At 40.6% G+C, this 72,089-nt stretch overlaps 1 protein-coding gene across 2 annotated transcripts; it reads left to right on the forward strand.

Annotated features, from left to right (window-relative positions):
* Positions 1-6,602: 6,602 nt before the first annotated feature.
* Positions 6,603-56,452, forward strand: tfap2b (transcription factor AP-2 beta). 2 transcript variants are annotated; one of them, XM_080192689.1, is made up of 7 exons: positions 6,603-7,055; positions 11,684-12,133; positions 20,179-20,239; positions 37,055-37,271; positions 42,940-43,058; positions 46,320-46,461; positions 51,045-56,452. In XM_080192689.1, exons 1-7 carry the CDS (start codon positions 6,975-6,977, stop codon positions 51,340-51,342), a joined length of 1,368 nt encoding a protein of 455 aa, XP_080048815.1. In that variant the 5' UTR covers positions 6,603-6,974; the 3' UTR covers positions 51,343-56,452. The 2 variants fall into 2 exon arrangements, with proteins under 2 accessions (XP_080048815.1, XP_080048816.1); XM_080192690.1 differs by lacking the exon at positions 6,603-7,055 and adding an exon at positions 9,977-10,622.
* Positions 56,453-72,089: the final 15,637 nt, after the last annotated feature.

Consider the following 72,089-nt stretch of genomic DNA (forward strand, 5'->3'; position numbering starts at 1 on the left):
GAAAATTCCTGAGCCTAAAGCCTAAATAGCTGAAGGCACAGCCACATTTGGAATGACAGAGCAAGCAGAAGATACACAGGAGGTCAGATTTTAAGGAATGCAGAGATTCTGGAGGATCATGTGGAGGGAGTGGGTTACAGAAATGGAAAGAGGCAGGACCATAGAGGGATTTGCACACAATGAATAGTTTAAAATCTTGGTGTTGCTGGACTGGCATTCAATGTAGATCAGCAAGCACATGGACAAAGGGTGAATGGAGCACATTTTGGTTTGATGAAGCTAACCTCATGTTTATAGATGATATTGCAAAGGCATGCATGCAAAAGATGTAAAGGAGAAACAAAAGAAGTAAGAAGAAATCCATTAATTCACTAAGTCCAGGGTAGGACTTACTCAGCTAATGTTGGGCTTTGGCAAGCATTATAGAACAAAGAGATCGAGGGGTACATGTTCATAGTTCCTTGAAAATGGAGTCACAGGTAGACAGGGTGGTGAAGAAAGCATTCGGCATGCTTTGTTTCATTGGTCAGAACATTGAATATAGAAGTTGGGATGTCTTGTTGAAGTTGTGCAAGACATTGGTAAGGCCACACTTGGAAAATTTGTGCAGTTCTGGTCACCCTATTATAGAAGGGATATTATTAAATTAGAAAGAGTGCAGAAAAGATTTACTAGGAGGTTGCCGGGACTTGATAGATTGAGTTATAAGGAGAGGTTGGATGCACTGGGATTGTTTTCTCAGGAACATAGTACGCTTAGGGGAGACCTTCTAGAAGTCTATAAAATAATGAGGGGCATAGATCAGCTAGCTAGTCAATATCTTTTCCCAAAGGTAGAGAAGTCTAAAACTAGAGTGCATAGGTTTAAGGCAAGAGGGGAGAGATACAAAAGGGTCCAGCGGGGCAATTTTTTCACACAGAGGGTGGTGAGTGTCTGGAACAAGCTGCCAGTAGAGGCGGCTACAATTTTGTCTTTTATAAAACATTTAGACAGTTACATGAGTTAAGATGGCTATCGAGGGATATGTGCCAAATACGGACAATTGAGACTAACTTAGTTGTTAAAGAAAAAAGGGTGGCATGAGCAAGTTGGGCCGAAGGGCTTGTTTCCATGCCATAAACCTCTATGACTCTAAACTGTGACAGGTAAGACTTGATATAAGTGGAACACAGTCCATTGATTGAGCCTTCTGTTCGTATTAGTTTCCTGGCTTTCAACTGGCTACGGTAAGACTAAAGATTTGCCCTGATCCATTGGTTGTCAGACTGTCTGTGCGTAGTCTCTAGCTTTAATTACTTAATATATAGATAGCTCCGTGTTTTCATTTTGCTAAATTGATGTCTTGTACTAAGGTAGACCTAGTCTGCACCTTGAGCACTCTTATACACTCAGGATTCACCTACTTCCTTGACAGAAGTGATGGAGGGAAGATGTATGGGGCCATAAAGTCATAGATTGAATTGGAACATAATTCTGATGTTCCACAGGTGTCCTGCAAGTGTCCAGTTTTGATATATCTTTGTTATCTGTCTTTATGCTGTTCCACTTAACATTGCACTGGTTCCACTGTAAATAATGGAGGAGGGCATCACTGTGAAGGTGAGATTTTGTCTGCATGAGAATTGTGTGCACACTCTGAACATGCTATAATCAAAACACATACCTGCAACAGATCGATTGATGAAGACAAGGTTAATCACAGTGAGGCTGGAATTTTATCACTTCGCCCGCCCCAGAATCGGGGCAGGTGATGCCCGCAGAATGGCATTCTCTGTTGGCCTCAGGCAGGATATTATGAGCCTTGGGTGGATTCTATTGGATCCTTCATGCCAGGCTCATTCTGACCACTCTGCCTTTTAGCACTCTGTTGGACATTGAAGCTCCTTACCTACAGTACATTTTGTGTCCTTGCTTTTGCATTTCTGCCTCTAAGTGCTGATCATTACTGGGGAGCACTGATGCATTATGCACATGTCTCCATCATTCAATCTATCACTAACAACTGTGCTTTCAGCTCAGATCCCTCTCTCAGGAATTTCTCCCTCAATCCCTCTGTCTCTGCAGCTTCCTACTTTTAGCTTGAGAATCTCCTTAACACACAAATCTCAGATCAAGAATTTCATATCCTTCTCATGTTTCTTCTTTGGCTTAGTTTTTACTTAAGCCTTTGTCAACGTCAGATTAGGATGACTGCCTTTGACATCAAGGCAGCAATTGACTTGAGTGTGTCATCAAGAAGTCCTAGCAAATCAGGAGTCCATGGGAAAGATGAGAAAGTCCAAAATGTGCAGGTTAGGTGGATCAGCCATGTTAAATTGGCTCGTAGTGTCTCAGGATAAGCAGGTTAAAGGGATTATTGGGGTAAATGCATGTGGTTACATAATAGGGCACAGGTGGACCTGGGCAAGGTGCTCAGTAGAAGAGTTGATGCAGACTCGATAGACCAAATGGCTTCCTTCTGCAGGGACTGGGTGATTCAATGATTTGATGAATTGAGGGAAAATTCTCCACTTGTTGGAATGATACCCAGTGCAAAGGAAGATGGTTGTAGTTTTTGGAAACCAATCATCTCAGCCCTGGCACAGGCTCCTTCAGCAGCACATTCCCAACTTGCACTCTCTACCATTTAGAAGCACAAGTCCTAATTGGCATAGGAATACCACCACCTGCAAGTTCCCCTCCAAATCGGACATTATCCTGACTTGCAACTACCATCTCCATTCCTTCACTGGATCAAAATCCTGGAGCTCCCTCCCTAACAGCACTGAGGATCTATCTACACCACTGAGGCGATTCAGGAAGGCAGCTCACGACCGCCTTCTCAAGGGTAATTAGGGATGGGCAACAATGTGGCCAGCGATGCCCACAGTCCAATAATCGTGAAAAGCGCGTTATGAATGCAAGTTGTTGTTGGCTATTTTGGCTCTGCATAAAGTTTACTTTTCGATTTTAAAAAGTGTGATTCCACTGGTTAGAGTCACAATCGAATAAATGTGTAAATAACAGAAAGTAGAAGTGCACCGTTTTGCATTGACTGGGGGTCTTTGAAACTGCGAACGCCAAAACCGGTTTGGTTGCAATTGTATTCTGTAGTTTGCGTCAATGCCAGGGTGAAACCAGTTTGGAGCAGTGTGAAAATTGCGATTGCACTAAAGGATAAGATAATTTGCCTGGATTTCTTAGTAGGCTATAATGGCGTTATATGAATTGGATCAATTCATGGGGAGATTTAGATTTCATCTGGATGAAGATTTTATCTTGTGTGTCTCCGTGGACTCCACACGATGGCGCTATTGTGAATAAATTTGTGAATTAACCGGCAGTGTTTTTTCAAATTGGTTTAATTCACTATCGCCGAGACAGATATAAAGCCCAAACTTACATTCAAACTAAACCTGCATGGACGTTTTAGTGCTTGTAAAGTTCAAGCGAAAATCTGTGCAAAATAAGTGATGGGATCACTGGAAATAGCAATCGGAAGTCCTGAGTACTTCAACTCTGTTACACTGAGCAGCATTTTCTCTGAATTGACGAATTGACTTAAAAATGTGCTTGTCCTGAGCGAAAAGACCAACTTATCGAGTCACCTCAATAATAGAAGTTATAAAAACGATACGACTGTGAATCGTGTGTTTGGGTTGGGCCTAAATTGACATTTCGAGTGGAGGATGAATAGTTGTAAAAACTGATTCTGAAGTTGAATTTAACAACAGACAAATAGCAGTGGTCTAGTTCCATTCCAACCCATCTTTCTGAGAGAGGAAAGTCTCAAGTTTTAGAAAAACAGCCGTAGTTGCTCAACGATGCCTGAAATGTTGAATCAAACAGTTTCACACAAGGGTGTTACAAAGTCCGGCACGAACGTGGCTGTCCAGTACAGTGAGTGAGAGCATTGTGCAGATATCCATCAGCCCTACAATTCAACAGTTAGTCAAATACATGATATGCCATGCAAAGTCCTTTGGTATCTGTGGATGCTTATATCAATTGATATCCGTTTGTGATCGGGCAACAATTATGTTAACCTCTTGTTAACATTACCAGCTAAACCTCTTTGATAATCTGAGTAAACAACGCAAATTATAAGCAGGCTGTAAACAAGTCAATATTTCCACAGGGTGCAGAAAATACATTAACGGTGAAAGGGTCACATCGTCCCACTTTTAACAATTGAAGTTCCGATTGAAAGGGGAGAATATCAAATTACGTTCGAGTCGGTATTTATAGCTGAGATTTGTTTATTTTCCCACGGGGGCAGGGCAGCAAAATATTCGAATAACGTGTAACGAATGTGCAATGTGGGTTTTTTCTCTCTCTCTCATTCAGCAGTGGCGTTTGCATCCAATCTCCGACAGAGGGCAGAGCAACTACATATAATCGCCTGGCCCACGCCGAGCCAGATCATTCCCAAGTCGGAATTGCCCTTTAAAGCTTCTTCTGCAGTGTCTCGCCGTTCCAGTGTCCAAAAGTTAGGGATTTCTGCTACAAAATCAAAAACGGTTCACAATTTCGAAAAAGTTCAATCCCCTGGGAGGGAGAAAAGGGGTAATTCGAGGGGCAACAACTTGGAGGGACGATTCTTAATGAAATTATTTGGCTTACGTATGAATTAAGAGTATTATAAAATGAAATGCTTACCAGTTTAACAATTTAATCAGTTTGTAACGACTTCGATTTATATGAAGAATTGAAATTAATTTGTTAATATTTATATTATATGTGTGTAATTAGCAATCTTTACCATAACGCCAATTATAGTATCCACCCCACATATTAAAACTATCACAACACTTTTGCCATTCGTTTTAAGAAAAGTGGACAATTTCCGAGTCTCACTTTACTCCTTGAGTTATTTCGAGGCGTAATCTTGAGTTGGAATGACCGTACTTGGTTACATTTTCTCTAACAAAGAGGACGTGCTTGTTACCAACACTGTCAGTGTGGGCAATAGTTGGGTTACTTTTATTCAGAATAACATACAATTCAATTTGAACGTCCTTTTGTGCGGGATCAGCTGATCGAAGCAGCTGTTGGCTTTACTGATGGAGCGGTGGACCCGGGTGTAACCGCAGGCTCCACACACCCTCCCAGCTCTAGCCAAAAAAAATTTCATCATTAAATGATCGCAACCCAGCCATAGCCAATCAATCAAATTGAGTTTCCGTGCAGTTTCTTTCAACTTATGGATTAGCTTTGGCAAATATAATTGTTTCCAAATATCGCAGCTCCTGAAACTTCGTTTCTCATTATATATGTGCGATGTGCATTTGCCAGGAACATTATTTAGTTGGTCTTGACTACATGGAAAGGGCATGTGCTGATTCTGGGACCACTCTGACCTCCAAAGGATTTACACGAATAGCGTTTTACTTTTTACTAGTTGTGCTACAGAATTGGCTCATTCAATATTTGTCTGTCTTTCTATCTGTTCACTCGCCCACCTCTACATCAATCTATATGTTATCAGTCTATCTCCATCTTTAGAATATTCCAAAGGAAAAAAAGAACAGGAACAAGTTCACATGGTTGTCAATTGAAACCTGTTTATCGTGTATCTCTCTGGATATTTTAGTATCAATTTATGGCCATCTGTTTCTTACATATATTGTATAAACGAAGCGTGTTTGGTGGGGAAGTTATTTAGTATGTTTGACGGCATAAAAAAGGCACATGCATTTTAATATTGAATCTTACCGGCCGCGGTTCGCTTTGTATCTGCTCCGTGCAGAAATACAGAGAATGGAACGATTATCTATCGATATATATGGAACTTTTATTTTATGTTTGCGTAACCACCAATAAATATTTTTTAAAACCTGTATCTTTTTTTAAAAAAAAACGTTTTGGTGAAATGTAAGCACCCAGTTTGTTGTAATACAGGTTTCTGAGAGTTCTTATCAAATTGAGAAAAGATGACTCAATCCTGCTAACACTGTCGCTATTGCTTTGCTATTTTAAAAGTTACGAACACAAATCTCAACCGTATGATATGTTTGTGTGTGTTTTCCTGCTATTTCAGAAACGGCGGCTATGATTGTTTGATCCATTTTCCGATCCCCTCCTAACTCTTTAACATGAAATTGATAATTGTTAAGTCCACTCTCGGGAAGCTAGTCTCTCCTTCCAGGGTGGTTATCAATACTATTTGAGTTGGGATGGCTGTAAAGGGTGAACAGAGTGTCTTTGAAAGAGGGGACGTCAAATAAATTTAACATTTCGTGGGGGAAAAAATGCACCTATTCATCAGTAGCCAGATGACTGATAGGTGGAGAATTACTCTGAAAGTCAGGAAGGTCAAAATGATAAAAGTGACCCAATTCATTGAGAATAGGGGTGCTAGACTATGTGTGATGTTACTGACTGCCTTTGCTTCGAAAGTGATATTTAATTTCATGTTATAGTGTACCGAAACTAAGGAAGTGTCGGGTTCAACAGAACGAACTAAAACACTCCATATACTCCAATTACAAGTTTTCCTGAGATGCTGTGCATCCAATGGGAGAGATAGATTGATGGAGAGGCAGGCGGAGGTGTGCCCTCATATTGCACTGTACAGGCATATATCCTATCTCTAAATGTTTCAGATAGATCGACATATAAATAGAAAACTAGGCAGGCAGACAGGCAGGCTGGTTTTACGTTTTGCACCCCACACAGACAGTAAGGGGGACTTTAAATCCACGGCATTGATGGGATTTCCATTATCAAATAAATCCGTTGTCTTTAGTTTGCTGTTTCGGGTTTGGGCTAAAGTTTGGAGGTTACCGCTTGAGTTGGTAAATGTGTGCGTTCTGGGGGCTGAGGCGCTAGTGTCACTGTATCGAGTGCTGTAGGAATTCGCCTCGGAATCGGGTTCCCCATTTCTCCCTCCAATTAAGTCGATCATTTAGCGAGGGAAGGAAAGAGAGGAGGGAGAGGGAGACAGCGAAAACGAGAGGAGAGAGAGAGAAAGCAGACAGCTGCTCCTCACATGAATGCACCCATCTTCTAAATATCAGACTGCAAATATGCTTTGGAAACTGGTGGAAAATGTCAAGTACGAGGACATCTACGAGGTGAGCAAACACGGATATTTTTTTTTAATATTTGTACTGAGGGCCATGTGAATGGTTTTTCCCAGTGTTGTGTGTGTTGCTGTTCTCGCCTAAGTAGGGCAATCTGCTTCGTTCACCGAAACGAAGCATTTGTCAGCTATGGTTTGAGATAGATTTCAGTCTCTCTCGGAAATGCCAGCTTAACTTCAGTTATGAAGACAAAGTCTGTCTTTCCGTAACGTATCAACACAGGAGTGGGGTGGGGAGGTGAATCTTGTTCATGTGTGTCGGCCTCCTGATTGTGAACGGGCGATCGGGGATCGTACTTGCGCAATTTTCGTTAAGATAGCGATTTTATGGGCAGTCTAAGTGAGTTTTTTTTTGAGCGCCGGGATGTCTGTTGCAAAGGCTGCTCGGAAAACGAGGGCAATGTTCCTGTCTCCAGCCGTTTGCTTACGATAATGTAATTGCTTCCAAATGATAAAAAGTGCATTTTAGGAGACCGGTTTCGGAGGTTGTGTGCTTCAGTCCTGTTGCCCACAGCCGCTGAAGTGAGACGGTGTCAGGCAAGAGATTGCGAGAGGTCAGATTCTCTGAGCGACTCATTCGGAAAGCCGGTTAATGTTTAATACAAAAAAAGTTGTAGCTCACACTCGACACGTTTGGCACAGTTTAATTTATGGGGAGATTAGAGGAAGGGAGGTGTCACATATGGACACGCGTGCAACCAGAATTGTAAGCGGAAGGAGAGATTGCAGATAAATGATGTCAGCGTAGTGTTTTGCTTGAAACTATAGCAGTTTCCCCCCCCCCCCCCCCCAACATCCTCCCTTCCCCATCCCCCAAAAATTGGCTTTCCAAAAGGCTGCAGACTCGGAAAAGTTAAAGGCAAATAACACGCGTTGGTAAAGGTTTCATAATGTGTTCCCGGAATGGCTTGTTGAATTAAGTGACTAGCATAACAATGCACGGAGAGGCCAGAAAATGGCCCATGAAAGAGAGTAAACAGGCTGATGAATTGATGCCAATGTGCTGCTTACGAAGCTTTTCGAGCACCCCAGCGGGTAGCCGCCCTCCATACAGCCACAAATGTCTCCGCTCTCAAGGCTCCCGTCAGGCTAATTATCAACTCCAAGCTGGCAAAAGTCCGAAACATTTTCGCGACAGAATTTCAGCACAGGCCGGTAAAAGGTCACTTTAACTTTCTCGCTGTTCGATGGTGAGAAAACCTTTGGCCAATCTCTGATGGGATCTGTGCAGCCCCATCGCACTGCAATTAAACATCAATGTTTAAACAGTGCTGGACAAGAATTAACTTTTGCTTTGCTACTTTCATTTTAACCATGCGGCCAACAAACAGCAAAACAAAACTCGTTGACTTTTGTACATTTTTGCTCCCTTAAGGCCAACTTCTTATCCTATGGCCATGTCGAAATTAGGCCGTATTTGCCGATTTGTTTAATGCCAAGCTCTTGTCATGTCCAAACTGTTTAAAGATTCATCAGTAATTTGAAAGCCAAATATATTTAAATGCCCTACTCTTCAATGCGAATTAACGCACATGTTTTTATGATCAGTCATCATTTACATAGAAATGTATTTGGAGGATAGCATTTGCGCTGGTCATGTCAGGCCGTTAAATTATTCTTCTGGATTCAGTTGTAAGGCAACATCGACTTTGGAACCCAATTATCCAGCACATGAAAGGAAAACCCTCCAGTTATAAATGTGAATAAAGAAAAACATTTATTTATTTGCAATGTATGGTGCTCGGGGTTAGTGTTTTTGGATACATACCTCGGAGCTGACCTGGGGGGGGGGGGGTTTGGAGGGAATGGTTCCACTCGTGTTCGATTCCAGTTAGTGGGAGATTTTGAACTTTTTAAGGTAGTCGTGGAGGATGTGGTCGAGGCAACTGATGTGAGGAGGAGGTGAATATATCAGCAGAAAGGCCGGACAAGCCAGTCGAACGGGTTCGGCAGTAACCCGGAACAAGTATTCCACATCATGCTCTCCCCCCCCCAAAAAAAACCCGAACAGGCCCCTCTGGCTTGAAGCAGCCTTGCAAAGGACAAGAGTCTGCACAGAAACCCTTGTAAATGTTTTACAGCTGGCGGCAGGAAAGGGGGACTTTATTTTTGTTTAAGTGCGATAACGTAGCGAGGGTTGGACTTGCAACGCCTTAGATCACGGACTGAGATAACAAAGGGAGCTTTGGCCTTCCAAAAGCAATTTGCAAAATGTCTGACATCTTCCCCTTCTTCCATTTCTCATGTGGGGTTCTGGGCATTTGCTTTTTCTACTTTGGCGAATTCCTATCCATTGCGCTTCATTTGAAGAGAGAGAGAGAGAGCACTCTTTATAAATCTATACCAAAGTATTGTTTTCCTCTGTTTTTTGCTTTTGGTTTAACTTTTTAATCCAAAACCACGTGACAAACACCGTGTAACATTGAAGATGCGAGAGGCAGTTTATTTAAGTGGATTTCTGATAAGATCAACTTCATGCAGCCGGAGGGACAAGGTGAATTGGATCTTATCAGGAGTCGGATTGGTTTAAGCACAGTTTTAGGACGTCGCTGAGTTGGTTTTAAGTGGCAAACTGCTGGTTTAGAAAGTAGCAACATTAGGCTGTGCATTTCCCTCTAATTCACTTCACAGTGTTTTGGAACTAAAAGTTATTTTTCTCTGAAGGAGATGCAGTGTTATTTCCTCCCCACCCCCTCCCCTATAAGCGTTGCTGCCTCAATAAAGTGCAGGGGGCGGGACATTTTTTGCCCCCTTTGATGCAGTTTTCGAAATTCGGTTCCGAATATAGTAAAGCATTGTAAAATTCCGAGTTCCGTATTGAAACGTAAAACACACAAGTTAAAGAGAGAAAAGACTAAACTTAGCAGAGTGGATGGTTAAAGAAGGCGTTTGCGTGCAATCGCTCTGGAAGGTTGGGCGACATTAAAGAGGACGCTGAACAACGCACACTTTTAAACGGAACAGAAACAAGCCAAGGGTGCTGCTCCTTTAAGACAGCTGTTTTGCTTATTTGACTGGACCGCTTCGCTACGATCTTTTGATCGTCTGGCTATTTTTCTACAAAACTTTTTTTTTGCCCAAAAGTCTGGCCAGGGTGCTTTCAGCCCTCACTGCCCTCCCCTCCCCCTCCCAACTCCCTCCCTCCTTGTCTGATTACATCTAGTAATTCTCGTCTGAATGCACGTCATTTACAATAGTAGGGGAGCGCTCGCTGGCTGCTTCACGCTCGATTTGCCACCATTCTTCCTTTAAGTATTCGTGTAATATTAATAGTCATGAATATCAATTATTATGAGGCGGTGTAGAGTGGCAGAGAGGGATGTGAACAGTCAGCACCTTGCCTTGCAGAGGTGAGCACTGGATGTGAAGCTGGAGATTTTTAAAAAATATATATGCATATACAGCATGTGTCCTCTTTTTGGCCAATTTTGATGGATATAGTGTTGGAGATACTTCAGGCTAGCGAGCGTCTCTCTCTCTCTGCAGTCTCTCTCCCCTTCTGGTTGATGGTCTATGATCAGATTTACTACAGATGCTAGTCCACACTTACACAGCCATGGTGAGTTGGATCAGTGCTCGACACAATCCCATTTCGCCCCAAACGCTGGTGGCTTAGTAATTTAGTCCATAATTGCAGCCTCTTTCTCTCGTGTTTGCATTGTTATCTAATCGGGTTTAGATGGACGCGTCATTGGACTAAAACTTTCCACCGCGCTCCATCGCTTTTGGCGATTTGAGTTTCAATTTTAGTTAAAGATGTTATTTACTTTACTTTGACATTCCGCTGCCAACTCGGACTGTTTTTTTGTGATCAGCGATGCGACCTCCAGAGCGCAGCTGCATTGCCCAAATTCATCGTTTGCCTTTATTTCGCATCCCCATCGCCTTTTTTGGGGACTTTTTTAAAGCAATTGGCATGTGCAAACATCTGCTGCTGTCTTTATTTTCCTTCCTGTCTGAACTTACGTGCGTATTGGTGGAGGGGGTGGGGTTCTTCTATTTCACAGTATTTCATTATATTTGTGATATCGAATGTAAAGGTGTATTTGTAACCCCCCCCATCCCGCCCCCCCCCCAATCCTTCTATTAACCCGTGATTGAGTTCGCAGCATTGGCCTGAGACTGGACTGTCTGCTGTTCATTTTGAAACATTTGTTCCGAACTGGTGTTTACCACGATCCCAGCTCATATCCTGCCAGCCCAGAGCCGCTGCTAATTGTGCAGCCCTTTTAAACACATTTTGTCGGGTATCTAAGATTGGAGATTCAAAAAGAATAATCAGGCGGCTGTTTCAGGTTCTCTCTCTCTCTCTCCCAGTATTACACTCCACTTTGTTATCCCGTCACCACTTTTTAACATTTTAATGCAGTTTTCCTTTGCATTTTCCTCATGCCACTCTTACTCCGCAGCGTTCTCCAGTTTTGATCGCATTCTTTTTCAATATCTTCTTATTTATAGTCAAATAATGAGACCAGAATGAAAGGGCCTCTTTTCGAACCACGGTTCGTGGCTCCCCGTTACCTTCATTTTACACATTATGTGCATTTTACTTTCAGAATTATAAGATGTCCTAAAACAAGAGCAATATTTAAACTGAGTCCTGTTATTTCTTCCTTGCAGGACCGGCACGATGGAGTTAACAGCCACAGTTCGAGGCTGTCCCAGATCGGGTCGGTCTCCCAGGGACACTACTCGACGGCTCCACCACTCTCACACACCCCGACCTCGGACTTCCAGCCACCTTACTTCCCTCCTCCTTACCAACCTCTCCCTTACCACCAGAGCCAGGACCCTTACACACACGTCAACGACCCCTACTCCCTGAACGCCCTACACCAACCCCAGCAGCATCCTTGGCAGCAGAGGCAGCGGCAGGATGTGGGTGCCGAGCCTAGCCTTCTACACCAGCCCCGGGTTCTACCCCAGATCACAGGGCTCGACCCTCGCCGGGATTATCCCGGTGTGCGGCGGCCTGACGTGCTCGTCCACTCTGCTCATGGACTCGATTCGGGGATGGGAGACAGCCTGTCTCTGCATGGGATCAGCCATCATGGAATGGAAGATATCCAGGTGAGCCTACACTCTTCAGCTTGCATTCCAGTCCGCTCACTGTTTTTAATGTCGGTTCAACGTTCATGTGCCCAATGTACGGTGAAATCGCTTATATCAATATAAAGGTGCAACTCGTAGTCAAATCTCAGAGCGGCACATTCAAGCATTTCGCTTGTTTGACTTGTAAGTTTCATGTGAGGAATCAGAATGCTAAATTATTAACTCAGATTTTAAAGTACTGCAAAACGCTGTTTTAGCGATTGAAACTCAACTTTTCCCGACCGAAGTCCATGGAAGAAAAGATTGATTGCCACTTTGTTAGGTGACGAAGTTATTATCAGGGCCCATATCATGAACACCTTTCAGGGCAAGGCTCATTCCACTAGGAGAGCAGACCCTAGAATCCAGTGCAAGGTGCAAATGACCAAGGCTTCCTTTACATCTACACTGCAGTTCATGCATGTAGTTCCCACTCCCATCTGTACACAATACATTTCTGTTAAGTATGTACTCTGTCGGCCACAAAATTGTCTTCGCTTATCAGAACTAGCCCCCAGAGAGGAAATCACATTGGAATATGAATGATGGTGCTCCATAACACCATTTTCTGATGCGCCTTTAACTGCAATAAAACGATGTGGTGCATCTAATCCATTTGCATTGTTATCTCAGTTCATTTTGGTGGAATCGATGTCATAATAAATAAATGTAATAAAAGCGGTTGTACAATTCGAAAGAGGACTTTTGTGAAATTAGAAGACTGCAAAGTTGCTACTAAGCTATAATGGGTAGGGGTGTGAGGAAAGAATGAGATGTTTACGAAGCACACAAAATATGAACTACTAGATTAATCTGGCGTACTGTGACTTCGGAATAATATTCAAGAAAGTATTATGTAGTTGATTGTTGTTACTGATTATTTACCCTCCCTTTGATTGAATGGACGTCAGCTTGTTCTTTGTACATGTGTGGAATTTGGGAACTATGCAGAATATGTATGACAGCAGTCTGTAAATTGTTACTTTTATGATACTGTACTCAACACTTATCCAGTGAAAGCCTATATGTGTATTGAATGCTACTAATGTGCCGGATTTGCTGAATAGATTGTCTTTATGTGTCTGAAAGGATCCCCAGCATTTTGGAGATTGGTGCATACATTATTAACATACCCAAGCTGAGAATATTATAAGCAATTGAAGTTTGAATAATTCTGAATGTCTTTTAGGAAAGAAAACATGGTTTGTTTAGAAAAACATGCACTTACTCATAAACAAAGATGGCCGCTGTGGTTAGCGATTGCGCTTTCACCATAACGATGGCACATCTAGCACCTTGCAATATTTCGGCAGTGTTAGAACTACAAGCATTTAATTCTGAAGTCACGATTGGCTATTGCAAAGCATGCATACATTTCCTTAAAAAACCGGCAATCATTGCCTCTTCGTATTTGTTGAATAAAAGCAGAGTTTATTACAGAACATCATTCCCTGAATTGTCTTGAATGTTAGCTTTTGGATCAGCTTGCAAGTCAGATGTAATCCGAGTGTGCTTCTTTGCAGCTTTGGCGCCCTAATCTTTTCACTCAATCCTCCGAATATGACCATTCAGTTAGGAGCAATTCACTGGACAAACACGTCCTTGGCTTTCGCGGAAGATAAATTTCTTTCACCTAAGTAATATGTAAATAAGCGCATCACCAAATCATGACTTCACAAAGTGCTTAACCTTGCATTTTGTGACTGTCTTGGCCTCTATGCTGTCCCGGGTAGATCAGCATAAATTGATAATGTGGCCCCTTTATTTCTATCGTTATTGGGTCGTTTTTAGTAAGATTAAGTGCTGAGAAGGATGGGGCATGCTAAATGCCGCGCTGATTTATGCAAGAAGAATATTATCACTTCCAAATGTTCACAGGGGACAAATTTCGGATTGTTTTTGACATCTGTCCTTCTAAAGCTTATTCACTTGGTAGCTGCTACTGTCTGAACGAATGAGAGGATGATGTAGATTTATTGATAGCTCCAAAGCACGGTCTATGAAGATCACTTATTGTATTGCTGTCTTCACCGTGACATTTTTCGTGCGCGTGTTCGCATTTTCAGCAGGGGACTACACAAGCACGAGTAGGCTTGTAGCTGCATGCTTTAACTACAGAGAGACTCCCATTTAACCATGCATTTATTCATTCTCTGCATCATTATGATAGGCCCAGGCAATTTGTCATAACTATGTTTTTCTTTGCACATTTAAAATTATGCATGCAGCGCGGGACTCTATCAATGTCTTAGTGCGTTTTCCATCGTTAGAATATTGTTTTGTGATTTCACTTCAGGACGATTAGCGTCAGCCATAAATTTAATCGGGGGAAATCCCACGTTGATACGTGTGCACATCTCAAATCAACACTTCAATGGGATTCCTTCTGAAATTAAAATGATATTTTGTTGTATAATTACTGAACTTTACAGCATCAGTAAGATAACTTACCATGATGCCAGTGTCCATACTTCTCCGAAGCATTTATTTGCTGTAAAACTGCATTCATTATTAGAGAAATTGCCCCGTGTGCGCACAATGTGAAGGGAATGGCAATTCACATTTGATACGTCCAATTGTATAAAATACTTATTGTCCAAGACAAAATTGATCCATATTTATTATATCAGGCAATTACCATAATACTTCAGCCGACAAATGGAATTCCCAACCATAACAATTACCTTGAATTCAAACTTCAAATAAGGGAGCAGTTCCCAAAATCTAAGACTAAGATTCAGCGCAATGTTTACTACAAATGCGAACCGCTCATTATTTGCGAGGCTATTGTGTCCAATTCGGCCTCATTGCCTTTTCAAACTGGTAAACTCATGAGGGGAGGGCGTTTTCATTGAAGAGCAAGATCTCGATTATATAGACGGCCCCATTCCTGGTTCGGGTTACATTTGTCGAATAGGACATTGAAAAAAAATCAATAGGACCGAGAGATTCTGTAGAAAACATGGCGTGTTTTGGTGTAGCGTTCGCAAGAGCTCTTCAAGTAAAGGGGAAGTGTCCTCGGTAATTAGAGAAGTCAGTTGTGCGAGTATGTTAGGATTGCGGAGCGGGACAATATCAAAATACACTTCCCGTTAGTATCAAAAATAGTGTCGTGCAGCTGATACCGCCAGGAGTGCCTGTTCATAGGAAGCGTTGCATTGTTTAAGCGCAGTGTTCGTGGTCTTTGTGCATGCATCGGACTATAAAATGAGAAATCTGAAACCTAGAATGTTAATGAATGTTTATTCAATTCACACTAGCGTCCCCGCAATTGCCTTTGAATTCCCTGCTACCCTTTTTGCTCTTTTGACAAATTAAAGTCAAAGCGTCTGTAATCATATGGTGCAAAATGAGATTTCTTCACTAATATTTATTTTGGCACAAATGCTCAACTTCTTAATTGCATCTCTAATCCGTCCATTTCCGTTCGATTCGCATTCCCCTTTCTTATTATTAGGCGACAAGTCATAAAACTGAGTTGATGTTATTTAAGAATATTATCAATACGCCAAGCCATATTGAACATTTAGGAGCATAGCGAGAGAACAATTATTAACCCATTTCAACCAACATAATCGATGGCATTTCAATGATAACAGTATGGATTTTTTCGCCCCGACATATTGGAAATGGGAAAGCTTAATATTTAAACTGAATAATAGGTTTTAAGTCAAGAGTTTATGTTTCGTTAATGTAAATGCATTAGGAAAGTATAATCGGAAAATACACCTGGGAAATCCCATAAAATGACAGATTATTGTAACCAATCTAATCCCCTTCAGCCTGAAAGCACGTTTAACGATGGTTGTTCTCCGTAAATGGTTAAATCTTCAATATTTCTGGGCGTTTTTAATGCGTTCTGAACCCAGGTGAAACATCACTAAACAAGTCACCTATGCCGACACCTTTTCTCTCCCTTTGAAAATACAATGTACTCAGTCCATACTCGTAAATAATGCGAGCAACTGAGGGTTAAATAGAATGTCACATTGCTGAATACTGTGTTGAGTTTAGTATGTCCTGGTTTAGCAGGTAAAGTGCTGGGAGAAACCAGGAACAGAGGGAGAGATACAGAAGTAAAATCTCTGCCTCTAATATCTCGTGAGGCGCGGGGTGATCAGCGGCGAAAAAAAGTTTGAGTGCTAGGGTTTTTGTGAGTCACTGGAACGCTCACAGAATAATAACGTTAAAAAAACCTCCATTATTTTAAGGAATAAAGGACAAACACTTGTGAGTAAAGTTGTGGTATATAAATTAGAGCAATTTTACCCCCAATACTTCTCGCTACCTTTAAATTTGGCAGTATCTGGTTAATTGAACAGGAAAACATCACTAAAGCGAGTCAAGATTAATCATAATTTCGCCGAATGGATTTTTACTCAGAAGGAGGGGGAAAAGAGGAGAAAAGTGATTGATGTTTTCTTGGTTCATTTACGATGATCTCTAACCATGTATTTCGCCCTTAAGATCAAGTTGGTTCTAATTTAGCAAACTGTCCTTTGTGATAATAATCTTTTTTTAAACTAAGCATCGCATTTCGATTGAAATAGATTGGACGTCTTATCAACAATTAATTGAATAAATATTTTTTTAAAAAGCACAGGAAGAATATAAGTATTATTTCGATTTTAACATGACATGAAGGATAACATCCGCTTAAGATAATCACCATGATAATTCGTAAGGGGTCAGCGCCAGTTTTTAATAAGAGAGGGGGCGGGGGGAAGTGGGCTTTAATAAAAATAAGTTCCTGTTGTAAGTTGAGGAATGTTGTCGGCATTTTCAATGTCCTTTCGTTAAGCTATGTAAACCACCGTCCCCATCTGGTATCAGCCCACTGAGTGCCTTCCTTGTCACACTTTCTATTCATCTACCAGCGATTTTCGCTCCATAAAAGACTGACGCTGATATTTTTATATGAGTTATCAGTAAATAGGGCATTAACGTGTGGAAAGTGAAACGCGCTTGGGCAGTGTGAGCTTCTGTCAGTCTGCATGTAATCTGGACTGTAAATATTGCCAAGAAGATTTCATCTGGACAGCTGTGGGTTTCAGTTGGGACCAGTGAATTCCATGGCTTTGTTTTAATAACAATGCCATCTTCTCTCCAGTCACCTGCGACCTATAGAAAGTAGATTTAAAAAAAACTTGGCAGCAGGGTAGGCAGTGCTATAAACGGCATCTCACAATTCCAGCCGCTTTTTCGGGCAGTTTCCAAATCCTTGTGGAAATGTGGTAACATGGCGGGATATGCCGCTGGTGAAATAGTTACTCTTCGCCCCTCCCCCCTCTCCCCTCCCCTGCCTACCATGTGGTTACTGGCGACCTTGCTTCTAAATCGGACATAAGTGTGCATACATCAGAGCCTGACTAATTGTAGATGTAAGACAGTCACACGCAGGCTGTGAGCAAATTGGACGCTATGGCTTCGAAAATTTAAGCCCCCGTTCACTTTAATTCCAGAGCGAGTCGTTTGAAGTGTAGAGGGCGCGTCACTGCAGACACCACGTGTAAAGGAAAGCAAACAATAAAAATGAGGTGAAATGCAAGGGGAATACATTTCAGTAAACTGTTTGTAAGCGTGCACGCGTTTCCTCTCGCAATTTGTTAAAATCCTGCTGTTCTCATCCCTTTAAAGCAAAGAGTCTGGTAATTAAAAGTGTGAGTTGTTTTTCCCTCATTTCCGCATGCATTTCTAATTAAATCTTTATGATACTCTCTGTGACTATTAACTGCCAACATGCTGCGTGAATATCCTCTACAAAAACCCAGCAGGCGGTGATAATTAGATAGAAAATCAAAGTAGACCTTTTCTCATTAGCTACATAAACTTCTTCTTAACATTCTGTTTAAGTTCTGCAGCACCAGCCGCCCCCACTCCCCACCCTCTCAAAATACTTTTGCTAACCTATTGACCAAGTAGATCAAATCAAGCGCATCTTAAATTATAAAAAAGATTATTTAGATCTATGTGTACCATATTTCACCTTCCACTATATTACATGTTAACATTTAAATAAACAGAATAATTGTAATATCAAAATGAAACTTTACACTACACACCGGGCCCAACACATACCAAAGCATATTAAACTGATGTTCCAAAGAGCGAATTTCGGCGTATTTTAATGACTCAAAACGTTTTGCACTCACAGCAATGACATCTTATTTTCACTTTGTATGCTATCGCCCCAATACCTAATATCAATGAAAGACAACAACACGTGTCTCAGAGGCACGTGGACATGACCACGTTCTCGTAAAAATTATTTCCGTCGAGTATTTCTGTAACAGTAAATTGCGTTTGCGGGTTTTTCTCTCTGTATATACCGAAGAGCAATTCACCTCTATATGTGCCGACGTAAAAAATACTGCTGCCTGGGTATTAGGAATCCCACACCAACCATAACCATTGTGCCAACATTAAATACACAGGTAAAAAAAAACATAGCGTCATTAAAGGATTGAGTAAATAAAGACAAACTTAATCTTTTTAAAAAAAAACTGCAATTCGAGAAAGCTGAAGGACTAGCGGAAAGGTTATGTGGCGCTTCCTCTATAACCTTAAATCTGTAAGGTGGAACCAATTCTCTTTTGCAGATCTTGCTCGCCAATATTCAGTATCAGTTTTCCTTCTACATTATGCTTTCAGCTTTGGAAAAATTATCACAGCTGTTTTGAGTTGAAATTATGAATGCACTACGTTTGTATGGATTGTAGCTGTCCAGATAGAAGCGTTCTTTGCCCAATAACAAACCTGTTGTATTTTTTCAACACAGGATATCGTTTGCTCCTTTACATAATTTATGCCATTCACATTGGAACGATTTCAGTGTTTATTTGCGATGTTATCATAATACATACTAGGCCGCGTAGAATTCTACCTGAATCGCATTGGCACGCATATATATCATGAACTATTGCAGTAGCTATGCACCATATATACATCTAACCAGCATAGATAAACTAATTAGACGATGCATCTATGATCACCCAGAGAACATACTAGAGTTCACTCAGTTACATATCACTCAGTTCGTGTCATTATTTTACCTAAACAATATTGATTGAGATCATTAAAACAAAAACAAACTAATCATTTCAGAAATGACCGTGCATATCATATGGCATCATCTGAAGAGTCAGATTATCACAAGCACCTGAATACAAAAGCACATTCAAAAAAATCTTTAGCAGTTTCATGATCATGGTTTAGTTAAGGATGTGGTAAGATTCTGCTCTGCCTTGTTCCCCACGGGTCAATGAAGCGCACAGTCATATCTAAATTACAAACTCTAGTTAAACGCCTTTTTCAAAGTCATCGTGCGGCCCATTGTATGCCAATTGCTGCAGTACGCTATATTCCTATTGACAAACGTCTAAAACATCACATGCTTAATTGGAACTCTTTTCAATGCTAAAATAACAGTTTCATTGTTTACTCCTTTACATTCATTTATATCACACACTGGAAGGATGTCAGTGTTTATTTGCGATGCTATCACAATACATGCTAAAGGCCACGTAGAATTTTATCTGAATTGCATCGGCATGCATATATCTCATGAACTATTAGAGTAGCTATGCACCACATAGGCGTGTATGTACGTTTATCTATTGCAAGAGAGAATGATATATCTGTGTGCCATTCTATTTACATGTATGCATGAATATATTGTACCACTCGGGTAAAATATACCTAATTCGCTTACAGAGTTGTACGTTATAATAAAAGAACAGTTTTTTTTTACTTACGTGTTTCTTCTGTGCAGTCCGTGCAGTCGATAATAAAAAATGTCATGGGTCCCAGATGTTGGACAGCTTATTTTCTGATAATATGTAATTCTGGTGAATTTGATTTCCTCTGGTAATTTTTTCTTAGAATAATAAACCTCCGACCAGGTAATATAAATGGAAATAACAGATAGTCGAGTTCGATTGAACTTGATTTATATACATGACTGTTTAATATCAAGTCAATTTGAATAGTGATATGACCCTAACTGTGTTTTTTTATATTAACAGGCTTTGGATGACACGGGTACCACGGGCATGAGTTTATTGGACCAATCTGTCATTAAAAAGGGTATGGAATGTGAAAATGAATTGAAATGGATGGTTAAATTGCTCAGTCTCATTATGTATTCCACTAACCATGTAGTACGAACCTGCTTAAATATAAATATATGTATAGCCCGATATCAAAATTGTCCACTAAATCGAGTGATTTCGGAATCCACAGAGCATTATTTTTTGATGTTGTTTAAGCGTGCTTATAGTGCATTTAAATGTAATCCCACGTCATGGTTTGTAATTAAAATACCGAAGTTGTCTCGTCAATATATTTGATTCCAGATCTGAGACACTTTTCTGGACCTGAGGGACAGAACGTTGGGTAGCTTATGCAGGGATTGTTGAGGATACTTCTGGGGAGTAGACCAGAATGCATTGACATATGTGTAACATGCACTGAGTATGAAATAAAAGGCAGCAAATTTAATAGATTAAGGATTGGTCTGATGCCATCAGGTCTATACATGTAAATTACCTATAACTTTTTTAATAATCTAATGTTTAAAGTATTGCCACTGTCCTTTTACTCTCCACCTCTCGCTACATATCCAACAAAACGAGAATAATTTCTTGAAGAACCACGCTGCAGTTTTAACAATAAAACACGCTGAGAAGGTCCAGTTTAAGATTTTGTTCTGTAACCGTTCCCAAAAAAGTTTGAAATCACGAAGAATCCTCAGTTTACCGAGAAATGTTTACAAAGGGATGGATAAATTAATGGCTAGATAAATGGAGCAATGGAAAGATGGTTTGACGGACGGTTTGATGAATGGGTGGAAGGAAGGATGGAAGCACTGGACAGTAGTAGAGATGGATAGGCAAATGGACAATCAGAGGGTTAGACATTTATCAGATAAATACAATTACAAATGTTAGCCCCGTCAGCGTTTGTCATTGGTAGACGAAATCAAAATGGAAATGCAGATGGCTATACCGTTACTTTTCGCTGGACAAATTAACCCTTGCATTTTCTGAATTAAGATTGAAGACAGCATTAATCTTATCCAAAGGATGGGCGGTGTAACAAAGTATGTCAGGTTTTTGTTTAGAAAATAAATATTGGAAATATATATATATAAACTCGATGTTGCTTTCCATTGCTCGTGTCCTTTCTCCTCACCATCCCTTGAGATAGTTTTGCTGATACTCTTCACGTAATATTGTAAGTGGTGTGTTGGCCATTGTTGTTTCTGTATCATATGCTGGTTGTGTTTGTTGGATACACGAATGGCGGTTTTCTGCTTTGTAACATTTTACTATGTTCTTGTCAGGTGTTCCTTATTTGAGGGCTATTGTGATCACAAATGTTATGATATTTTATTGTACTGATGGTACCAAGCATTTTTGCTTGTATCCAGGCCTTCAGCGCCAGTCTATACCCAATGGTTGTGCTTCTCTCCCCTCTGTGCTTTGCCTCACTGGTTCTCTGCACTAAGTTACCGGTATTGGAGTGTTGCTTCCGTTTGGTCGCGCGTACCCCCGCTTTTGTGTTGCTGTCTGTGTGTGGTAACCTGTGCTGATGTGTTGTGATTGTTTTGACATTCCCTGCACCTTGCTATCCCAATGCAAGCTCCGTGAACCGTGCACAGCCCAGCTTTCTATTTTCTCCACGTCTGACCGATCAGCCTGCTCTAATCTCCGTCAGCGACTTTTTTTTTAAGAAAAGACACAGGGGACAGAAACTGCTTGTTCGCAGCTGTCACGTCACCAGGTGACTATAAGGAGATGGCATATCCGTCCCGGTTCCATTGACTCTTTTTACAAAGGGACGGGAGAGCTAAAGTGTCCGCTTAGCTTGGCTGTAAGGCAACTGCCCTACATTTTCTCGGGTGAAGTTCAGAGGCCACACTGCAAGTGATCAAAGAAGATACCAAATTTTAGAATAATCGAATAAAGTAAGATTCTGCAATCTTTGGCACCTCTTGCTTTTCAGGGGGAAGAATATAACTCGTGAAGATAAACGCTTTATAGCCATTTTTAAAAGAGCTGGTAACTCAAAAGAAACACTTCGGCCACTGCCCTTAAAGCTGTCACTTAAAATATAAAAATAATGAAACTATAGCCGGACCTACGATACATCCGCCCCATTAGAACAGCTATCGTTCCCCAATATTCTTGTTTACTACCTGTGAGCTACAATGAAGACCTTGGAAAACATGAATAGTTTTATCAAATGTGTCTCTTACTTTCTAAATCTGACTCTAATTTCTCAACATGGGGATGATCATTTGAATCACACAATGGTTTCAAAACAGAAGGAGGCCATTCGGCCCTTTGCGTCTGCGACCCTGCACATTATCCCTTTTCAGCTAATGATCCAATTCCCTCTTGAAAGCCTCCATTGAACATGTCTCCACCACACAGTCTCAGGCGATGATCACCGCATGGAAAAAGTTTTTTCCTCATGTCGCCATTGCTTCTTTTGCCAATTCCACTAAATCGGTGGCCTCTGGTTCTCCATTCTTCTAAAAATGGGAACAGTTTCTCCTACGCAGTCCAGACACATCGTGATTTTGAGCACCTTTATCACGTATCCCCTCCATCTTCTCTTCCCCAGCGGAACAGCCCCAACTTCTCAAATCTATCTACCCAACTGAATTCCTCATCCCTGGGACCATTCTGGTGAATTTTGTTTTGCACACCCTCCAATACCTTCACATCCTTCTTAAAATGTGTAACTCAATCTGACTGTCCCAGAAAAGTAACAAAACAACAGCTGCGAATTATTACTGCTATTAAGTTCTTCCAGAGTTATCTTTCCTTCTGCCATTAACTTTACAAGTGCGGGTCATTACCAGTAAAACCGTTTCCTCGACACGTACTTTAACCGTCTTGTCAATTCATTGTTCTTTGACAAAATTGAGCTTTTTGTTTCATACAGACTGACAACAAACTTGATTTGCCGAAAAGGTTCCTTGTAACCTCGAAATAAAAATAAGCTAGTTGTCAGTAATGACCCATACTCGTTTTAAACGTAAATGCGATACCCCTGCAAAGTTCACTGTAGACTGATCTTTCATGCAAGAGGCGAGTTTAATTTTGGAACGGCCAACCTTTGTTTTACGATTTCCAAAAATAACTACCAGTTTCCTGATCACGTTGATTCTGCAATACACCATTACTGCTTTTTCACATGCAACCATTTAAGGTAATTTTAACTCGCGGCGGGGGTAGGGGGTAACAGGCTCGTTGGCATTTTCCACACGAGTAAATATATGGATACTGTTTTTTTCTGTTCTGCCGGGAGGGCTTCAAATCATTCCCCACTTCATTGCGGTGGATGTCCGATTGACGACGTGACCGGAATTCTCCCGTCCCGCCCGCCACGGGAAATGTAGCGGGCGGGCGGGTAGGGGTGCAGGCCACGCAAAAGTCCATTGACCTCAGGCGGGATTCTCCGGTTTGAACGCGAGCGCGGCCGGAGAATCTTCAAAAGAAACCATAACCATCACCGTTGAGGGCAAGTCTGCATGATCTGTCGCGAATACATTAATTCTATTTATTACCTTAAAATTTTCTCTCTGATCAAGCCATTAAAAGGGGTTTATATTTTAAGCTGACCTAATATTGAGACAGCCGGACAGAAGTAAATATTGTTTCCTCGTGGTACCGTCATTTGTCAATGATATGCTTTGTCACCGCTTTGTCACCGTTGCTAAGTTTTAAAAATGTTATAACATTCTACACTTGCAAGTGCATCTCAGAAAAACACTAAAAGTGCATCACTTCCGCTATTACAGAGATGAATTAAAAATAAAATTAAAGCAAAAAATCAACGGTAGCAGAGAGTAACTTTGCTATATTTGTTACAAAGAAAATAATATACATTGCGTTTATTACGTAAAGCTTTTACACGCGATCAAATCGCTAAACGGTGGTGATTACAACAGATAAGTTTGGTTCAATGCTCCCCGCCTCCCACCGGAATCCCTCAAAAATGCCACTTAAGCTGATCAAGTTGCATTCTAAATGCTAAGGATAATCATGAAGAATGTGGATAATTTCATGGGAGAGGATAGACTTGCGAACATAGGATTTAGGAGCTTGCCCTGCTATATGATAAGATCGAGAATTCTGGGAGACCAAGGCGAGAATATGAGAAAATACTACCTTGAAAATAAACAATAAATTGGCTTATGTACATTGGAATAGCAAAATAATAGGACTACAGAAATGTACAACACATAAGCCTTATTACTGAGGATGGAGACATACCTTGATTCGTTGCTGATGTTGTTGAGGTTTTTTGAAAAACTTGTTATTTTTTACATGTGGTGGTGGGGTAAACACAAATGGAGTGGCAAGTTGGCACAGTGGTTAGCATTGCTGCCTCACAATGCCAGGGACCCAAGTTCAATTCCAGCCTCAGTTCACTGTCTGTATGGAGTTTGCACATTCTCCTCGTGTCTGCATGAGTTTCCTCTAGTGCTCCTGTTTCCTCCCACAGTCCGGGAGATGTGCTGGTTAGGGCCATTGGCCATGCTAAATTCTCCCTTAGTGTACCTGAGCAAGTGCCAGAGTGTGGCAACTAGGGCATTTTCACAGTAACTTTATTGCAGTGTTAATGTAAGCCTACTTGTGATACTGATAATAAATAAAAATAAGTGTACTAGGGAGGATATGGAAAATGATTGATGTATTGATAGAAAATTAGTTTCTATAGAAAATAAGTAGAATTAAGGTTAGCAAAACTATAGTCTCTAATAACATTTCCCATAGAGATTGTTCAAAATAAGTGGGTGGCAAATCTTTGATATCTTTTCAACCTTCCTTGAATGTACAATGTGCACCATTGGGAGGGGCAGTGGACAATCTAACAATTCTTCAGAAAGGGAGAGAAGGGTAAACTGTGTGACTGTATGACAGTTAAGTCATGCATCCGTTCTGGATGAACTCAGGCAAAACTTCCAACATTCAGAGTTAAAATGGACAATAACATATCAGCTATCCCACTCAATAGGTTAGGGTATGCAATCAACAGGAGAAACATAACTCCCATTTTGTGCACCCCTGCCCACCCACCCCCACCCCCCCCTTTGAAGATTGGAGTTCCACTATTAGAATCCATCATCCATGATAAAATAGGTAAGCTTAAGTTAACAAATGGGACCTGGCACTAGCTTGTGAAAGGCAAGTTCTGATTTGTAATTTTTGAAGGAGCCCAACTGGATAGAGAAGGCTAATTAAGTCAACTTACTGAACTTGGATAGTTGGAAAATATCCCATGATGTCATAGAAATGGCTTGTTGAAAATAAATGAGACCCAGCGCATAAGAGGCAAGTAGAAAGATGGGTGGTTGACAGAATGGAAGAGTTAGGCTAAAGATTGGGAAAGGTTTGAAAATGGTATATTACCACAGTTGACCACTTTTGTTCCCAATGTATGAAGAGGATTTAGAATTGTGGTAGATGAAACATAGAAATGTAGGAACAGGAGACCATTTGATCACCTGATTCCACCACTAATTAATTTTGAATTTGACATAATTCAAAATGACATCATTATGAATTATGTCAAATTCAAAAGTGACATAATTCCATATAACTTTTTGCTGCATGTTCATATGGTTAACAAAAATCTTTCAATCTTAGTTTTAAAATTATCAATTATGCAATCAAATGCTATATCTAGAAGAGAATTCCAAATTTTGACCAATCTCTGTGTGAAGAAATATTCTCTAATTTCACTCCAGAGATAGCTGACTCTATTGTTAGACTATTTTTCCTAGTTCAAAAGTTTTAAGTTTATTTGTTAGTGTCACAAGAAGGCTTACATTAACACTGCAATGAAGTTACTGTGAAAATCCCCGAGTCACGATACTCTGGTGCATGTTTAGGTACACTGTGGGAGAAATTTGCATGGCCAATGCACCTCCACACAGACAGTGACCCAGGCCAAGAATTAAATCCGGGTCCCTGGCGCTGTGAGGCAGCAGTGCTCACCACTATAACACTGTACTCCATAATCACTAACAAATAGAAGAAATTTCTCCCAATCTTTTGTCCTTATTATTTTGAAAATCTATGTAAATCAATCCCCAACCTTCTAAATCCCAGGATATATAACATGAGTTAATGAATATTTCCTGTTAACTTAACCTCTGGAGTTTTGGGATTATTCTGGCAAATCTATGCTGTACTCTGTCTAAGGGCAATATATCCTTCCTCAGGCCTGGTGCCTAGAGCAATAGTTCCCAACCTTTTATATGTCATTGCACACCTTTATACTATAAAAAGTTTTGAGGCAGGGCTATTTTCTCTGAACTGCCTTCTACCAAAATAATTTTTGTGGATGATTTTCAGCCCTCCTTTGCTGTCAGAGAGAATGTCAATATGGGCAGAAAATCTAGACAGAATTGGGAAGTACGGCTTTCCATGTTTTACTGTGCATGTGTGGATGTCACAAATCTTTCCACTATAATAATACCAAGACTGATAGCTTCAGTTGTTGCTACTGCAAAATCCAGATTATCGGTGTGAAAAATGTGAACAATACAATATAAATGTAAAATCTATATGAAGGAACTATGATTTCCTTAAACACCATAGTTCACAAATAACTTATCCTGTTCATGCAAGATTTAATATTTTGAAATGGTCAGCAACATAAATGTTGACTGTAACTCTGCACAGATGTTGCCTGATTATCTGAGTTTTTCCAGCATTTTTCCTTCTAATGCCAGATTTCCAGCATCAACTGTATTTTGCTTTTGTATTACTATTTTGAGTACTCAAGTAGAATAATAAAATATGAGGGAAAAATGGAATTGAAAAAGAGGAGAAAGCTGAAGCAAGTTCACAAGTTCATAAGATATAAGAGCTGAATTAGGCCATTTGGCCCATCAAGTCTGCTCTGCTATTCAATCATGGCTGGTATGCTCCTCATCCCCAATTTCTTCCCATAACCCTTCAACCCATTATCAATTAAAAATCTCTCTAGCTCTTTCTTAAACTTACTCACTGTCCGAGCATCCAACACACTTTGGGGTAGTGAATTACTGCACAAGACAGAAATTTTAGCACAATGCTAATCTAATATCTAGGCATTAGCTAAACATAACTATAGATACACGATATTAGCATCGTTTCAATATTGTGATTTTCAGAACAGTATATGCCAATTTCTTTCCTCTCACTGCCTTTCTTGCTTGTCCCAGTGTTTGTGTGCATTTTTAGAGTTTTCATTTTTGGTGTGGATGCATGAGCCCTTTGTCTTCAGCTCTGGGTCCCACTGTTCATGCACATGGCCCTGATCAATGTAAAAAAAATCTAAACTGTGCATGTGTGGCTCTTCCCTGGACGATGCATGCGTGGGAGGCCTAAGGTTCATTGGGTATAGGAGTTGTCAACCACAGAGCTGAAGACGAAGGTTAGTTTTAGTTAGTTACATGAATCTTTAATCATTTTGAATCTTATTTTGGGGCACACTTATGGGAGATCTACACGGCACACCAGTGTGCCATGTTATATCAATTGGGAACCTTTGGTCTAGCTGACTCACAGTCATTCAAACATGATTTAATCAGGGTTTTGTAATGCTGAAACATGATTTCTACCATCTTCTATTCTAGTTCTCTAGATATAAAGACCAGTACACCTTTTGGATTATTTTCTGCTCACAGTGTTTCAATGGACTGTGAAACTGGGCTCCAAAGCCTGTTTAAACTGCCATTGTTTCCCATTTTTCCCCCTTAGAAATTACCCTGTTTTATCCTTTTTACATCCAAACTGAATGGCCTCACAATCGTCTAAATTGAAATCAATTTCAAATCAATTTGCCACAGCTTTGTCCATTCGCTGAATCTCTCAGTTTAATGTTCCACCTGCACTGCTTTCAATGCCATCTACCTTTATGCCATTGGCATATATGGATATGTGGCTTTCTATCCCATCATTTAAACTCTTTAGCAAATATGGTGAGTAGTTGTGGAAAATAGTGGGATAATTTGATCGTCTTCAGACTGAACCAGGTAACATTCATGTTGCACATGCCTGGAAATACTGCCCAAGGGACCATTCGAATTTCCTCCTTTAGGTTTCATCTTTAATATTTTGGCTGAGATGCCAATATCTGTTGCACCTCTAGAGTCAGCTTGGCCCCTATTGTGAAATCCAATTTTAGGCCAGCTGTCTCACCAGCAAAGGCCCTCAAGTAAGTGCTAGAGGATGAGGAATAGGAGAAGCCAATTGTAGACAGGCAGCATTCCCTAACAGCCCTGCTCCTGTTTGCAAACTTGAAAGAAAATTTGTTTACATTTTTGGATTTTACCATATATTAAGTTGCATCCGCACCAGCAAAGCCTGAGCAGAGCAGTTTGATTTCCCAGTGGATTTCTAAAATAAATATTAGATTCCCATTAGTACATGCAAGACACACTTACTGTCTGTTTTATATGGCTGCTTGGAGTCTTGAAAAAGGTCTTTACTGATATTTGGTTGGATGTAATTTAGGCAACCTTGGGGCAAACTCAAAATTTGTTGATGACACAAAAGTAAAAGATTCATCAAAGGAGACATGGAGAGTTAGGAAGAATGATGTACAGATGTCAGGTGCAATTTAAAGGGGTTAAGCATGAGATAGTACAAAATGGAAGGATAGACCAGGACTTACGATATATATGAATGACTTAACTTAGATATTTTCCAGAAAGCCACATTGCAGGTAGATATACAAAAAAAACAGTATAATGCTGGGCTTTGCAAATAGACGTTTAAAATAAACAGTGAAAAAGTAATAGTGAATTTCTGAAAACATTGGTTAGGTCATAGTTAGAGTACTGCCTATAGTTCAGCACGCTCTATTGCAGCAAAGGCATTAATGATGTATGAAATATACAGCCTGGATCCCTCAGAATGATACCTGAAAACTAACATTCTCTAAGGATATTTGGGGATTGGGTGGGGATTAAAATTCTGCAGACATTCTTATGCCATTACTTTGGCAGAAAATCAGTTGACATTTTGCAGAAACAATATAAATGGCTCAGACAATTTTATACCAAAGTTTCAGTCAGCAATCCAGAGAACCCTTGTATGCTATCCTACATCCACTAGATCAGGGAACGCTAAGCCAAGAATTTCATAGAATCCCCACTGTGCAAAAGGACGCCATTTGACCCATTGAATCTGCATCAGCCACAATCCCACCTATTCCAGTAACCCCACATATTTACCTTGCTATCCCCCTGAGATAAGGGTCAATTTAGCATAGCCAATCCACCTAACTTGCACATCTTTGGACTGTGGAGGAGACCGGAGCACCCGAAGGAAACCCAAGCGGATGGGGGAGAATGTGCAAAGTTCACATAGACAATGACCCAAGGCTGAAATTGAACCCAGATCCCTGGAGCTGAGAGGCAGCAGTGCTAACCACTGTGCCACTGTGCCACCCAATTTACTCAAGTTTTGTTTACAATTATGGAAACTTTTGATTGAATGATTAAGGAAATTTTATTTTCATTGGGTTGTCTCTCACTGGATTGAGGAGGACATCGATTTAAAATTGTCAGCAAGAGTGCATGGGGAGATGTTTGGAAAACATGTTTTTACAGAGGACTCTTGGAGTTTGGAATGTTTTGCCACAGGAAGTGGTTGGGCGGAGGCCACTATATCTTTTAAGGGGAATTTGGATGAATATCAAAAAGCTGAGGAAGATACAAACCTATGGGAGGAAGAGGGCAATGCGTTTAGAGTTCAGATTATTCCAGCTAAAACCAGTTCAGATGTAATAATCCAAATGTCCTTTCTGTGCAGCAGATCTCCTTGGTTCCACACAACAGTTGAAAAGCTGATTAGTGTTTCATTATGACTGTGTTAAACTATCAGCATTTGGAGGATTGTTATGCTGAGCTAGTAACATAAGAAATTTTCCAAATTTAGCCGACAACCTGTAAAACCTTATTTGGGAGGGTTTTGATGTGTACCTGTAAAGAAAATGGAGAGAAGTAAACATTAAATGTTTTCACCGCGCGCAGACGATTCCAGTCCACTGCTGACAAGCCAATGAACGTTTGCACATTTAGCAAACGTGCTGATTAAAGTGCTTGTAAAAGGCGAAATGTCAAGCAAGAACAGTAATGTGCATGTGTAAAATCCGACTCTCCACAATGTCAATAGCTTAAAGGGAGCGATTAAAAATTCTAGCTGTGAAATGGAACTGTTGTTGGAAACACTCAGAATTGCAACAACTTTGCCAAACTCAAGTTTGCTTAGCAACATGAGGACAGGAGATCCTGTTGTAGTGGCACCACCTCTTCTTCCCGTGGCATGCAATGCGCATGTGTAGGAAGCGACTCCACGCAAGATTTGGGTTCCACAGCTTTTACACAATTGTTCGGAATCTTGTTTTTGTCAGCTTGCACATTTTCAATCGCCAGTCATACATTTTCAGTGCTCGCTGCAATAACGCGTTCGCTTAAAATTGGATTATTCACTTTTGCGTTGCTAAAGATCAAAATGTAATTCTATAGATTGAAACTGCAGACGCGAATTGTATGTAACATAAATGATGTAGAAGCAGCTCTTTTAAATCTGCTAATATGGATTTATTTTATTATGGGGGGGGTGTCTGTAACCCGTATATATTGGGCACGGTTATTCGATTCCCATGTTTAGGTGACACAACATTAGCAGTGGTCTTCTATAATGATACATGGGACTGATAACATGTCACTGACACTGCTTAAGGTGAATACTCATTCCTGGAACCATGGCCGTTAGGTAGAAAACGGCCCTCTCGCCCTTAGGATTTATTAAAGCATGTTTGGCTGAGTGTAAACTATAAACGAGAAACTGATGCAAATAGATATCTAAGTATTGGAGTAATTCATATTAACGGATTTGAGTTATCTCGTTTTCTGAAATATCATGTGCACACTCAAATATATTCATTTGAATAACGGTTGGCAATTAAACCTGATAAAAAGTAATGTCGATTTTCTAAGGAAAATAATGTTATTTTTAGATATTGATAGCAGAAACAAAAACTGCGCCTGCAACCAGCTGAAAATGTTAGTTGTCGATGTTGGGTAATATTTGATTACTGATGTCTACAAATAAATGTCCTTAGAGGACCTTAACTTCAGGGGTAGAATTTGCAAAGGTCGCCATAACGATTATGAAACATGTGGCACCGAGATAATGCATTTCAGATAAATCCAAATTTGAAATTGTCAGCACGTATTATTTAGCGCCTTCAATATTCACCTTTTCTGTTGCTTTTGTTTCCCCTGCGAAAATTTATTTATACTCTCGCACAAATTGGAGGCATTCCGTTGCAGAGATGAGTGATTTCATGTTTTTTAGGATTAAATACAGCGCAGGCCAACCGAGAAAAGGGGGAAGCTAATACTTAATTGTAAAATACAGAATGGCTGCGTTTCCAAAGTGGGGTTAACGAGATGGTCAAGAGTCAGTGTGCCGTATTTTGTGTGGGAATAGCTGCCTGGCACTTTTTAAGGTAATTTACTTAACAGGAAATGAGTTGGTCCCAGAAGAGAGAGCAAACGAGGAGAGTTAAAGTAGCCAGCGTGATAAATGACGCTTTCATTTAAGGATCTCTAGAGCTCGTTTAAGTCTAATTTTCCGTATTAGCCCCTGTTGAGCTATTAATACAGTACTCAGGGACCGTGGCTCCTGTCTGAGCAGAGACATTACAGCTAACATTAAAACACATTCTTGATTTCAATATGTAGATAATGGGAGGTGTTTTAAATGTTTCTGCTAATATAAATTGACAGAGGGAGGCAAATATGATTTGCAGGAGCTTGGTCAATGAGCAATCAATAAACTGAAAATGGTGGTGCTGTGTTACATTAGCCAGATTTTAAAAAAAAACAAACAAAGCAATGGGAGAAAGCACTCACAAACAGAACCTTGAATAGTATTTTTTTTAATATCGGGTTATCTTAGTGGCCAAGCCAGTGCTTATAATGACTATTGCAGTTATTGAAATATTTGCACATTTTTACATTTGGCCAACTGGGGCACTTAACAAATCGACAGATGAATGGATAGAGGCACTGTATTGTGTATTCATAATGTGATCATCAGCATTGCTACTCGAAGAAGAACGGAAACAAGTAGCTTAAAACTTCTGTCTATTTTTTTTTAAAGAAAGCTTCATTTTAGGTTAAACATTAGCTATATCAATAGCCGAACGCACTTACCCATTGACAGATATCTCTGGGACCTACTGTCAAATTAGACCTACACATAGTGAGGTAATTTAATATACATTCACATACAAAACACGATACATATTAATACTAAGTTTTGCTGTGGATAAAGGACATTCTTGGTTACTAACTAAGGAAATGTCAATTGCAAAGGCAGCTCTGGACGTGTGGATAAGTCCTGATAATCGCTGACGAGAGATAACTGAATTAGGATTGCTGTTGAATAGAAACGAATGTCTTAGTATACTGTATTGTTTGCAGTCAGAATTAATCACGGATTAGGTTAACTACATTAAATGTGTGCCCATTCAAGGTTATTATTAATGCATTAACTTCCATAACAATTGCATGTACACTTGCAACATATTTACACATTGCATTACGAAATCACACTGAAGATGTGAGGCTGAACATTCTGAACACGTAAGGAATTGAAGGCTTCAAGCTGCGTTTTTGTCACGGTCCATTGGTTTGCGATTTCCTCTAGTCGTTTGAACGCTATCAAGTTCGTTGCAGAATTATGTTTCAAAGCACAATCTGTTCATAATTATTAACAAATGAAGCAAGTATTATTTTCCATATTGATGATCTGTAAAAGAAATTAACATGAAAATATGCCTTCGAGATATTCTAGGGCTAAATTAGCAAAGTGATATTACAAGACTTTAATAAATATGGTTGAAAGTACTGAAAGGAGCTACTGCTCCAGTGGTTTGTTTTGCACTGCATCCTGTAAACTGTTGGGCGGATGGTGTTTAGTAACTAGGCAATATCTATACTTGCGTATGTACTGATCCAGTATCGCTCATTCCTTCCGTGAAACATCAAAAACGGCAAGACATACACAGTCAGATAGACAAACAGATTATTTAGGCTATGAATCTATGTTCGGGCATATATACATGTAGATATATATCTATATATCTATATATGGGCGCGTTTACTGCCCAGTTAATGACAACTTCTATTCTCATGGCTCATGGTTGCGGGATATTGCAGTTAGAGGTGACTCAGATTGCTCTCAGCAACACATTTTTCAGACCCTTCAGCACATTGAAAATTCAGACCCGTGGCCCATACTTTTCACTTCTAATATTGGAATAGCTTATTGGAAGCACTAAGACTAACATACTCATGCATAAAAAGTCGACGTTAAAACGTTAGTTAAAGTAAGGTATATATTTTAGAGACTCAGAGCCGATAAAGTAACCGTCGCGAATTTGCATCTCAGCAGTAATATTCTCAATTATTTTAGCAAGCTTGCAAATCATTTGGTAGCTTCAGGATTGTCTGCAGATCCAATTGAGTTAGTTATCACTAGCTTATACAGATTCACTTGTGTTGTTTCAAGTGGGATTTTAACGCGGCGTGGCCGAAGATCTAAGCATTCTCGACAAAGCAGACGGATAATTGACAATTGTATGAATTATATTTCGCAACACACCGTAAATCCAACAAAATAGGAGGTGCAATGGAATGCAACAATAAGCACACATCTTCCACTAGTGGTCAAAGGCTCTTCTGAAGTGTGCCTTAAATGTTGTCAAATTTCGTGCATCTTTTTTCTTAAGAGTGCTCATATATTCCCCCCCCCCCCCCACTTGAAAACTGAAAGAGAAGCAAATTATATTTAACTAGCTCGATTTCCTGTGCCGAGGTTATTTGACGAGGTGCATGTACACTGTCCTTCATCTGGGCAGGAGGGGGGAGGACGGCTGAGAGGAAATTTTCGACGTAACACGTTGATAAATGGGTGGACCTAGTGATCGTACGTCATTGCAATATTGCAATCGGATTGAAATAAGAAAGAGTGAACAAGAAAGGTTTGCAAAGTGGACATGAGGGCAAAATACAGTGTATTCTGGAGACCTGACATTGAAAAAAAAGATTACCGGAACAGAGTCAGCAGGTCTGGCAGTAGAAACAGGGTTAAACTTTTGAGTCCGATGAGACTCTCCCTCTCTGTTTCTCTCAAAACTCTGTTGTGTATTTCTTTCTCCACAGATGCTGCCGGACCTGTTAAGTTTTTTTTTTACCACTTTCTATTTTTTATTTGCGAAATGGACAATTCGTTAGTCATATTTCAGTGTAATTTAACAAAAGCATGAACTCGTAACGAAATTGCAACCGCAGATTTTTCATCAGCTCGTCTGAAAGTTTAAACTTGCTGTCCCTAGCAGCTGGCGCAGTAGCCAAACAGGAATTGTTTTTTTTCATCCCCAATTCCAGTGAGAATCCTAATGGAATTCGGTAATACACTCTCGAACACAATTGGCACTTTTCAATTGAAACTGATGAAATAAAAGTCGGTGGTTTCCTTCTGAACTGGGCGGACAATTAACTACATTACAAATGTGTTAGTGACAGCATTTCTAGTTCACAAGCCAAATTTCAACATTATTTGGAAACAGACGCGGCTTTCGAGTCCATCTGGGTTTCATCAAAACGCTCACAGATCTGGAAAGAACGCACTCGCCAGCTTGTTACCAAAAAAACTTTACCTGAAGTGGAAATTGATACGTGACCTGAGCGTGGGAACTGCAGATTCATCGAATAATAAGCACACTTTGCCTTTAATTAATTAATAAATGATATTTTCAGTTTTCAAACTAAACACCTTGGGTGATCCGCAGTAAGCAAGCCTAGGTTAAATATCAAAAAGGGGATTTACAATGTATGTATCACTACAATGCAGAAGGAGGCCATTTGGCCCATCGAGTGCGCACCTGACTCTCCAAAAAAGCATCTTACCCAGACCCAATCCCCATATTTATCGTAACTAACCTTCGCACATTGGGGTACTAAGGGGCAATTGAGCATGGCCAATCCACCTAACCTGCACATCTTTGGACTGTTGGACGGAACCAGAGCATCCGCAGCAAACCCAGGCCGACACGGGGAGAATGCGCAAACTCCACATAGGCAGTGACCCAAGGCCGGAATCGAACCCGGGTGCCTGGCGCTCTAAGTCAGCAATGCTGGCCACTGTGCGACCTTTCCGCCCCTGAAGTCATCCAATTTAACCTTTTCCTCTTTTACTAAATCCGATCTAATTCTCTGGCATCTTCCCGAATAAGCTCTTCTGGTAGACAGTGAACGCTGACGGCATTATTGCAGAAATGCTCCCCAAGGAGTTACTGAACCCCACCAGGTGAAGGGAGTAAATGAGGGACACCACCGCTGACCAGCTGGGGGTTTGAGTTCAGTTCCCTATACTGTTGGGTTACAGTGATTCCAACCATCCAGTTTTGCCACTCACGTCATTGCAATTATATAAACGAGGAAGAACGAGAAAAGAAATTAAAATGCTCAAAATGTTTATAATTATTTGCATACCTTGGAAGGGATCTGTTGGGGAGGATTGCTCGAAGTCAGTCAACAAGTGAGTGATTTAACGCAGGTTGAAAGCCCATGACCATAGTTGGCTCTGGTTTTTATATTTTCCTCGTTTATTGGCTAACTAATTTAAGTCACAAATGCTTAAAGTAAACATATTGTGGACAAAATGGCACACTTCCCTGAAGTTGAAAGTCGAGGTTTTATGCATCATTTAGGATTTTTGAGTGAGAGACGCAAAAATCAATTTGATAAATGTGCAAAACGCAGTAAGATGCCATTAAAGTAATTCCGAACCCAATACATGTTTATGTTGCACATAAATTCACACCGAAATATACCGTATTCCCATTACTCTGCATTCGTGAATTTTTGACTGTCGTTTATTTGTTTGATCGGTAGCAAAATGTTTTGAGGGGATTAAGGAGATAAGTCGGGGACATCAAAGTATTTTGTTAGCCTCGGCGTATTAGCTTGTGCTAATGGGCTGCTGTCGTATTTTAATGTGCATCGGAAGCGATCACATGCAACAATTATCTAGTTGTCACCAATAGTGTTAATAACACACTATTTTTCTCCTTTTTATTTTAAATTGGATAATTCTTAAATTATAGAAATGATACATATGGGGACTCACCATCTGTCATAGCCCCAGTCAAGTCAACTATAATTAATAATGCATTTCAAATGAACATTCTTTTTTTTAACAACCGATTCCATTCCAGCCTTTGTAGCAGCTGAAGATTCCAGCCAACTAACCCTTTTGAAATGATTTGAACTTCCTTGACAAATATTCAGAAGAAATGCAGTGCAAGCGTTCAGTAGACATCTTTCAATTCCGTTAATCTCTGGAACCTTTTTATTATTTTATCAGGTTTTGTTTCCCAATTTGGAAACCTAGAATTCCCCATGAACATTATAATTTTACAGTCTACATGATTTATCCCGTCTAACGTAACAGAGAAGAGTTTATGTAGAATCCAATGTCGATTAAAGCACGCTCCAGGCAATGCCCCAATGTTTTTTTGGAAGAGATTGGAAACTATCCAGAAATATGAATATACATTTTCTCACAATTTCAGTTCATTACTGGAGCACAGATCCATTCCCCATGGAACCGACTAGCTTTACTTTTATGTGCTAATTATACAAACATTTGTTCGCCGAAAATATGTTGCAATCGAACCCATACAGACCCATTGGGCCGAATGACACTTTGGGTTTTAAATGTTAATGATGTTATATTCAGTGTCAGATGGTACCCGTGTTTAGACGGACGCAGTGCTGACTTCTACTGTTGTGTCTTTTCCTTCCAGTCCCCCTTCCTCAGAAGAATATCACCTCTCTGATGATGAATAAAGACAATCTACTGGGTGGAATTGCTAACCATAACGAGGTATTCTGTTCGGTGCCAGGACGCTTATCCTTGTTGAGCTCTACGTCCAAGTACAAGGTGACTGTGGGAGAAGTCCAGAGGCGTCTATCCCCACCAGAATGTCTGAACGCATCATTGTTGGGGGGAGTGCTGAGAAGGTAAGTCACACACACACATAGAAACCAATCTTTTACAATGAATCACTTGGAAATGTGCAGAAAAACATTCGGCACATTTGCTGCACCGCGCAAAATGCGTTGGATTTGTATGTCTAACGGCATGTCGCAAGTTTTGTCCATCTACCCATCCATCAGACGTGTGGAACTCGAGCATTTTTTTTAACATACCATAATATTACAGTCAATATATTCATATTCACCCTTCTGTTTGTCCTTTCTCAGAGCTATAGAACATAACATTAGTAATCATTAAAACACAAATCTGGATGTCAGTGGACATGTAAGAGTACAGCTATGCCAAAACCTCCTGTCTGAAACTCGTATGTGTAGCGTGTATACTCAGTGGCAGATCTGAGGAATACTCTCCGCTGCATCACGCAATGGGACAGTCACAAAGCATCCATAGGTAAGGATGTTTGAACACAGGTGATCCTCCCATGCTTCGTTTTGTTAAAATAAACAACGAGGCCATTGATCAGAATATCAACTTCCTCGCAATGTGGACAACACCTGGAATATTGCGCACAGCGCTGGTCTCCTTATTTAAGGAAAGATGTAAGTGTGTTAGGAACTGTTCAGGGAAGGTTTACCAGACTAATACCTGGAATGGGCAGGTTGTCTTATGACAAGGCTGGAGTTTAGAAGAGGCTTGATGGAAACCTTTCGATCCTGAGAGGTTTCGACAGGGTGGATGTGGAAAGGATGCCTCCTCTTGTGGGAGAATTTAGAACTAGGAGTCACTGTTTAAAAATAAGAGGTCACCCATTGAAGATAGGAGGAGATATATTTCCTTTCATAGAGCCTTTGGAACGCTCTTCCTCAAAAGGCAGTGGAAGCAGAGTGTTTGAATATTTTTAAGGCAGAACTGAATGAATTATTGATAAGCAAAGGTGTGGCACGTCATGGGGGAAGGCAGGAATGTAGAATTGAGACTACAGTCAGATCAGCCATTATCTTATGGATTGGGGAGAAGGCTTGAAGGATCAAATGGCCTACTCCTGGTCCAAATTGGTATGTTTCTACAACAAAAAATGAAAATAAACCTGACCTCACCCACAATATATTTTACTCTTCTGAAGACTGCAGGCAAGAATTTCACTTATTTCATCACACTAAACTGATTGTAAATAAAATCTTTGGAAGTGCTTTTATTCCACAAAACTTATTGGATAGGGGAATGTCCAGACACTTCCACCGTCATATCAATGGACATTCAAAAGTATCAGCAACAGTTTAGTTTTATCCATGACTGTACCCTGAAGTTGCAGTACCCTGAGTGCAGTACCCCAAGCTGCAGAACCCTAACCTGCAATATCCTGAACTATAATACCCTGAGCTACAATACCTGAGCTGTAAAATCCTGAGCTGCAATACCTTGAGTGCAGTACCTTAAGCTGCAATACCCTGAGCTGCAGCACTGAGCTGTAATATCCCGAGTTGCAATAAACTGAGCTGCAATACCCTGAGCTGCAATGTCCTGGGCTGCAGTACCCTGAGCTGCAATATCCTGAGCTGTAATACCCTGAGCTGTAATATCCTGAGCTGCAATACCCTGAGCTGCAATACTCTGAGCTCCGATGCCCTGAGCTGCAGCACTGAGCTGTAATACCCTAAGCTGCAATATCCAGAGCTGCAGTACCCTGAGCTGCAATGTCCTGAACTGCAGTACTCTGAGCTGCAATGCCCTGAGCTGCAGCACCCTGAACTGTAATATCCTGAGCTGTAATACCCTGAGCTACAATAACCTGGCTGCAATGACCTGAGCTGCAGCAGCCTGAGCTGTAATATCCTGAGTTGTTATACCCTAAGCTGCAATAGTCTGAGCTGCAATACCCTGAGCTGTAATATCATGAGCTGCAGTACACTGAGCTGCAATACCCTGAGCTGTAATACCCTGAGCTGCAGTACACCGAGCTGCAGTACCCTGAGCTGCAGCACTCTGAACTGCAATACCTGAGCGGTAATACCCTGAGCTGTAATAGCCTGAGCTGCAGTACTGCGAGCTGCAATACCCTGAGCTGCAGCACCCTGAGCTGCACTTCCCTGAGCTGTAATACCCTGAGCTGTAATACCCTAAGCTGTAATAACCTGAGCTACAGTACCCTGAGCTTCAGCACTCTGAGCTGCAATACCCTGAGCTGTAATACCCTGAGCTGTAATATCCTGAGCTGTAATAGCCTGAGCTGCAGTAACCTGAGCTGCACTAACCTGAGCTGCAGTACTTTGAGCTGTAATACCCTGAGCTGTAATACCCTGATCTGTAATACCCTGAACTTGTGAAGAGGAAGAAGGAGACTTATGTCAAGATGAGACATGAAGGCTCAGTTAGGGCGCTTGAGAGTTGCAAGTTTGCCAAGAAGGACCTAAAGAGAGTGCTTAGAAGAGCCAGGGGGGTACAGTCTTTGGCAGATAGGATCAAGGAAAATCCTAATACTTTCTATAGGTATGTCAGGAATAAAAGAATGATGAGGGTAAGATTAAGGCCAGTCAAGGATAGTAGTGGGAAGTTGTGCGTGGAGTCCGAAGAGATAGGAGAGATGCTAAATGAATATTTTTCATCAGTATTCACTTAGGAAAAAGACAATGTTATCGAGGAGAATACTGAGATACAGGCTATTAGACTAGATGGGATTGAGGTTCATAAGGAGGAGATCTGGAAAGTATGAAAATAGATAAGTCCCCTCGGCCGGATGTGATTTATCCTAGGATTCTCTGGGAGGCTAGGGAGAAGATTGCAGAGCCTTTGGCTTTGATCTTTAGGTCGTCACTGTCTGCAGGGATAGTGCCAGAAGACTGGAAGATAGCAAATGTTGCCCCCTTGTTCAAGAAGGGGAGTAGCGACAACCCTGGTAATTATAGACCAGTGAGCCTTACTTCTGTTGTGGGCAAAGTTTTGGAAAGAATTATAAGAGATAGGATTTATAACCGTCTAGAAAGGAATAATTTGATTAGGGATAGTTTTGTGAAGGGTACGTCGTGCCTCACAAACATTATTGAGTTCTTTGAGAAGGTGACCAAAGAGGTGGATGAGGATAAAGCAGTTGTTGTGGTGTACACGGATTTTAGTAAAATGTTTGATAAGTTTTCCCATGGTAGGCTATTGGAGAAAATACGGAAGCATGGGATTGAGGGTGATGTAGTGGTTTGGATTCGTAATGGGCTAGCTGCAAGAAGGTAGCGGTTGATGAGAAATGTTCATCCTGGAGTTCATTTACTAGAAGTATGCTGCAAAGATCTGTTTTGGGGCCACTGCTGTTTGTCATTTTTATAAATAACCTGGATGAGGGCGTAGAAGGATGGGTTAGCAAGTTTCGGATGACACTAATGTTGGTGGAGTTGTGGGCAGTGCGGAAGGATGGCACAGGTTACAGAGGGACATAGATAAGCTGCAGAGCTGGGCTGAGAGATGGCAAATGGAGTTTAATGCAGAAAAGTGTGAAGGGATTCACTTTGGAAGGAGTAACATGAATACAGAGTACTGGGCTAATGGTATGTTACTTGGTAGTGTGGTTGAGCAGAGAGATCTCGGTGTCCATGTGCATAGATTCCTGAAAGTTGGCACCCAAGTTGATAGGGTTGTTAAGAAGGCATATGGTGTGTTAACTTTTCTTGGTCGAGGGATTGAGTTTAGGAGCCATGAGGTCATGTTGCAGCTGTACAAAACTCTGGTGCGGCTGCACTTGGAGTATTGCATACAGTTCTGGTCACCGCATTATAGGAAGGGTGTGGAAGCATTGGAAAGGGTGCAGAGGAGATTTACCAGGATGTTGCCTGGTATGGTGGGAAGGTCTTATGAGGAAAGGCTGAGGGACTTGAGGCTGTTTTTGTTAGAAAGACGGTTAAGAGGTGACTTAATAGAGGCATATAAGATGATCAGAGGATTCGGTAGAGTGGATAGTGAGAGCCTTTTTCCTCGGATGGAGATGGCTAGCACGAGGGGACATAGCTTTAAATTGAGGGCTGATAGATATAGGACAGATGTCAGAGAGTAGTAAGGGCATGGAATGCTCTGCCTGCAGCAGTAGTGGACTCGCCAACATTAAGGGCATTTAAATGGTCATTGGATAAACATATGGATAATATTGGAATAGTGTAGGTTAGATGGACATTAGATTGGTTTCACAGGTTGGCACAACATCGAGGGCCAAAGGGCCTGTTCTGCATTGTAATGTTCTATGTTTTATGAGCTGCAATACCCTGAGCTGTAATACGCTGAGTTGTAATACTCTGACCTGTAATGCTCTGAGCTGCAGCAACCTGAGCTGTAATACCCTGAGGTTCAGCACTCTGAACTGCAATACCTTGAGCTGCAATACCCTGAGCTGCAGCACCCTGAGCTGCAATACCCTGAGCTGCAGCAGTCTAAGCTGTAATACCCTGAGCTGCAGTAACCTGACTGTAATATCCTGAGCTGTAATACCCTGTGATGCAGTACCCTGAAATGCATTACCCTGAGCTGCAGCACTCTGAGCTTGTAATACTCTGAGCTGCAGTACCCTGAGCTGTAGCACTCTGAGCTGTAATATCCTGAGCTGCAATACCCCGAGCTGCAATGCTCTGAATGCAGCACTCTGAGCTGTAATATCTTGAGCTGCAATACCCTGAGCTGCAATGCCCTGAGCTGCAGCACTCTGAGCTGTAATACCCTGAGCTGTAATACGCTGACTGCAATGCTCTGAGCTGTAATCCCCTGAGCTCCAATACCCTGAGCTGTAATACCCTGAGCTGCAGTACCCTGAGCTGCAGCACTCTGAGCTGTAATGCCCTGAGCTGTAATACCCTGAGCTGCAGTACCGTGAAGTGCAATACCCTGAACTACAAACCCAGAGCTGTAATACTCTGAGCTGTAACATGCTGAGCTGCAATGCTCTGAGCTGTAATATTCTGAGCTGCAGCACCCTGAGCTGCAGCACCCTGAGCTGCAACACCCTGAGCTGTAATACCCTGAGCTGTAAAATCCTGAGCTGCAACACCCTGAGCTGCAGTTCCCTGAGGCTGCAGTACTCTAAGTCTGCAGTTAGTTTGCAGTTACCAGAGTTAGGCTAGTGGAGTAGTTAGCTGGTTCACCAAGGTTATGCTGCCAACAGTGTCTCACCTCCAATGCACTCAGGAAAATGCAGATTTTGACTTGAGGAAACAAGAGAAAATCACCTCCGAAAATAAAAAGAAAGTTTATAAAGTGCCAAGATCGTTTAATTGACCAATTCAGTATTTTGAAAGGTGACCTTGCTTTGACCTGACGTTAGACTGAACCTCATGTGAACTCAAAATGGTGGGAGAAGGAGTCCCGAAGCATGATGTCACAATTTCCTGCCTTTAGTGTACTGGGTTTACCTTGGGAGTTGACTTCCAATTATACTGCCATGTTTGGGTTCATACGCATCCAAAACAGCTCACTGTTAAGGTGAAAATAGCTGTATAACTGCATCTTTAAGAAATAATGACTTGGCCCATGGGTATCATTATAAATTTCCGCTGAAATCTCGTGTGCAGAGTCACCTTTTAATAGAGTCTTCCTTTTCTGGGATGTATGAAATCTTATGGACGCGCGTACGGTTTGAACGGTTCTACATAGAAACACTCATAGTTTAAAGACGGCTTGTTATTGTATTGCAGAGTTTGAAAATGTATTCTTTATTGTTTTCAGAGCCAAATCGAAAAACGGCGGAAGGTCGTTGAGAGAAAAGCTAGAGAAGATCGGATTAAATTTACCCGCAGGCAGACGTAAAGCTGCAAATGTCACTTTACTAACCTCGCTAGTAGAAGGTAAAGACACGGTAACACTTTCATTAAGGAACTCTCTTGGCTGGACCTGATGGGCATGATGGTCCCAAAATTAATACCGTCCACAATAACTTATCTGAATCACCCAAGGAAGCTGATGGTTATTTGTGTGCCCGTATTCAATACAGATCATGATGACAGTGATATCATTTCGCTGCGTTATTTTATGTATATGGCTTGCATATTGACCAATGCTCATTGCACTGAAGATAGTTGTGAGAATCAGTGACTAAAATATCATAGTTATTCTACTTTCACAATTATAAAAAACATGTTAAGCAATTTATTTGAACTTCCAAGAAAAAAATATATAATTAATTAATTAATTTTGCACACGCATTGTGTGCAAAAATAATAATAAATGTTAGAAGTACATTTATCTTGTGGCCATAAGGGGTTTTAGTTAGCCTTCATGAATAATTTGTAGTTGTCTTCAAATGTTCGTATGTTCAAATGTTCAGGTTTTCAAAAAAACTGGTTACCTATACACACAAACACACACACACTTCTATCCTCTTTATATTTCTATTTATCTTCCTGTGCACAGCTATGAAGTACATTTGAGTACCCGTTTCTTCTCCCTCATAATTTCCCAGCGTCGCTTCCCCGGCCCAATATTAACAACCGGCTAAAACATGTTTAGAAAAAAATTCACTGTCATTCGTGTGTGCACGATTATGTAAAGAAATCATATTTCTCAATAAAAGATACAAACCCATCTAATTTTACGAAAACTGGGTCGGGTTATGAATTAAATAATTAATGGAATTAATGTTATACATTTTTAAACAACTAAAGAATGTTGATCTTGTGTATTCTTCTAGTAATAGTACTGAAATATTCTATAATATTGTTGAATGGTTCATAATAGGAAAATTGGCATTGTAGATATGTAGAATGTCTATTACCCATTTTCTGTTTACCACGGCTTCTGACATACTCATTTATATATGTATATATATACACACACACACAAAATTATCGTTCCTGTGTGGGTCAACATAATAAATATTTAAAATTAGTGAGCTGATTAAACTATGTTTTTTTTTTCCCAATTCTGTTCTCCAGAAGATGTAACAGAAATTGAAAATTGTACTTTATGAATGTGTGTTTTATGGCAACACCGTCATTAGGGCTAAATCAATTTTTTAAAAAAGACAATGCTTTGTTTGATCATTAGCTGTACGGTATCTGTTTGAATCATCCAGTGCTGGTGATAATTTCATATGCAGGGCCTAAGCTATCCCCTGCAAAGTACTTTGTTTGAAAAGATTCACTGCTGGAGGGTTGAGGCATTATCTACTGGAATTCCCCCAGAGCTTGGCTTTGTAGTGTTACCCAGCCTTCCCTGCACTCTGAAACATCAGCATCAGGCGGGGAAGGTTGGTGACATGGAACTCCCTGCAGAGTGTTCTTAATAAACACACATGCATACTTAAAATAGCTATGTAGGGAATAGGTATTTTCTATCTGGCCTGAGCTGTTTAAACTGCATTTTAAAAACATCTCAGAGATAGAGGAGGGCGGGAACAAGAGAGTATTTATCAGTTTACGGCAAAATAAATTATTCTGATGAGGATTTGTTTAGCAGTTCTTAATTGACCCACAAAGTTTGCAAACAGTAGTATTTAAGAATAGTTTTGCTCCAAAGTAAACTGTCTTGTTTACTGTATTGTAGTTTATTGTCCCCAATGGAAATAAATCGCACCGTGTTATTTAGCCATAATTGGCAATACTATTTTTCTAATTCTTATTTGAAAACGCACCTAAGTTCTCAATATTTTCTGTGGAGAATGCTGGATAGCAGCTCCTTGCATGACACAGACAGACGGATATCCATATACAGAATATATATTCCATGACAGATAGACAAACAGATAGATGGATTGTAATTATTCTTCTTGCTTCTGCATGAGTGCCATCAGACATTACTGATCACATTCTAAAAGCTCACACTTCACTGTTGCAGTTTGTTATTTTGGCAAGTAACACTCAGTTGCTGCTTGTTAGAAACTCCTGGGGGTCCTTCGTTTAATTACAATATTTATCTTTTCAAAGATAAATGTTCCACAGTCAGCCCCTTCATAACAGTCAACTGCTTTGGAATGAATGTAGTTCAACGGGCATTTGTTTTAGATTGCCTACAGCAAATACTTAAACATCTACCTGAGGTAAATAACGAATATCTTAGCCACTACGATATAAATAAAGCAAACCATCACATAACCCGACAAAACTCAGCAACGTATATGCGCCGTCTAATTACTGAACACATAACATGTAGGCCAAGAGGTAACAACATAGCTACCATTTTGCAAAAAAAACTAATTAACCCAAATGTTTCATTTGAATTCTTAGAAGCTTTATTTTGACAATGTATACTCACACTAGTGATTAAGCCACTTTACCGATAACCAGATGTGTGAGTTTTGCCCTCAATGTTTATGAACTATGTATAAGCTAACAACCTACCAAAATCTGGATGTGAGATGCGAGGTCCAAATAATTCCAATTCCAATCTACTCCATTCCAACTTCCCAGGTATTCCCTCACCCGTGACCTACGCTCTATTCTTAATATAGAATTATTTCCCCACACTCTGTTCTTAACATAGATTTATATCTATCTATCTATCCATAATCTGTATATACAAAGAAAATCATGTAAAAAGGGAACATTATAAACTGGAAGATTTTAAATTGGAATTGCGTGTAATGTGTAAAATATTAGCCGTAGATAACTTGTTTTTGACCTCTCCTTCCAGTTTCGCCGACAGGAGACAGGGATTGCTAAATTAGCATATGCATATTTGTTAATCAGATCATCTCAATGTTAAATTTATTAGATGTAAGAATATAACATATTGGGAGCCCATTTACTTCTCAGCTTGGAGATTCTCCTGAATTCTCAGAGGAGGTTCTGCAGAGAATATTCGGAGCTGATGCAAGGATAGTACATTAAGAGACATAACCTACCCGAGAGGGACACTTAATACTACTGATACTAGCACCGCACGGTGCGACGTAGACACAAAACTCTCGAAATGTAAATTATAACAGATTAGGTCAATGCACGGTTAATATTGTTCGTGATTTAGTTTTTTGCTCCATTACTTTCCAGCCCTTTGATAAATATGTATGCAGATATTGGTATACATAGGATATACGTGAAAACTTGCATACGCAAGTACATATGCTTCTATATATGAACGATGAATTAAAATTATTTTGTTCTGGATTACAGGTGAAGCCGTGCATTTAGCCCGGGATTTTGGGTATATCTGTGAAACAGAATTCCCTGCCAAAGCTGCGGCCGACTACCTGAACAGACAGCACACAGATCCCAGCGAGTTGCACTCCCGAAAGAACATGATTCTGGCCACAAAGTGAGTCATTCACTTATTCTTTTGGGGGATCGCAAAAAGAATCGGTTGTGATTAATATCGCAGGTGCTCAGCAATGATACATGAACAGGATGCGATATTTGAAATTAGGTGGATGATTTGTGTCGCATCTGTTTCAAGTAGCTTATGCCTGACTGAAAGCTCCAAACACTGTGATTTTAGGCTTTTTTCCAACAAATGCATCAACACACAGTTGAAGTGGACAGAAACAAAATGGTGAATTGCATAAACTGGTCGCTGATTGTATGCCTTTTAAAAACTCATTAAATAGGAGTTCCCAAAACTTTAAAACATTATTTCATTCAGTGGGAAAAGTGGGTGCTAAACACTTAGATACATTTAAATGATCAAGCGCACGGTTTGTTTTACACAGTACACTAGAGTTTAAAAAAATAGTTTTCAGAACAGCATAAATAATTACTCCAAACCTTAATGAGTCTTGCAGTTTTAATCAGATCCGACAAAGACAAAATAATGTCTTTAAAAATGTCTTTGTGGTTGTTTATAACAAATCCCCTAAAATTCCCACCAATGATTTTGGAAAGAAAAGACTGAAAAATCATTTGCTCAAATTTGTCCAGATGTTAGCTAGACGTGATTTGAATTTAATTGTTTCTTTCCGCCGGGTCAGAAGATATTACAATCTCAGAAGTTTAATTGCTTGCAGGCGATTCTTTTTCTTTGAAGACTAGAAGCGCTTGGCTTCCCTGCCATTAATCCTTCACAGTGAACGTTTCCTACTTTACATAGTAAAAAAAATTACAAGGACGATGAATACAGGCGTTTAGAATGTTCCCACAGCAATTTCCTATGCGTCTCTCTTATATGCGTGTTACCTTACCACACACACAGAAAACAGCATAGGGACGGGGAAAGAACAACAGAGACGGAGAACGCAAAAAAAGAAACAAATATTATGTTATTTAAAAATATAATTCATTGAACATTTGCTGTCATCAGGATTTCCGACTGCAAAGTGGCCGGGATTGCCCGCCGCCTAATATCTCTTGTGGGTTTTCCGCAAATAAACTTCGGCCAGACTAAACCGCATCTCCCTGCTGCCCATCCCCCTCCCTCGCCACCACTATCCCCCATCATTAGGCGTTCAAGAGCTTTGTGTAGGAGTGGTGCACCTTTGTTCTTGTTGTTGGGGATGTTCAAAGTACAAAGGTACATAAAGTTACATTTTGATAGTTTCATTATTTGAGGCTCATGTATAAAGCAATGATTTGTTTGGCCCCATTTACAGAAGTTTCCGGCTAGCTACTCAACAATTCTCACTATTAATGATATCGACAATAATGATAACAGATATTTTTGCCTCCAAGTTCACCAATCTTTTCTCATCCTGTGCGTTGTTGTTGTCAGTTTCTATCAAATGCGCCATTGAGATACGCATAATTTCATGGTCATTGAAGACTACTCACCATGCATGTTCTTGTATTTTTACTGGAAAAAAGTTATTTCTGTATCGCATGTAGTAATTGGGTTATTCCCCAGAAATTAACTGTTGACCATTCATGAAACCATTGAATGCATCCCAATTCTTCAGAGTGGGTCTACCCAGCATCCGGGGCATAGAATACTTTGAATATTAATATTCACAATACTCTGGTGTGGATCCGAATATTCTAAGTGGGTCCGAAATATCCTTATGAACGTCACAGTCTATATATTGTTGAATTAAAACTTACACAGTGGAAATGATTACATCGCTGCATGATAATTTAGGTTTGAAATGATGCCACTAATCCTTTTAGACTTCTTTCTCATAATTTGTGTTCTACAAGCCTCCCTTAATGAAATTGTTGTCCTGTAATCACTCCCAATTCTATATTCTCTGGCCGTTGATAAGATTAACAAAGAAAACGTGATATTCAAATAAATGTAATGGCGCATCCTGCATTGCATGTCGGTGGCACTGGCATGGAACCTCATGCAGAGCCGAAAGACACAGAAGAAAGTAATCTAGTAATGCCAGCCTTGTCATTCCGAAAACGATACTACTCGGTAAATTGTTAATCCAGTTGGCAACAGGGTGTTAGATTATAAATAATTCACAGTGTATTAATGACCGCTCAGTGTTCTGAGATTTTAATTTTCTTCATTGTGAAACCTTTCTCTTCAACTATTTTCTTCAGGGAGTGTTTCGGTGAGATCATTTGTGTGTCAAGTTGAAGAAGGCTAATGCTGGGAAATGGGAACACTTTTCCATTTCAACACTCCGTATACATATTCATTATTTCCAGGTCAGGTGTTGCAATTATACGGTAGCTTCCGGTCTGATCTGGGTGGCTGTGGTCTAAGTTCCAACCATGCAGGGACTAGTTTGTACTCTCAGTTTGGAACTGCAAATGTCTCGCACAGGAGACTGAGGAATTTAAGCCTTCAGAGACAAGAGCACCCTGTGGACATTCCCAGCCACATAGGTTGGGTAAATGTGCAAGAGCACCATAGGGCCTTCTACACTTCAAATTCCAGATTAAACATGTGTTAGAAATACACTGCGTGCAATGTTGAATACAAGTGTGGTGTTACCTCTTGCAGAAATTCTTTTAAATTATTTTCACCCTATTAGACCAAACTTATACTCAAGCCATGACACAGAAACTATCTTAGAGTCAAGCTAAGGTTCAAGTTCCTTAGAAGCAGACTTTAAATATCAATTTGCTCGCATGGAGGGGGGCGGGTGGGGCAGGGGTGCGGCGGCGGATTTCGTTGGGATGGAAAGTCGGGGAAGCACCTCCCACTGGTTCTCTCTGACTTCAGTTTGGTTCCTGTTAGGTTCACACCGTTTCCCTGGGTTTTCTGGCTCTTTCGCGGGGTCAGCGATAGAACCACTGCCGAGATTGAACCTCTAAGGTATCTCCCTAATCACATGGCTCAGTCTGGGGAATTCAATTCGGACAATCAATAGAACAAACATTCATTTAAATACAGGAGTTGGGACGTCTTGTTCAAATTGTACAAGACGTTACTAAGGCCACACTTGGAATACTGCGTACAGTTTTGGTCACCCTATAGAAATTTAATGATATCATTAAACCAGGCAAAAATTTACTAGGATGCTACCGGGACTGGATGGTTTCAGATGTAAGGAGAGACTGGATAGAAGGGACTTTTTCCCTGGTGTGTAAGAAGCTTAGGGGTGATCTGAGAGGTCTATAAATAATGAGGGGTATAAATGAGGTAGAAGATAGTCAACATCTTTTCCCAAAAGTAGGGGAGGCTAAAACTAGAGGGCATAGGTTTAAGGCGTGGGGGGGGGGGGGCGCGGGGGGGAGAGATACAAAAGGATCCAGGGGGACATCTTTTTTTCATCAGAGTGTCTGGAAGGAGTTGCCAGAGGCAGTAGTAGAAACGGGTACAATTTTGTATTTTAAAAATAATTTAGACAGTTACATGGGTAAGATGGGCACAGAGGGATATGGGCCAAATGCGGTCAATTGGGACTAGCTTAGTGGTTAAAAAAAAACTGGGCGGCATGGACTACTTGGGCTGAAGGGCCCATTTCCATGCTGTGAAACTCTATGACCTCTATTTCCCTGTCTATCTGGATTTAACCCGATTCACTGGAAGTAAGGTAACAGCATGCTGACCTAATGTGCCTCCCTAATCACTCAGGCCGGAATTTTACCAACATGCCAGACCCGATTCCAGGGGCGGGCTCGGTTCGGAGAATGGCATTTTCTGTTGGCCTCGGGCGGGATCGTGCGAAACCTGGGCGGACGTGCCAGTAAAATTCCGCCCTGTCAATGTTCAACAATGTTCTTTTTAAAAAAACCTTAAATTACCAGTTACTAGACAGAACGAAGTTTATACCATACAGTGCCTTTACTAACAGCGAACGGAAAGCTCTGAGAACTGTTTGACTTTCACTGGGATCCACAAGTGTAAATCTGCGATTTAACTCTTTAAATATTAACTCCCCTGAAGATTTCATGCCCTCTCTGATTCGATTCCAAAATGCCCTGTTTTTCATGTGTTCGCCGGGGTGTTCATTTGTAATGATTTCTGATTTCGCGCACTTCTTAAGGCGCAAGATATTTGCTTCCAATGACCAAATTATGCTGCTATCGCTCATGTGTTATTGGTTGAAAAATGACTCCCCCCAGTAGACGTGTAACCCTACCTAACCTTAACTCTTCCACCCGTATGAACCTGCGCTGCTTTCAACAGAATTATTTCACAATAAGATTAATCTATATTTAGTTTGCACCACTACGTTCATTCCTTACTAAATTAAAGAAAGATTCACATCCGTGGGTCATTACGGGAATTGAGAACATATGAGATTCCATTAAAAACATCCTGACTTCTTTGACAATTGTAGTTGTAGAGAAGACTATTGTAGACATTCGTATACTTTGGAACTCAATGCCGTACAGGCAGCTTTTCGTTAATCACGATGCGCAGGTTGGGGGGAGTGGCGGGGCGGGGGTAGGTCGGGGCGGGGGAAGGGGGGTTAAACCAATTTCCATAGCAACCGGATAATGTGCATTGCATACATCTGATTTGTGTTATCTGACGGCAGCATTCTTTTGTCTTGTTTTCTTAACCCCCAGGCAACTTTGCAAAGAATTTACAGATCTGCTGGCACAGGATCGATCTCCATTGGGGAACACCAGGCCCAACCCCATTCTAGACCCAGGCATCCAGAGCTGTTTGACTCACTTTAGCCTCATTACGCATGGTTTTGGCTCTCCTGCCATTTGTGCTGCTCTCACAGCTGTCCAGAACTACCTGACGGAAGCATTAAAGGGACTGGACAAGATGTTCCTAAACAACAACCCAAATAGACACACATCTGGTGGGGAGGCAGGCAGCAAAACTGGAGACAAGGAGGAAAAGAACAGGAAATGAGAAACAGTCCTCCAAACTTTTTATTTTCTGTAGCTTTATATAAAAAAAATCTTCTATTGACTTGGAAAGGACAACAACGCACACATAACGGAGCAACACTGGGTCAACTGTTTGCAACCACAATGGACCTGGATGCAAGGCATCAAGACATTTTTTCTTGGTATTTTTCCAATTTTGCAAACATTTTGACTTCCATTTTATGTCAGAATGGCAGGTGATTCCAAGATCCCTTTGTGCGACTGCAAATTGATTGATTTTTAAAATATTATTATCAAAATCCTTTGGTCCCACGTTCATTTCAGGTCCGATTTCTGTGCACAGTTCTGCATGTTATGAGGATGGAAACATTTCAGCAAAAAGAAAATGACTATCAGGTAACATAAACACTTAATAGTTTTTATTTCCCTGTTTGGATGCATTAGCTTTAATACAGAGCCTATACTCTCAATGATCTAATGGTTTGCACACAAAATTTAACATATGGTGACAGTAATGACATGTACCTGCTCATTCTAACTCCAGACATCACCCTACAGTCAGTGGCATGGCTGACCATCACCTTCCGCTCCACATCAATCTAATCGAGGGATGGAGCTCTAAGGAGATAATTATTCACCCTCGATTGCAGTTGTCAGATCAAGTTCAAGGTGAACACCAGCATTGCAAAAAAACTGCGAAAGAACGAGTACAGCCAGACAGTGAGTTCACTTTAAAGAGACAGACTGAAATCCAACAGAGATTAATGAGAAGGGAACATCGCATAATAGAAATGGGCAGTGGTCCACCTCTACCCCACACCCCACCCCCACCAAATGACGCACTCTCTTTAATTCTTGGTACATTCCGACACATCATTAAAATTAACCCGTCTTCCTTTCAATAATTGTTCTGCGTTTGGCAGCATCTAGTTAAATGCTCAGTATGAGATGTTACTCCCCTTAAAATCCATTAGCATTTTGATCGATCTTGTTTTTGCTGCTTTTTAAAAAGACCTTTCCACTGTCCCTTCAAGGACGCTTAACTTATCGTGCAACCTCTCTCAGCTCAGAGGACGAAAAAGCAACATCTCCACCCACAGCACTTTTGATCTCAGCTTATGTGACGTTTGCTCAATATGAATTTGGACAGAGTTGGCCAATGAACAGACTGAAGGCACTATCCTTACAGAAGTCCTTACACCTAGTGAACTGATGGCCGGAATTGTCGATGGGAGATTTTAGCAGCAAACATATGGACTATTACAATATCAGAACAGCCTAGTATAATCATTCAGGAAGAAAATTCGCAGTTATAAAAATATTTGCTGGTCCGAAAAGAACCTTCATTCCGAATTGCACCATAGGCACTTGTCAAGGTTGTCTTTTTATTTCCAAATTATACATGTATATTTTCAAGACTACATTAATCGTTGCTAGTCAGTTGTACTCATACGTAAGTAAGTTAACACCCTGCTCAATACTTTATTAAACTGACAGCATGCACTCGAGAAAAAGGACGAGGGCTATGTTTAAAAGAGAGTTTGGTTAATGCAAGTCAGCAGACACGGGCTGGTAGGTAAACCATGGATTTAAATTAGCATGCAGATTCTTGGAGTTGGGTTGCCTGGAAGTCCTGGGGCTCTCTGGGACTAAAGGAGTGGCATTCTTCTAACAATAACAGCGTTCTTGTTTCTTAACTGTGTTTGTTTTCTGTATTTCCTGGAAAGGATAACAAATTCTGTCCTCACGGCCCAGGAAACGTTAATCAGTTATGAATGTATAAACATTTCGAATTGCTTCCTATCTACTGTGTTTCGGTCAATGGAACAGCGCTGTACTCAGATCTCGCCTGCGGAAGAGTTTGAAACAAGTTTAATAGCAATATTGTAAGGGGAGACGAGATGGGGCGAGGGCGACCCGCACCAAATTCCACACCTGAACAGTTAGTAAAGCACGATAGGCAAATCATGGAGCCCGATTGTTCCTCATTAATCCCATTTTGCGGTTCGAAGAATGAGAGTGATGCAGTTATCTGCATCTGGACACGGTTTTGAGCATATCCAGTTACACTAATTATCGATTTAGAAGCAAGGCATTATTGTAACATTCAACAATTTGGACCTTATTAATCTGTCGGACAGCCATATGGTAGTCATAACTATTAAAACACCTCTTAATATTTTCAGTATACAGTCATTGTTCCATATTGCTCTTCTTCACATCTTGCGTCTTTCTTGCTGGAATGTACAGCCACTTTACAGTCTTGTATTCAAATGGTTGGCCATCTAACAACATTTCTTATTACTTAAAGAACATATTTATATTACCCTACTAAATGAATCAATTTTGATATAAAAAGATAAAACACTGTGACGTTGTAGAAAACGCAAAGCTCTTTTGAGAAAAAGTTTTCCTTTTCACGTGTTTTCCTTGATTCCCACTTCTTTGCCCCCAGGCTATGCATTTCAGTAGAAGAGTTGCCACAAGCCGTCTGTGTTTCTTGGTGAGTCCACAGGTGGGTTATAGTGGAGTGTTATCTCCCAAAGTCACCCCAGCATCAAAAAATACTGGCCAAACTCATCAGACACATGGCAGGAAAGTTGGAATCCTGGGAGTATTCAGGCGTGAAAGGAATGTTTGACTGGTTTGTTACTTCGGCACTTACTCTTGTTCATTTTGAATCTTTTTTTATTCGACAAAATACATTGATATTCCGAGTTAAAACCGTCACTGACAGTAAGGTCCCCGAGAATCTGCAAGGGAAACAGATATATGGTCAATGGTCACTGCCATTGTGTGGATTGTTCTTTAGAATTCGGTGGTAAGTAGAATGCAATAAGCAAACAGGATCAATTTATGAAATATATTGTTTGCTGCCTATTTTCTTTCTACTGACTCAGGGCCGCTTCTGTCATCTACAAAAAAAAGAATGGCAGTGGTAAATGGCGACCAATTCCAAATTGTGAGGATAAACTGGTGCATTAAAGTTTACCCCCAGGTTAAGACAAAACAACCCAACCTCCTGTATTGAGGACTTTCATGTAACCCGATCGGAGGTCAATTCGCTTTTGATGATAACTCAGTTTTGTCCTGAAACAGATACAAAGTTGGTATTTCGACGGGTAAACCTCAGTGTTTGACCAGTATTGATGCAGTAATTCTAGAGCCACTTTATACATAAATATAATCCGCTTCCACTCTTGTCAAAACGCCACTGGATAAAGTGAATATCACCTGCAACACTTAGATAAGCAGGGGAAAGGCAAGCTTTCATTCTGTTGCTTCCACCATACATATTCCCACCCCCTCTCCCACTCCTCATCTTCGGCTACTTTGTCCCCTCCGTCCCCCTCTAGGGTCTGAACAGGTGAGGAATGACTGCACAAGGAACAGTTTGTGCATCAGATTGGGTGACCGTGGATTCCTGGAATTCCGAGGTCACTGCAGTTCAAAAGACACACGCAGATCTGATTAACCTCATAGTTAAAACCAACTGAGATACATGCAAGATTAGTAACAGAGATTTTAAATGCCCGGCTCATGAAATGTTCAGCTTATCTTTAGCTGTCTGATGCCAATTGTGCTCTCATCTCTTAATATGCAGCCATACAAGTTTACAGCGCCGAAGGAGGCCATTCGGTCCATCGTAACTGTGCCGCCTTTTTGATAAACTGATGAAAATCTAATTGCACTGTTAACTCCCTTCCCCCATCCCCTCACTCTGACCTTAAAAGTTGACAAAATATAGTGTCCAATGTGCAACGGGAAGTAATTAGAAATTGACGATAAATATCGCAAATTGGTCAAAAATTGGATTAAAAGTCAGATCACACTGATGTAACTCAGTCTAAAACCCCTTGACCTGGTCAGACACCCCACAAATAAATGCAGTTAACAGATCCAGCACGCTTATAGCGCTTATATTGGCATGTGACTTTGCTAAACCACCGATTAACAGAAACCTTTACAATTATCACTGCCCAGTGCAAACATTTAAAAAAATCGATTGAAGAGCATAAATTTTATTTAACAAAGGACTTACTGACACAGGAAGGAATGTGTCACCTTCGTCCATTTCTAACGTTCTCATCATCAATCCTCGAGAAACTCCCTGACAATATGAAACAGATCGTATCCTGATTTCAATAATATTCCGTTCCAGCTGAAGTGTGTCCAGCAACCATCTGATAATCAATATTATTGTAGATCAAGTATAAATGTTACAACATAAGTGCACTCAGTACGCGAAGTCAGTTTGAATGAACATCTCTGTTTACCATACCTTTCAAATGAACCTTTTACCTGAGTGGCATCCTTTAACATTGAATATGGCAAGTTTCTAATTCGCAGCCATAGTGTGAAACAGTCGTAAATTCAACAAAAGATCATAGCCTTCAAAAATCCTGCCAGGGGTCCCCTTCTCCCACGCCACGAAAGAATATGACACTTTAATCACCCTCAATTCTTTACAAGTTGCTTATACGTTTAGACTGGATGCGACGTTGTCAAAATGTGCTTTGAACTCATTATTACAATGTGCCAAAAACACGTTATGAGCAGATAACATAGTTTGGACCGTTCCCATCCTTGTCACATGCTAGGGGAAAAATGTTTTGACTCTGGTGTTTAGGCAACCTGATTATCTTTTTTTTAAAATTTCCAGACAGTTATACAACTTGGAACATCAGTTCTGCCGAATCGCCATTGGGAATCAGCTTGGAGGGGGAGGGCGGGTTGTCATTGTCATGTTTGTATATATTTATTTAATGTTAATTTAATGGGATTGTAAATATGGTGAGCCAGTAGCGGGGTATTTATCTATGATTCCATACCTCTGTGAGTGGGTTGAAAATGCTTGACGCTAGATAGTCCACTATCTGATTTCTGTTCACTAGACACATTGTAAAGGTGATGGGTAGAACTTGTTTATTGTCCAGTTGTGGTCTCATTTTAAGAAAAAAAAGCGTTGAGTACCTTGTGATTTTGTTGTATTTTATTCAGTTTAAATGTGATGCTGCTTCACTTCTCAGACAGATTATGTTGCTAGGTCTGTCCACCTACTGGTTGAATGAAAACCAATCTGTCTTCAAGAAACAAACGAACACATAATAAACCTTGCTTCCGAAATGAAATGGGTATTTTTTTCTCTCTCTTTCATCTTTCAGTAAAGCAATAAACTGCACTATAATATCAGCGTGTATTTGTTCCTGAGAGATTTTTAAAATTATATTCGGTCAGAAAACCTGCTGAATTTCATGATGTTTTAATGTCGAAATATTTATTCAAGTTATAAATTGTGCCATTTAAACCTTACGTTTCGGGACAGTGGACAAACTTTGCCATCCATGGCTGGACGTTGAGGGATAGATTTTGCCCCAGCCAAGACGAATAGCAGAGTTGTCCACGACATAATGTGAATAATGGGTTCTCCACATTATGTCGTGTGAATAACGTTTGATTGTCAAATGCTTTATTTTATATTCATTTGGCAGCTATTTTCTAAAGAAAAACAACGCCAGGAACTTTCAAAAGTATCCATTCTGTTATTTTGTATGTCTTGATGCCATTGGTCATAGCAAACAAATACATTGCATTTACATAGATTGCAATAGAAGCAGTATTATGCACACATGATCCTTAGTTCTCACCCCCTCCCCCCGCCTCACTATATACGAGGCTGCACTATATGGCCTCGTTCGACTGCCTTCCTGCTGGGAGTCCATATTCAGAAAACATGGCTGATTGACTTTAATATCTGGTCTTGGCATTCAGGGAGGGAAAGCACCCATAAAAGCCGAAGGCCAAATGGCCTCGAAATCTTTTCTGGTTTTCGCCCAACTTATTTTTCGTTATGCACATTTTGTTTCTTCAAGAAACAAGAATTGAAACATGGCTTTCCTATTTAACTCAATTGCGGGGTCACGTTAGCCCTGACCTTTCGTTTTATCAGCTGTACCTGCTTGAGAAGCCTGTCATTCTGGACACTCTACCCGTTTTATATTTCTTGACTATAATAATCGAGGTTATAACTGAAATGACAATAGTTTTATACACGATTATTAAACTTGCTCTCACTTTATTTAAAACATAACTTCAGTTTCATTTCCAGAATATTTCTGAGACTACCTTGAATTTCCCTCAGCTGCGGAGATAAAAGCAGACTAAAATGACAATTCTGCACTTAAAGGGCAAGTATTGTGGTACTCGTGTATAATACATACATTCTCAAAATTACCTGTTAATGGTATACATTTCTTAAATCCAACTTGTGAATTTTGACTATGTATTATCTACATATTTATATATCATATATAAAGAATAAAGAAGTGACCATTTTGAATAAACTCCTTTAAAAGATGCAACTCCATTTCATTCACCCTTAAAACTGTTCTTTTTCAACTGTATGTCTTTCCATTTGCACATTTTTAATTTGTGGTGATAATGGATATCAATTCTCAAAGCTTAACTTTTGCCATCCATTATCAGCATAAGACACAATAAACTTCAAATCTTATAAATAACTTATCTTAGAAAACTGGTTTGAGCTTGTCCCTTTGTGTTTCACTCGATTTTGAAAGAACTATGCTATTTGTTCCAACCTGCCCCCACCCCACCAAATTGCATTATTGCTATTTTCTCATTTCCCTACCACTCATTTTTTGGCCTCTTTGAATGAAACTAGGAAACAGCATCAGGTTTTGTATAATGCTTAGCAGATTCTTGATTCACCAGAAACTACACTAAAAGTGGACATACTAATTCTTATAGAAGTTTTTGAATCCCTACAATGCAGAAAGAGGCCATTCAGCCCATCAAGTCTGCACCAACAACGTGAGCCCTATCCCTGTAACCCCATGTACCTACCCTGTTAGTCCCCTGACACTAAGGGGCAATTTAGCAGGGCCAATTAACTTAACCTGCACATCTTTTGACTGTGGCAGGAAACCAGAGCACCCGGTGGAAACCCATCCAGACATGGGAAGAATGTGCAAACTCCGCACCTGAGGTCAGAATTGAACCTGGGTCCCTGGCGCTGCGAGGCAGCAGAGCTAACCATGTGCAGCCCAGTGATGATATGAAAATTTTTATCCTTTGACTCCAGGGTGAGTATGAATCCAGGCTGTGGAAAGGAAAACTTAGCATTGACATATTACCAATACTAAACATTTTAACGGTTCTGCAGCTGAATCAGCATAAGAATCAGGGCAGCATCAAATATTGTTTCACAAATTAAACAAAGGAAAAAAAGTGCTAATCTAATGTTCTCAATAAGCCACATCTTTGGAGGTGGAACTAAATGTTGGTAATGGGACAAAATGCATGCTTGAGATCAGTCAACTTCCTATTTTTTGGTGGCTGTTCTTCAACTGTCTGTTTCATGCCATTACTGAAGGGAATTTCAAATTCCATAAATGTGTCTTTTCAGATTTTCAGGAAATGATGTGGACTTTATCAATTAACTTTCTCTAATCCAAACACTGCAAACAATTCATGTGTTTTATTTATTTGAGAAACCAAGTTGAACGCCATGTCATATGGTTTGGGCAACACTAAAGGTGAAAACAATGAAAGAGGTGAGGTGAGCTAATGATGAGACAACACCAAATGTTGCCAGAAAAGCTGGAAGATAGGAGGAATTAAAGGCTAATGGATTTGTTTCAGTTTTGAGCTCCAAGAGAGAACTTAAAGTCAGAGACTATTTTCTTGATCAAAAAATAATTGTGCCAGCCAGTATCTGGCAGCTGATTGATGAGGTTTAGAAAGGAAAGTCATACTTAATTTCTGTGTGGCCAGCGGCTGCAAAAGTAACCCTCAAGACCTATAAGACCAGCCTAGGCTGTTGTCACTCCAGATACCCCATCAAGGAATCTATATTTGGGCCAGAAATGCAGGGCCATCTGACATTGGAGTGGTTTGGAGCTCTCAGGCTGCCCTTAGGATGATCAATTTCTTGTGGCAATCTGCTGACTTGATGCTAATATGTCTTGTGCTTAAAATGTGCTTGTGCAGTGATTATTCGGCGGTTGGCTGGTGGGTTTTACCCAGCTCCCAAAGGCCTTTCCGGGTGGAAAGTACACCCTTATGATACTGATTAGTTGATTACCTGGCTGTCATTCATTACCTAGGCCAACAGTTGAATGCAGGAAAATGGATAGTTATCCCTTATGGCTTGTATTGCTATAGAAAGTAGCTATCTACATTTTGACTGCTAACATTAATTCTGCTTCAATGGTTTAATGGATATACTCACTTCCTGTTTTATAACAATTTATGTAAAAAAATGACTAGCTCAGTTCAAGATTACAAGAGTAATTTTTACTTTGAGCAATGAGGCTGTAAGTTGTGGATTGGGCACTAATTAAATGGCCCACTAATTTCCTTTCCATTGGTTTCTCCATGTGTCCAAAGAACTTAATGGTTCTAGATTCTCCAGTCCAAGAAAGCTTTCCTAAGTCAACAATCTTCATTATGGACCACATCAGATTCCTGTTAACCTTCTCAACTCTATGGGGTGTAACAACAAAAGCAAAATACTGTGAATGCTGTTTTTATTCCATGAGATGCAACCCTAGTATAACTGCTTATTTCTCAGCTCCATGGGATGCCCTAGTTTAACCACTTATTATCGCTAAATCCTTTCATTACAGGGATATATAGTAACAGATTGGCTGTCTGCCCAATTTTTAGTGTCTTATTTGCTGCTGCCTGTTTCACGTCACTGCCAGTTGCATTTGGATTCCCTTTGAAACAAATATCTTTTCGAAGGTGAGATTCACAAGCTGAACATAATTTTTCTAATTCAATTCTGTATATATGCAACAGTACTATTCTATTCCATTCCTTTGGATGAACCAATCTATTCCACAGAGGTACAGGGAGATGACTGATGTAAACAGAGGAATATCTCAAGAAGGAGTCAATGCTGTTTGGACATGAGGATGGGAGCTGATGAATTTGACAAGCAAGAAATGCGTAAAGAAACCAGGAATATGTTTATTTATAACTATGTCATTAACAGATAATATAAATCTGTGACGTAATTTGACAGTGGCAGTTGTAATCAACTCATTTTCAAATTGGCTTTTAAAGCACTTTTAAAACTCATCGTTGTAAAGCCTTGCCTTCTCCATCAAAATAAACTTTTTTCCTCAGTGCCAGCGATGTTGCTAAAATGTTGCCTGAAAAGTGTTCTAACTCTATGACTGGCACAGGAACAAGGCCATGCCATATTGACTGGAGTGCACCTGTTAGCACAAATAAATTAAAAAAAACTTGTAACACTGCTAGGTATAGCATATGAAAAAATAGACATATGGCAATGCTCATTCCGCCAATATACTTCAACCAAATTTTATTCAATTATCAAGGCTTGTATCTGCCCACCATTTCTATTGATCATCAACTGTTCCTATGATTATTTTTGGATATATTTGTCTAATGTTTGCTTAAGCAACCTAGCAATTCGGGTCAAAATAGTTCAGGCACATTGTGCATAAAATCCAGAATTCATTCTAGATGTGCAAAAATATCTTATTTTTAAATAAGTTCAAATCATGAAATCAAAATCCACACCATTGCAAGGCTGTATAAATCATATGGATCAATATCACTGCAATCTGAGCAAAAACTTACTGTTATATTACTAAGAAATTACAGTATTTCCTCATACACCAGGTATAACTAATGTAAAATAACATATGTAAAGAGCGTTTCCAGTAATAACTTATCTCTAAGGTTTGTTGACATTCATTAAACTTTCAAAGCTTTATTCTTGCAGTTTTGTTTTCTGTTTTTCTCTTCTTAACTCCTACAACCCATGGTTTAAATTGGCAACACTTCCATAACTGTCAGCACCTTTTGACACCACACTGAAATGGTAATTCTTTATGTGTGAACTTAAGTAGAAGGGCTGGAAGGCAGGCATTTCAATAATGGAGTAAGGTCACAGCTGAGCCCAATTCAGCCTTCACTAGACACACACATTCTTAACAGAGGTCATTGGATAGTTATCAAAAGCAGGAACTGTGGTTTATTTTTCCTCTCTATATCCCAGGGTTACCAAAGTCAATTGTACTGCCCCTACAAACTTCTTGGCGAAGTCAACTAACTAAGTATAGATCAGGCCCCTGTGATTTCATACCAATCTATGTGATACATTTGCTTGTTAAAGCTTGCTATTCATTATGTTGTCTAATCATTTCTTTGCCAGGATACACTTTCCTAACTCCGTTTAATTCTGTATCTAATTGAAGCAATGTAATCAGGACACTATTCTGTCCCTCATCACTTTATTTCTACATGTCAACTTTCGCTCTCTATGTCATCTTATATGCACTATTATTATTAAAATTATCACAGAATTTATTTCTAAGATCAATTTATGAAATCTCAGATGCTTCTGACAAAAGTTGTTCTCCAGTTAATATGGTTTTATATGCACATTGACAAACTATCTCTGTTTGAAAATGTAATTGTGCATGCTGTTATTAGCAACACTTGGTGGTAGATGGGATGGCTGAAATCACAAAGCATTACCTGATTTGATTTGTGGATACCCTGACCTTAAATTAAGAAACATCGGAAGGGAGATTTAAGATTTGTCTATAGTGGCATTGAAACTCAATTGTGACAAAAGAACAAAGCAATTAGAAATGACTAACACAAGAGCAGGAAACATGCAGGCAATATCTGGGAGGGGTGAAACCATGATCATGTAGGCGTGTTTGCCTAGGATGAGGTAGTCCACCACACTTCAGGTGTGCTGTCACCTGGTAGGGGTGAAACCATGATCATGCAGGGGAACTCCCAGATGAGGGTAGAGTCAATGAACAGGATTGCCAGTGAGGTTTGACTGAGATATCACTTGGTTTAATTTTTCAAAACCATCTTGGTCTTTTGGCTAAGATAACGCATCAGATCAAGGCCAAGATGGCGTACAATGCCTCATCTTGTCAGTTTGGATCTTGTTTCTCTTCCTTCTGGGGACTATGAATTCGATTGAATTGGAGTTTGGATTTGGATGGAATAAAGTTTTTTGGAAGTTATTTATAAAGGAAACATAGTTTTAAACGAGAGTTAAAAACTCAAAAATTGATTCATGTTCTCTTTACAGGTGAACCTGAGTTACCAGGGATTTTCTGTTTTTGTTCCAGGGTTCCAGTAACTGATGAAGTTGCTTTATGTTCAACAATCAATTGCTTTTTAAATAAGTATTTTCGAGTTATGCAACATTTTTCTCATTCGTAAAGCCAGGCTAAGAAACTTTAATGGATTGTTCACAAACATTTGTCTAAAATAATAGTTACACAATAATTAATATAAACACAACATGTTGCAACATTAAGTGGGACCTTCTTTGCATTAAATGGCTGTGAGCCTGTTTGGAATAAGCAGCTGACACAGTTCCAAACCTGTCCCAGGGAAAGTCATCTGGGAGTTGTAATGTGTTGGGGAGCTATCCCAACATGGATATTTATTTCCCAGGTTCTTCCACTTCTAATCCTGTCCCCATGGGGCTGAGGAAATGTAACCTTTTAACTCTGATTTTCTTTCTCTATAGATGCCATTTGAACTTCTGAGTATTTCCAACTGTTTTTTGCTTTTGTCAGTTTCTGAACATTTTACTTCTGCAATTAAAAAAATGACATTTTATTTAATGCCCAATATTGAACAAAATAAAAGAAGTAAATGTGAGGAGCAGATGGGTGGGAGCAAGGTAAAAGTGATGTGTGGGAAAATTCTTTTACCCAGTGAGTGGCTGGAGTCTGGAACAAACTTCCTGAGACGGTGGGGGAGGTAGGTTCAATCGAGGTGTTCAAAAGGGAAGCGGATGGCTACACAGAAAGTAATTAGGTAGGATGCTCTCTTTGAGAGTCAGTGCAGATCCAGTGGGCCAAATGGCCTCTGCACTGTAATGATTCTGTGATTCTGTTCAAACACCAAAATATAATATTTAATACCCAGCTTTTGAAATATTTTTGAAAGGTAGGGTCACTCAGAGGGACATTTCAGGTGATGGTGGTGACTGAGGGGTTTATATCCTTTGCATGAATTTAATCTCAATAACCAGCTATTGGATCTCAAGTTATCTTCAATGGGACAAGCAGTCCAGTTACATTGAGAGCAAAGGTTAAACAATTCAACATTATCATTATGTGTTTAAAAATAAGATAATCAATGTTACCTTTAAACTTTGCATTCTTAGTTATGAGGTCAAGCTTCATATTTAGGCATTTATAAACTTGAATCAGTGGAAGAACTACTTTAATGCATGGTTTTGTAAGGGTGGTAAAAAATGTATCACATAGAGGGTGCTGAGAAACTATACAGGAACAAAACTGGCTACACAATTGAGTTAAATTTTATCTGATGCACAACTACTCTATCCGAACAAAGTCTCCAGGCAGCTACTATGGAGTATTAGCGGTAGATGATCCATTTACAGTAGTGAAGTGGTTATTGTATTACTATGTTACTAAACAAGAGGTCTTATAGACAACTGAACTCATGACCTGGGGACATGAGCTAATTCCCCATCATGGTAGATGGGGAATTTAAATTTGGCTTACTAGAAAAGCTGGAATCAAAATCTAGTATTAGTAACGGTGCCCTGAAACTACTGGATTGTTCAACAATTTCATTGTCTTATGATTGTCCTTTATGGAAGGAAACATACTACCTTTACCTGGTCAGGCCTACATGTGACTTCTGACTGATAGCAATGTGGTTGAATTTTAACTGCGTTCTGAAATGGGCTAGCAAACTACCTTGTTGTGTCAAACTGTTATGATAAGCTTGCATAAAAATTAAAATGGATGGACAAAGACACAACTCGCTGAGTGAAAATCCTTTTGCTAACATCCATGGACTTGTGCCAGAATGGAAAGAACAGTTGCAAAGACTAGTAAAGCAACAGTTGATACAGTGATACCCACTGGATCAGCTTTCAGCAAGGTAATATTGACTCTGAACGCCATGAATCCTCAAAGCATCAAGTCCATCTTGCACAAGGAAACCTTCTGCTGATTACCACTTACCATCCCTCCCCTTTCAGATGATAAATCTGTGCTCCTTCACATTGAATACTACTTGGGAGGAGCAATGAGGGTAACAAGGGCACACAATGTATTCTGGATGGGGTATTTCCATGTCCACACCAAGAATGACCACTATTTACCTAGCTGCCCAGGTTTTGAAGGACATAGCTGTCAGGCTGGGCTTGCAATAGTGACAGAATCAACATGAGGAAAAGAAGTTACTCAACCTCATCCTCACAAATTTATCAAATATGCATCTATCTACTACTATATTGTCAGGAGTTACCACTGTACAGTTCTTGTGGAGAAGAAGCCTTATCTACACATTAAGGCCATCCACCACCATTGTGCCAAATTGGATACATTCAGAGCAAATTTAGCAGCTCAAAACTCATTATTCAAGGAGGTCATGGTGCTGAGGACTATCAGTCACAGCAGAATTATATTCAACCACAATCTATAACTTCGCGGCCTGAGCTATCCCTCAATTTACTATCACTGACAAGCCACAGGACCAATCTTAGCTCAGTGAGGAGTGCAGAAGAGAATGCCAGAAGCATGAAAATCCAATATGGCAAAGCTACAACACAGGACTACAAGCATGCTAAAGAATGGAAGCAGCATATGATAGATAAAGCTAAATGATCCTAAAGTCAACAGATCAGATCGAAGTTCTGAAATCCTGCCACAGGACTGAATGGTGTTGGGCAATTAAACAACTAGCCAGGGGAGGAGATGGCAGCACAAATAACCTATCCTCCAAGATGGTGAAACTAAACACATGAATGTAAAATACAATTTTCAATCATTTTCAGCTTGAATTACCAAGTGGATGGTACATCTTGACTTTCTCACAAGATTCCCAACACCCCCAAAACCAATTTTCAACCAATCTGATTCACTTCACATGATATCAAGAAATGGTTAAAGGCTCAGGATACAGCAAAGACAATGAATCCAAACAACATCCTGGCAACAGTGCTGAAGTACAATAGTACACCAGAACTAGGCATGTCCATAACCAAGCTACTCTCGTACAGCTGCAACATTGGCATTTACCCAACAATGTGGAAATATCTTGTCCTGAAAAACCAGGAAAATCCAATCTTGCTTATTATTGTCCCATCAGTCCAGTCTCAATCATCAGCAAAGAGATGCGACAGTCTCTGCTCTCTTCAATAACAAATATTTGTGATAAAGCATTCCATGTTCTAACAGTGTCTGGATTAAAATGAATTTTCTATTTTCTCTTTTGTTTTTCTAGTTTTGCATCCATTTAACCAACTCAACCACCACGGAAATTAGAGGGGACACTTTCCAGTCCTAGTGGGTGACCTCAGAGGGTGGTGAGGGTGTTACAAATTTATAGGGTATGGATGGGCAAAGCCATCACACTGGGTTCACGTATTACCAGCACAGATGACAAGTCATGAAAGACATGAACTTCTGCAAAACTGTCAACTGAGAGCTTGTTAAGCTGATTAGCGATTTTAGAGGGAATGCAAGAGGGAGATAGGGTATCACAGCAGAGAAGGGGACCCCAGCTAAGTTATTGCTACATTCAGTAAGTGGTACGGTCAGAAACTCCATCTGCACAGGAAGGCTAATACAGTGCAGCCAGAGTGATTCATGGGGAGTTAAAGTGCCAGGGATTTACCATCAATCCTTCACGATGCCATTTGGTTGCTGGTACACCTGGGCACATGAGTCTGTTAAAAGGAGGGCTGAGGGGAAGAGAGGGCAGGGTGTACAGGTCATGCCTAGATGCCACGCGCGTTATGCACTCCAGAGGCATGACCTTCAGTGAGGAAGAGAACCAGAAATGGAGGGAGGGTGGGCCAGGCACAGGGAGCTGGACAGCTGCAATCTCATGGTCACCTGCAGGGATAACCTTTGGGCGAGGAAATGACAGAAGGGTGCAGAGGGAACACAAAGCAGCAGCCAATGCAGAGAAGAAGATATTTGGTGGCTAGTGTAAACAAACAGAGGATGAACAGATGTCAGAGCAGCAACGTCACCAAATATTGTAGACTGGATTCTTTAACCTTGCCTGCAGCTGAGATTCTCCAGTCCCACTGTAGTGAATGGAGATTTGGCTGAGTGCCAAATTCTCTGTCTCATTGGCAGTGGGGCTTGAATGGCTGGAGAATTCTGACCTGTGTCTCTCCTAAAAGGCCTTCACATATATTTTTTGCCATGATGACAGATGAGCTGAATTTCTATGCCCCCTGTTCATTCCTGAAGCCCACTTGAGTCATATATGACCTCATATATGTATCATGTGTATGAGACTGCATATCACTGCATCAAGCTAATTACCAAGGCCCACTGCAGGAGGGCTATCTAATCCAAATAGTCAATCCAAGAGAGCCTGAAGGTTTGGCATCATTGCAGTTGCAAGATGTGATAGACTATGTGCAAATGACCATCATGATTTCCATAGGGCAGGGAGCAGCCTTCTTTAACAGGAAGGAATTTCATTCCCTTAAGGTCCGAGCAGTCTATGATCACGGCTGGTGGATCATGTAGTTGTGTGCTCTTTATCCTGGGAGCAACCATGATGCCTCCAGACTCAGACACACATAGGCCCTCACATTTTTCCCTTCCTATACACACCTTCAAAGCTGAATGCATAATAAAAGAGAAACTTATTGAAGAAATGGCTACTGACACTCCAGTGAGGAACTTAAGGATGGAAGCAGAAGAGCAATAGAATGTGATTGCAGGTTGAGATAAATAGAAAGCCAGAAAGCTTGTCAACAGTCAGGAGCAAAGGGTTGGAATAGATGGGTCTTGTTCTGATTGGCAGTGACTAGAGGTGTACCACAGGGATCTGTGCTAGGACCCCCGTGGTTCACATTATATGTTAATGATTTGAACGGAATTAAATGCGCTACCCCCAAATTTTCAAATGATATAAAGTTGGGGCAATCTCCAGGTGTTTCCACTTGCCTTGTCAGTGTCCCCATGAGCTCATAGTCAAAGTGATGGCATGCAGTTCTATGTACATTTCTAACTGTTCTGCTGAATGTGGCTATCCATGACAGTCACTAATCTCTCAATGGAGGAGGCTTTGCGTGCAGGCAAGAGGGAGATCACAGCACTCATCAGCTGGATGGGCTACCCACTCTCTGAGTCAGGGCATGGATACCTTCTTGATACCCTGTCAGATCTTTACATATCTCATGTTGAACCTGCAGCATCTGCTGCTACAGAGCACTCTGAAAGCATGTCATCAGACTGAGGTTCAGCGTGGTCTTGTCCTCCTGTGAGTGTCAGTGACATTGGCTATCACAAAGTCCCACAGCTGATCAGGCGTGCATGCTACTCATGCCAGTTTGTGAACCTGAATTTATTCACAAACATAACCACTGAGGTGAAAGCATCTGCATTGGTGCAGCATATGGGGGAATGATATGTCGGTGCACTCTCTGAGGCCCCCTTCACCCCTCTGCCTCCTGCTCAGAGGTGGATGTCTGTCCCCCAGACATGGAGGCTCACTGCTCCTGCACTTGACCCATATGAAAGAACAGAAAGATTCAAAGGGCTTGCTTTGCAGGCTTGAGATTCCAGAGCTGGCTGATATTCAGGTTGGTGTATATGTAATCAGGGGCCACAGGAACATCTTTCCAAGCACCCACCTCAAGCTTCCATTGTGCTCCGTCATTCCCCATCTTGCAACCACATTCACCACAATGGAACGGCTGCCACCTGCTTCCGGTCCTAGCTTCACCCCCTCACTCATTGACAGAACATTCAGTCTAACCGTTTCCTATTCATTGTGTTAAGACTGATATTTTAGGTCAAATTGGGGAAGATGTGGTAAACCAAAGAGTAGAGATTCTGCAAGACAAGACAGAATGACTAAAATGGGAAATGATAAGCAGATAATGAAAGAATGGCACAGAATACAAATCTAAGAGTAAATAGGCGGATAAGGTTAGACATTACAAAAATAATAAAGGACAAAATTAAAAGCTCTGTACCTGAATGCATGTAACATTTGAAGCAAAACAGATGAGCTGATGGTACAAATATAAATAAATAAGTTCCATCTGATAGCCATTGCAAACGCATGGCTACAGGGTGACATAGATTGGGACCTGAATATTGAATGTTTGTTATATTTTGTAAGGACACACAGTTCGGAAAAGGGAGAGGGCTGTGTTAAATTAATGATGATATGGCAATAATTAAGGGCTATTTTCATATAGAGTGGAACACTCAGATGAGCACTGGTGGCATAAATAAGAAGTTTCATAGAACATTTCAGGATAATTCCTTAAAACAGCACAGTCTGGAGCCAACCACAGGGCAGGCTATACAAGACCTGGTGTTGTGCAATAAGATAGGATTAATTAATAACATTATAGCAAAGGCACGCCTATGTAGCAGCAATCATAACATGATTGAATTTTACATTCCATTTGGGGGAGAGATGAATGGCTCCATGACAACTTAAATAAGGGCAACAAAGAGGGCATGAAAGCAGTGCCATTCAAAGTGAACTGGAAAATAAAATTAAGGGATAGATCATTAGAGATGCAGTGACCAATATATATGGGACATTTCAGACTACACAGAATAGATAAATTCCAATGGGTAAGAAAAATTCTAAGGGGAGTATCCCATCATTTGTGGTTAACTAAAAAATGTTAAAGACAGCATCAAAGCTAAAGAAAATCATTTAATTGTGCAAAGGCTGGTAGTAGGTCAGAAAATTGGACAGAATATAAAGAACAACATAGAATGACATAAAGATTACTAAAGAAGGAACAATTAGAGTGTAAGAGAAGGCTAGCTAGAAATATAAAGATGAATAGTAAGAGTTTCTATAGATATCTAGAATCATAGAATCCTGCAGTGCAAAAGGAAGCCATTCAGCCCATCGAGTCTGCACCGACTACAATCCCAAGTAAGAGAAGAGTTAACAAAGTGAGCAAAGTGCACCTGGGGAAATTAATAATGGTAAATAAGGAGATGGCAGTTGATGTTATCAGTTATTTTAACACCAGTCTTAACTATAGAGGATACAAATAACATCCCAGAAATAACTTTATACCAGGGAATGGAACTCAGGAAAATAACAATCACCAGGGGAATGGCACTGAGCAAATTGTTGAGCTGGGAGTGGACAAATCCCCAGTTCTGATGTATTTCATCCTCGGGTCTTAAAAGAAGTGGCTAAAAGGATCGCTTGATGTGTTTGTTTTAATTTTCCAAAATTCACTAGATTCGGGAAAGGTTCCATTAGATTAGAAAATAGCAAAGCATAGAATCCCTACAGTGCAGAAGAAGGCCATTTCATTGAATCTCTCAAACATGGTATCTTACTCAGGCCCACTCCCCTGCCACTCCAAACATTTAACATGGCTAATCCATGTAACCTACACATCTTTGGGCACCAAGGGCCCGATTCTCCCAAAAAAATGCTAAGTGCTGAATTGGTGGGAAAAACGGTGCAATTCATGATTTTTTTTTCAGTGGGATTCGAATCTCCCACACTCTGTGCAATGCAGGGGTCACAATCGTGCATATCATTAAAAGCTCAGGGGACGGGCCCTATTCACACTGGAGTCTGACAGTTCTGGGCCTCTGCGCATGCACAGTGGCACCCAACTATCAGACTGCAGATCACTGGTCAACCAGGGACCCTCGAACTGTTACTCATCACTACCCACCCACGGTCTAAATGCAGCCTCCAAGATCATTCCCAGGCCTGCCCTGACCCGCCCCCACCACCCCTCCCCCGACACCCACCCCCACCATCCTAGAGCACCACAATCCCCAGTGCCTCCCCCCTCAGCAGTGCTGATTCCCCCCTCCCCCCCACCCCCAGGAGGCAGACCCTCCCCAGCAGACCACTGATAATCCCCCAGCCTGCCCTGATCGCTGGTCTCCCTCCAATCTTAACTGATCCCCATGCAGAGTGGCAGCAGGACTATCCATCCCCACTGAACGCCCCCCACGCCCTGCTCTCTCACCCACACCCCATTGGCATTGCCTGATGCCCCGTGCTTGGCATTTTGCCTTGTGGGCACTGTCAAAGGGTTTAGGCTGGCATTGCCAGGGTGCCCATGCCCATAAGGCACCACCTCCCCATCACCCAACCAAGTCAGGAGCCCCGATTGCCCCCTCCTTCACTCCAGCAGGGTCTTCCACTAGTTCCCTGAACATGGGGAACAACGCTAAACCCCATTGGATGGTGGGATGGGTAATGCTATCAAGCCCGGAGAATTCAGCCCCTAGTCTGATAATAACATTTTAACTGCATGAAAAATTGATTAAAACCATTTACCTTGTCTTTCTGCCAATTTCCAGTATGGTCCCAACCTGTGCCTGCTCTCCGGCTGTGGGTGACGTGCATGCGTCGGGAGCGCATGCATGAATCCCACGTAATGACTGACATGTGCATCTCCCAACCCAATGCGCCAAAAAACTTGCTCGTTGGGCTGAGAGAATCGGGCCCCAAGTACCAATTTACCATGGCTAATCCACCTAACCTGCTCTCTAATTCAAAAAAGGACAGATACAGAAAGGAAACTGTTACAAGTTAGCTAGCTTAACATTGGGAAATGTTAGAAGCTATTATTAAAGATGTTATAGCAGGGTATTTAGAAAAACTGAAGGCACTCAGGCAAAGTCAACATGGTTTTGTTAAAGGAAAATGATGTTTAACCAATTTAGTGGGAATTATTTCAGAGTCACGTGATGTGGTTGAAGGGGACCCAATGGCTTTATAGTGCTTAGATTTTGAAAAGGCATTTGATAAGATGTTACATCAAAAGTTATTGCAGAAAATAAAAGATCACTGGAGTATTGGGTGACATGGGCATGGATAGATATTGGCTTGCTATCAGGAAATAGAGTTGGCATAAATGGGGCTTTTTCTGATTGGCAAGATGTAATGACTAGTGTGCTACAGGGATCAGTGCTGGGGCCACAGCATTTTACAATTTATATGAATAACTTAGATGAAGGGACTTGAAGACATGGTTACTGAATTTGCTGACAACTGAATGATAGGTAGGAAAGCATGTTGTGAGGAGGACACATGGTGAATTAGAAGTGAATACCAATAAGTTAAAAGAGTGGACAAAGATTTGGCAAATAGAGTGTAAAGTGGGCAAATGTGAAATTGTCCATTCTGGCAGGCATAATAACTAAGAAGCATATTATCTAAATGATGAGAGTTTATACAGCTCTGAAATTCAGAGGAATCTGGGTGTCTTACTGCATGAACCACGAAAGACTAGCACAGCAAGTAATTAGGAAAGTTAATAGAATGTTTGGTGTGAGGGGAATTGAATACAAAAGTAGGGAGATTATGCTTCAGTTGTGACAGGGCATTGGTGAGACATCTGGAATATTGTGTACCATCTTGGTCTGTTAAGGAAGGATGTAAGTGCATTAGAAATCATTCAGAGAAGGTTCACTGGGCTACCAGGAATGGCAATGTTATCTTATGAAGAAAGGTTGGACAGATTAGGCTTGTATCCAGTGGAGGTTAGAGATTAAGAGGTGACTTTAAACCTTTAACATCCTGAGGGATCTTGACAGGGTGGATGAGGAAAGAATGTCTTTTCTTGTGAGAGAATCTAGAAGTAGGGGCCACTGTTTAAAAATAAGGTGTCACTATTTTAAGACAGAGATGAGAATTTTTTTCTTAGAGGGGCGTGAGCCTTTGGGACACTCTGCCTCAAAAGGCGGCAAAGCAGAGTCTTTGAATAAT

The sequence above is a fragment of the Carcharhinus amblyrhynchos genome, chromosome 7 (assembly GCF_965287045.1).
Source record: "Carcharhinus amblyrhynchos chromosome 7, sCarAmb.v2.hapA, whole genome shotgun sequence".
Classification (NCBI taxonomy): Eukaryota; Metazoa; Chordata; class Chondrichthyes; order Carcharhiniformes; family Carcharhinidae; genus Carcharhinus; species Carcharhinus amblyrhynchos.

Excerpts from the sequence above, each read along its gene's own strand:
- tfap2b (XM_080192689.1), top strand. The coding sequence starts at position 6,975 with ATGCACCCATCTTCTAAATATCAGACTGCAAATATGCTTTGGAAACTG. Across the intron at positions 43,059-46,319 it reads ACTAACCTCGCTAGTAGAAG|GTGAAGCCGTGCATTTAGCC; the intron begins GTAAAGACACGG and ends TCTGGATTACAG. Across the intron at positions 46,462-51,044 it reads AACATGATTCTGGCCACAAA|GCAACTTTGCAAAGAATTTA; the intron begins GTGAGTCATTCA and ends CTTAACCCCCAG.